Genomic DNA, 68,775 nt, shown 5'->3' with positions numbered 1-68,775 from the left:
GATTAAAATAGACTAAATTGGAATGTTCCTATTCTCCATAAAATTCTTCTAAGGCTTTCCTACTAATTAGCCATCTAAGGGAAAATAGAACGTTATTATGATCTGCTATTCATCTTCCTCCTGCTGCCGGAGTGTCAGGAAGCACAATAAATGTCCCTGCAGTGCAGACAGGCTGAAACTAATAGTGGCAATGCTGTCAGAAGGGTCAAGGCCCTGTGTTGAGTTAACAGCCTGACTAAAGGTCAACTGAGTTACAAAGCACTGGTTCCCAAAATGACTGCACATGATGTAAAGGCCAATGGACGCCGCTGGGCCCAAGAACAATGCGTTTAAATCATTTCTGACTGGAGGCCCACCTGCCTGTACTTATATATTATTATCATATTATTATATAGTTATTTTTGCTGATTGATTCTATTATAATGTCATAATTCATTTGTAATGCACCGATGTAATCCATTAACACCGCTCTTGGCTCTGGAATTAAATAACTAATATTAAGAAAGGACAAAAAACAAGAGAATGATATGATAATATTATTATCATGATGGGTGGGATTAAAGAAGTATGTTATTGTGACTATCTTGGGTTGTGTTGTTTTTGGATGATAGCATTTTTTGTATGACAGTTTTGCAACTATTTATATATCAAATTCTTTATGATTTTCACATATAAATAAAAGGATGAATCCAATCCTGTTTTCTGCCCTCATTTGTTAAGGTCGCTTACTTCCTTGCCTTTATTTCGTTTTTTGGTTTTTTTTAACAACCTGCCCTATCTGTGTCTTTTTGCTGATTAAACCTTTGCAAATATCTGTTACTCTTCACTTGATTTTTATCGATTCAAGTATCTTATTTGTATTCCTGGTCTTTTTTGTCCTAGTTTTCTTGTAACTGACTCCTGGTGTTGGACATTTTTGGATTTCGTCCCACTCTCTTTTCCTTTGCTGCCGGTCCCTTTGGTTATGGAATTCAAGCCTTACCTGACAATGTAGCCACCATGGAGACTTTTTCCTGTTCCGCGTGGAAACCTCAGGACCAGAAAACTAGGGATTTGACTTAAACATAAATTTATGCTTGCACTTTTTCCAGAGCTTTGCCAATATTTGCCGGCACCACAGTCTAATCTTATTGTTTATAACCTCCAAAACTGAGCATTGAAGCTGTACCCTTATTGCACTAATACTAATATTACGTAAACTTTATGTCATAGTTTCATCATATTGTGAGATGACTCTTCTATTTTGTCGAGAAAACATTTTTTCTGGCCCATCAGAAAGTGGATGACTACCGCCATAACATGATACAACCACTTCTCCGCCAGCGCTCATAATTGTATCCTGACTTGTAGTTCGCTGCAGAACATTTTCTCATTCTTTCGTTACACTGAGAACAAAATGCCAGAGGATGTTTAGAAACCTGTCTTGCGTGGTTCTACCTGTATCAATATCATAGCCGATAGTGGTTTAGTCTATTGAACCCGTTTCCAACCGTATCTTGGTATTCCCTTGTGGGAGAACATGTCAAAGTAGCAGACGTCACCATAGAAGTTCAGGTGAAGGCAGCTGCAACAATGGCTGCCCCGAGGGTCACTGTCAGCGTGAGGCTTTTGTTCCCTCCCATTAACAGACCGACTATAATTACAAACTGTCACTCCTGTTCCTTCAGATCTGGATGACCTAGAGAGAGAAGAGAGCGAGGGTCCCTGGATCAGGAACTTATGATGTTTGGCCATCATGACTGGACAGCTGCATGAAACCAATAATAGCTGAGGTCACAGATGAGGAGAACACAAAGGCAGTGAGACTGATTTATTCCTGAAGTGATGACAGCGAGCTGTGCGTGATCTCAAAATAGCAGAAAGTTCTTCAGATGCTTTTTGTTTTGCAGCATTACTGCTATTAATATTATTATTATCATCACTGATGCATTTGCATATCAAGTTACATCTGATTTTTCCTTGGCGTTTCTATTTTGGTTGTCGATGCTTTTAGATCTTTGTTTTGTAATAACGAGATGACACTCAGGTGACACAGGACCCAGCACTTGGAAGACAGATGACGACGGATCACTGCTCACTATTTCACCCCTCACTCCAGTTCCGAAGCAGTTGTGATTTACACTTCACTCTAGAAGTCTTCCTCAGTCGTAATCATCAGTATTGTTGCGAGTAGCTGAACACATTCAGCACTTTCAAGTGCTTTCTTGTCAAAAAGAGGGATTTTTGCTCATGAATTCATGATGGTAATCATGAATGCACAGCTAGCGCTCTTTTGTTAATATTAATAAAAGTTATACATGATTTAAATGGGACCAAATGACTGAATCTTCCACTCATCCTATGTGAGTCCTGTACAAATCTGAGCTCACTAAACCGCGTTCCTAATAAAGTCTGGTATTGAAGATATGTTGAGCATTAGCATGCTAAGTTAGCTGAACCTGCACTGTCTTTTAATTAAAACCACATATATAATTTGTTGTTTCATCAGGAGAATCAAGTCCGTGGCAAATAATACACAACTCTGGGGTTTCTTTGTACCCCTGGTATGGAGATCATCTATTTTATTTTAAGGGTGTTAAATTGTCTGTTGTCTGGTGCATGTAGATGAATAAAGTTTGGATTCTGAGGAAATTCTATACTGTATTACGCAGAGATATAAGGGTTTTCTGGCTGCCAACTGAACATGTATCTTCATATCTAATTATTCAGCAAAACTAATTTTTCTGTCTTTCAATACAACTGTGATTTACACATTATTGTGTTTTGTTCTACGTTGGGTGGGGGTGTCTCCAAAAAGATAAGGAGGAAGGAGGGGGCTGCCATGTGCCTCAGCTTTCTCCTCCCTCTCCTCCTTAGTTCAGGAAAAATGACGAAACCACAAATACATAAGAAGGTCTATAAACACACTTCACGAACCAAACTGACACTAACTGATTTTCTTTTCAACCTAATACCTGCATAAAGTCCCTACATATCTTTTATCCCTACATATCTTTTATTGTTATTTGTTTTTTTTTCCCTTCTTAGTAGCTATGCAACCCTTACAACAGCACTGTAAAATGTTACTTCAACAAAACATTAATGTGCGGTTTGATACCAGTTGTGGGCCCAGAACAGAATTTGATGAAACATGCACAATGTGTCTTTGTGCACTCTGTAAAAGATTCTCATTGCTCATCACCGTTGTCACAATTGTATGGAGAAAGGACAAAAAGCAGCAGACGAGTGCCATCTTGGCATCTGGCTGGCTGTGTTAGGTGGGGTCAGGGCGGATATCCGCACACAAACACCATCTCGAGTTTGCTCATGTTGTGTTTGAGCCTGCGTGTCTGCACGGTGTGAGGAACAGTAACGGTCTGGTATCAGCAGGAAGAGGGGAAATGAGGAAGTGGCTTATTATCTCAGTGGCTATTATACTGTTTATCTCACCCGGTTGCTCTTCACGTGCACATCGTTGAAAACGTCTGCCTGTTTGGAGTTGTTATCTCCATGGCAGGTCTGCTAGACAGGATCCACTGGAGTATATGATGTGCATATAGCAGCAGATAATTGAGCGTATAGATCATAACAGAGTAGCAGTAAGTGTAGTAAAGTGTAGTATTGGCTGCAGGCACTACAAAACTGTGAAGAGGGTGATTGAAAAGGATCCAATACATTCTCGTATTACCCCGGCAGGCAGCCATAAATCTGGACATGGCCCTGTCCTTTCTCCAGTGCCAGAGAGAGATTTACTACAACCAGCACAACCCCCCCCCCCAACCTCCCATCCTATCATGACTCTCTTCTCTTCCTCTATTTTCACACCTTTGTCTCTTCCCCTCTTTCTCCTTTCCTCTGCATCCAAGTGTCACCAAGGAGGTGGTGGTGGTGGTGGTGGGGGGGGGGGGGGGGTCATTGTAACTGAGGGACAAACACATATATAGACAGAGTGGTGAAGAAGATTTAATTAAACCCGCGTTGATTTACAGCACATGGAGCAGCTGCGAGTGAAGGCAGTGAGTGATGGAGAGTAAAAAATCAATGGGATTTTACAAACTAGAAATACAGAGTCAAGTTTATTTATATGGTGCATATGGGCAATATGCTGTTAGATGAAAGTAAAAGGCACAAAAGGACAACATATGTTATCATAATAAAAGGGGATACACAATATATTCATCCACTTTCAGTCCAAAGCATACGCATTCAAAATAAGACACAATCTTCCGCAAAGTAGCATCTCAATGAGAAAGAAGTATTTTTGACATCATTTTGCTCTACTGCCAGACTATTGGCAGATTATTTCAAAAATAATAATATATTTTTTGGATTCAAACAATTCATATGATTTGCCAAATGTATTGTAAAAGGCTCATAAATGTGCTCTTGGTTCAACAGCTCCCATGAAAACAGGAGAACACAGTGAAAACACATGATATCCGCACTCAAGACAAAAAAAAACATACGTTTATTTTGACTGAAGTATATTTTCATTAAAAGGAAACATAATGGCAATGAATTTAACGACAGATGGGCAAAGTTCTTCTGAACACTGGAGGCTCACGAGATTTGGCTTCAAGACCAACATTTTCTTCATTTATCTTCTGGGTGCCAGTCTCCAACTATTCACCATGAACCCCAACCCTTTCTGGGAGTGTTTGGTTAGTTGTGGAACAGTGAGGCAAGAATGGCTGATGCTAGTCCCTTCAGATATAAATGATCCATTTAAAGCGGTCTGTAAATAATTTTTGGAAATATTTTTTACTTCAAAATTACACATACATGGTTTGTGATGCAAAGCCAAAGCTCACGATTCACGTGTGACTGCGGGCACAAGCGGACCATGGTGACTGTTGTCAATCGTCAGTAAAGATTAGCTTTACAGTAAGTTGTTTGGCACCGTTTAGAAGAAGAAAAGGAGGATGTGGTGTTCCACAGGGCTCTGTTCAAGCAGCAACCAGGCTTTGTGGGGAGAAAATGGTGGGAAAAGGCCCCCCCCAAAAAAAAAAAAAAATCCAAAAAAATTTCCAAAGTGTATTATTCTATAGAATGAAACAGATTTTCAGCCATGGTACTTTTTGGTTCAGGACACAATACTGCGGGATGTACTCAAAATTGACCTCATAATAACTGAATGGTGAGTTGCCGCTTTAATTTGCAAGTGGAGAGATAACCAAACTAGCATCCAGGGATTACCCCGTCCCGTTCCTTTTAAACATGGGGGAGTATATTAACTGCTTTTCCCCTCCAATTCGAGAAAGGAAAAGGCTTTGTGACCATGAAAGACTACTTATTTAACAAGGTACATAAACTTGGGTCTTTTTTTTTTTTGAAAAGAACATCTGAATATGTGTTTCAAAGCATCTATTTGTATTTTGGTGCGTGCAATTAGCAGCTATAGCCATCAGGGGTGAAACATTGTAAAGGCCCCATGTGTCCATTAAAATAGCAGCTAACAACACTCCACAATGGACCCTGTCAATGAGTCAATGAGCCTGTGTAATCAGCAACGCAATAAGGCCCTCGGGCGCTGTGCACTGCTGTTAATGGCTACTAAACCAAATCAGATAGAAGCAGCCTGTAAACGGAAATGAAACAATGGCGTCTCTTTGTGAGGATTTTATTACTGCACCGATCCAGACATCGTCTGAGGTCCTTTCAAAGCCTTTTAAATGTCCACAACTGACGCTGCACACAAACACAAGCGCACTCTATATTCGGGGGGGGGGGGGGGGGTAATACCACATGACATTCCTCTCAATGCCTCGCGGACAAAGTTGCTTTCCAGCGTTTTTATTGGTGGTGATGGAGAGAGACCGGGGTCACCGTGGTAACCACATGCTCGGCTGGACCTCATCTGGCTTTATATAGGCGTCTGTGCCATGCCTGTGAGGAAACTGCCCCAGATCTCAGTTGACATTTGGCAGCCTTTAGTGTCAGCGTGCAAATGTACAGTAGACGCTCTTGTGGTAGTGGGGGGGGAGGGGCTCCATGCTTTGATGAGTCAGCTCTGTGATGAATATGAATATATTTCCTTTTATGACCAATGAGAACATTCGAATGCATCATAGCTGGCTCAAGGGAAATGCCTTTCATCTTTTCCTTTTGTTAGTTCGTCACCGTATCCAGAGCCGTATGTGCTGACTTCTGGATGAAAGTCTGAGATATACTGATTCTCCTCATCATTTTAACCCAACATGCCGACACTCTCATGTGCCTTGTTTTCATCTGAATTAAAGATTCTCTTTTCCTTTTTCAGTCTTTTCATCTTCCCAGTTTTTTGGGGGTCTTTGAATTTCTAGATCAGTCATCGTGCTGTTCAAATTCTTTCCTTCCTCTTCTTTTACGCATGTGCTTATGTAAGCTACTGAAATTACACTGACGTAAAAGAAGCAGAGAGAGAGACAGCGAGAGACAAAGCTGTCTCTGAGAAGACTTGAGAGCGATTAACAGGATTATACAGTGCTAATACTGTCCCCAATGATTAATGAGTCGGTCTAATAACTAAAGAATACGCTAGAAGCTGCGGAGCACTCTCTCTCACAGTGGATCAGTATCACTGATCTACTCTAACTTGAGCTTCTGACATTTGCTGTATCAGACGATCCATCAGCTTCTGATCAGCATCCGAGCTAAAATCCCTACAAAGTTTGGGATTTTGCAGAGACAATTCAACAAGCAACTTCACACAGTTTTGCATTTGACAGCTGTTCAGATATTGCAGACCTTTGAGGGGAACAAAGTCTTGAGTCACCAACTATGAACCCAAATGAGAAACTACTGATTTGTCCAAGTTATTGTGATGTTGTGTGGAAGCATCTTTTATGTCAGAGTTGACACAATAAGATATTTGTTTGGATTTTAAGCCCTGGTTTGCTTACGGCCACAGGGTATGGCAGAGAGCGGGGCGAACCTGTGGAAATCCCAACGCTACCAGGACAGACACCGATGCTGGGAAGTCATGATTTCAGCTTCTTTCCACTGGCAAGATGTATCTTGGATACACAATGTATCAGTCCATTAATCAGAGGAGAGTCCCGGCATTAATTTCCCCTAGAAGTTCAGGAAACTGGGACACGGCCAAGAAAATTTTCCCTCGTTGTTATGGTAAGTCAGATTCCTTGTCAGATCCTTCAAATGGATGTGTCAGCTTTTTCGCCCCCAAGTTAAAGGAAAATACCAACTTATTTGAAAATTTGCTTTTTGTCTAACATTTTTAGAGCCAAACAGATAGATCACCCTTTTCTCCTCTTCGCCTGCATTACTGAGCTGTAATGGAGTGCCTGCTAGTTAGCTTAGCTGCAGTGAATTCTAGCAGAGTATAATGAAAAGTTATCAGATACCTTTTCTTCAAATGTCACTTTGCCTGCATTGATAGAACTTTTTCTGGGGTTTCTGGGGGAAGTAAAACACTTAAAAACTTTGGGAACCATTGCTGCAAACTTTGAAACTTTACACAGTAAAACAGAATCACTGTATTTAGTTTGGTTAGCTTGAAGTGTTGGAATCATGAAGAACCAACAAACAAAAGACGCTTCATCGTACAGTTCTCACGTGGCGCTTCATCAGATAACACCGGTCAGTCATCCCGCTGATGACATCATCAAATCAAATCCTTATGCAATTATTTCAAGCTCAGGCAATCACATCTTTATGTATTTACTTTCACAGGATTTTACCATGACGATTCCCTTTAACAAATAGCAAATCTGTCGCTGCAGCAGATGATCTTCCATGATCCCTCCATGATTTGACAATATAACTCAAATGCTATTGTCAAGCAAGTCATCTGTTGTATAGAGAGGAGATTTTTTTTTATACAGTACACAATTCCTTTGATTATCACTTCAGCTAACATTCACTTGTCACTGCAGCTCTAAAGATGTTCTCCTCATCTCACCTGATTTTTAACACTGCAGTTGAGGCCTTCATACAGTATGCAAACGCTAACACATTAGATAAAAAAACTAAGACAGATAATTATCTGAGCTTCTCACCCTTATTCAAATCAGTTTAGACATGGGAAGCTGACTGAGGAAAAGAGGCCAGAGTTGTGTTGCAGACGCTGGGTGTGTGTTACAGAGCCAGTCAGTGTAGAGAAAGCGATACCCGGCCTGTGTGCGGAGATAACGAGGAGACGGAGGCACAGCCCCAATCACACATGAAAAGGATTTTTGCAGTTGAGGTTCTTTTTCCCTGAAGTCCCTCCACCCTCCATCACACACACACACACACACACACACACACACACACACACACACACACACACACACACACACACACACACACACACACACACACACACACACACACACAGAGTTATGACACGAAGCAGCACACACTTCATCCCTGTCGTTCACTCACTCTCTCTTATACACATTTCGCTCCTGGCTCCCTCCTTGTCCTTCTGATCCTCACAAAGACAAAACAAGACCTCGGATCTTGTGCTATCTTTGTATGTTTTTGTCATCGTCTGGGTGTTTCTACTGCTCCTCACTCAAACAGTCTATCGTCAATTACACACACTTTTCCTCAGTAGTTATTCTATTGCACTTGCAAGAGCAGGTTCTGTTTAGTTTCTGCGTCATACAGAATAAAAGAATATTCCGTGTATTCTTGCCTTATTACAGGCTCCTCTCCTCATTTCTTAAAGGCTCCTGTTAATGATCCATCACCTGGCAGTCAACTTTATGCGCGCCCCCCCCCCCCTCCTCTTTTCCTCATCTCTGTTTCTCCTGGTGGGGTTTCCTCCTGCTCTTCCAGAGATTGGCCTTATCAGACAGGAAGTAGTGGATGGTTGCTTCCTGTCCCATATACCCAGGGCAACATAATGGTGCTCAAGTCAGACTGTTTATCAAATATTCAGCGGATACAGCCAAGAGCTCACTGGATCATAACATCAATTTTTAATTGAAGGCCTCAAGAGGTGTCTTTTACTGCTGCCTTTTGTGTACCTGATTTGTGTGTGTGTGTGTGTGTGTGTGTGTGTGCGCGCGCGCGCGCGTGCGCATGGATTGACAGTTATAATTGGGTTGAATCTGCTCCATCCGTAGCTTGTTTGATGCAATATGAATGATCTCTGCCATATTGCATTCAGCTTGGAGCAACATTATTTTAACAATAATGAACATAATTGCATTAAACATGCAGGAGGGCGGTGCTGCCATTGGGAACCAGATGAAGCAGCTCTTCATTAGAGAAATCCTGGTCCAGTTAACACAGGGGGGAGTTATGTCCCTGCAGGTCTGGGGGAGAGAGAAAGGTCATGGAACGCATCTAAAAATCCACAATGCCTGTAAACCGGAGCATTCTTAGTTATCATCATCACCTCTGTTCCATATTTAGGACCGGATAGCCGGCAGCAGTAGTAAAGTTGCCCCCTTGTCACTACAATGGAGGAGGGGTTTAGTAATCCTGGTGGGGGCAATAGCTTCTGGTGGCTCTTTCCCGAGGCAAACGGGTCCCAGGTGAGGGTCCAGACTATTACCCATTTCCTGCTTCACACATCTGAGGTCTTTAAGACCCAGGTTAATGTGCTACTAATAGCTGATTGATCCTGCTTTCGCTTGGGAAGAGTCATCTGTCAGCTATGGCGCCAAACACACACGAGCAGCGACACCAACCTTTACGAGCCTGTTTAGACTATGAGGAGATGTAGACAGAGACAGAGCAACTGTTTTGATGTTTGTGAAGGACATTTGAAAATAAGAAGTGAAAGAAAAGTAACACAACAAAGCAGGAATGCAAAGAAAAGAAGTGTATTGGGTTCTCAGAAGCTGCACAAATGTTGCATTTGTTGTGTATTTTCTGTCTGAGACAAGAAATGATCACAGCCTCAGGTACACTCACTGTAAGCTGGGGGACTGTGTATGCGTGCTGCTCGAGTTACTGCCGCACGCATGTAACAGCGTGTGTGTGTGAGTATGTGTGTATGTGTGTGTGTAAGCATTGACGTCACGGTATTTGCTGGAGGGGATTCAGTCTCTAACTCATGAGTGGGAGAGAAACTCTGTGTGTGTGTGTGTGTGTGTGTGTGTGTGTGTGTGTGTGTGTGTTGGAGCGTGATGTGTAAGAGGCTTTTAAAGTGGGAGAAGTGGAGAAGATTTCGAGTAGATGACAGCTCACTTAGGATACAAAGTGACAGACGAGTGACACTGTCTGCAAAAAAAAAATCCACCTTACACACTCAAAAACAGAGGTACGAGACAAGTGCAGTTAAAGAATGTTACCTCAGATGTACATTTGTTCCATCAAGAGGCCAGAGGTACAACTTTTTACAAAGAGGAAAAGTACAAAATGAACTGACATTTGTACCCTTTTGGGTACACGCTACTATTTTTTGTCATCACATGTTCTATGCACAAGTTGCATTTTATCTGCCTGCCACTTGACTTTTGTACTCAGGTCACCAAGGACAGTGTCTTTGTAGGAACAATTATAAAGCAAAGTTCCTCACAGGAATTCATAGCAGAAGCAGCTCTTTTCTCAGAGTTGCAACACTCCTCATGTGGTAGCGCAAATAGGAAAAACACTGGATATGTAAAAATTCCTGAAATGAACAGACTTAGCCAACTCCCATCCATCCATTTTCCATACCGCTTATCCGTTAAGGGTCATGGGGGGGTGGAACCAATCTCAGCTGACACTGGGCGAGAGGTGGGACACACCCCTGGACAGGCCGCCAGTCTGCTGCAGGGCCATCAGGAGCAATTACGGGTTCAGTGTCTTACTCAAGGATACTTTGACATGGTCACCGATGGAAGTGAGGATCGAACCAGCGACCCTTCGATTGCTAGACGGCCATGCTACCTCTGAGCCGTGCCGCCTCCTATGAGCTGACATATTATGCAAGATGATTTCATTTCTTTTTTTTTGAGCGAAGTAGCAGGTTGAAACACATTAAAATGTGTTGTGTGGATGACAGTATATTTAGTGTGAAGACTAAACAGCAACTGTTTCCTTCCTACAATGCAATTATTGTATTTAAAACGCCCACATCCTACTGATTAAATTGAAGCTCTGATTTCTCTTCATGTAGTTATTTCACTGCTTATGCATTAGAACCATGCATCCCAAACTGGGGTATGAGTGCCCTCAGGGGTACACACAGTTATGTCATGCTCTCAAAATCTTCCATCAAAAATAAACGAGTGTTTGGTGGTTTCCTCTTTCTCCTCTGTGTAGATGTCAACCCACGTTCCTAAACTTGGCTCCAAAATGGAGTAGGACTCTAAGTGAGTGTCACAGAGATTCACACCAATTATGTTCCTCTTTGGTCAGAAAAAATAAGAACCTTTTGCTACAAATTTGTCACCTAACCTGCAGAAACAGGATGAATGGTTGCAATTTCAAGTAAACTCAAACCCAGGGAAATTTTCTCCCAATGCATGAATAGTAGATTTCAGTCAGCCTCAGTCAGCCTGTACATACAGGAGCATGACCCCAATGACCCTGCATGTCGTTTTTGTCCAAATTTCCAGAGCTATCATGAGGAACAGCATGGATTGTTCTGAGCAAGAAGAGGTCCAATAATGTCATCATGGGTAAGTAGCTAATCGGAGTCAACTTCAAAAAATCCCTTTAAGAGGAATTCTGGTCTTGTTTTGATGATGTCTGGTGTTTGAGGAGAGAGAGAGAGAGAGAGAGAGAGAGAGAGAGAGAGAGAGAGAGAGAGAGAGAGAGAGAGAGATTAGCTGATGGTCGACAGATATTAGCTCTGAATTGTTAGCTAGCGCGATAGCCTCCTTGTTTATCAGTCAAAATTTACCAGTATAGACAAGAAATAACAATGATACAGACTGGGCCTGTTCCTCTGTGTGTTCCTGACAAACCAAGCTAACAATGATGTTTGATGCCATAATAATAATAATAATAATAATAATAATAATAATAATAATAACAACTTCTCACAAGATCAGATGAAATAATATTTTGTTTGCATACTTATCAGTGTTTATTCCTGCATGGGCAAAGGACACCAGCTGATGAGACGGTCCTTCATTGTGGCTCAGGGCACATTTGTGTTCATACTACTGACACAATGTGGCTACATGTGGCCCAGACCACCTCAGGATGTATTAAGGCAGACAGGCACTTGTGATCAGATCGCTCATGGCAGATCTTATTACAGGGTGTGCACAGTGCTAAAGACAAGCAGTTCACTTTCCATTTTTGCAAACCTCAGATAAGAGTAATCAAAACATTTCTCAGCAGAAACAAGTTTTATATCAACAGTTTGAACAAGAGCCCCAGTTGGGGGGAGGTTCCTTGTGGAAAATGGGATCAACAACCACCTGACTTCATAGTGACGGATGACAGCTCATGACCTATCACATTCTCTGACAATCTATCCTGAATGTTTTTTTGTTTTTTTTTGGTGTTGTGCCATCAATACTTATTTACAGGTAAAAGTTCATGTTGAAGCATGTTGACAGATGTGGTCTGTGAAATTGTCATTTAATGTGGATTAAAGCAGTACTTCTGCACCCCATTCAAGTACTAACACATAGATGGCTTGAGCTCACAAGAGTTTTTTTCTCCTGCAGCATCAATGTGGAAATGTAGAAAGGGCCGGCCTCATACGTTTAGCTTGAAGCTAATGAAAGATACAGCCAAAAAAAAAATAAAAAAAATTGACCCTTCACAAACTGTTAATCACAGAAAAAAACACAGCAAAAAAGGAAACTTTCTAAACGCAAGGGGCCAATGTAAATGCCATTGGTTTTTGTAAATGGGATTCTGCGGGTTTCAAGAAGTATGTGCTGCTGAAAAGGGGTATGATTCTCTCTTCTTTCACTCACACTCACACGGAGCATCTTTTCTCATGTTCATGTCCTCCCTCTGACCACCAGTATAGTCTCTGACTGCATTAATTATGTTTTACTTCTGTGACTGAACCCTTTCTGTCACCACTACTAATGTAGTGGTATCATACAAGGTTCCTACTCTTGTGACCCGAATTGTGAAACTCAATTCCCGGGCAGTGCATGATGTTCATGTGACTCTTAAAAACTTTTTGTTTTGTACTTGGATGAGCTCAACTGCAACAGTATGAACATAGTCGAAATTTTCCAATCTACAGAACCAGAGAAGGTGTGGATTATTCCAGACGATGTACATGAGGGTTTGTGAATTCCTATTTTTTTGGAATGCTTTTGCCGTTGTTAGTTAGTTGCCATTACTTTCAAGCTAAATATGCACTGATGGCAATATCTAACCTTTGGAGTGACAAAGAAGTGATGCAGTTGGGGAAAATAAATGGTCTTTGTGAAGTTAATACACGTTTCTGGGTGAAATATCACATAACTAATATAGTTATTACTTCACTTAACCCACAAAGCGGGCATGCTGGGATTAATCCGGGATACTCCTGTGCTCAGTTACGGCACTGGCTGGGTGTGCCAGATGTGTCCCAGTTGGCTTGACTTGGTTTATGGAAAGGGCTGTGCAGGTCAAATGGGGCTGTAATTTAATGAGCTGCGATTGACTGGGGTCAGACGTTGGTCATCTTAGGTGGATCTATGGTTCAGTTAAGGCAGCCACACTCATCCTGTATCAACACCATTAGTCATTTAAGGCCAAAAATGGACCAGTGAAGAATTTCACCGAGGCCACATTTGGGCAAAACATTCATTCCTATCAGGGAAACAACTACAGCTGCCAGTATCAGGGTGGAGGAGGGAGCAGGAGAAAACATTAGCGAGAGAGAGTTGTAGGTTTTTTATGTCAGATAAAGTGTCTTTTTTTTGCTGGTTATTCAACCTTTGGCCCTCCAAGTTAGCACTTAAAATAAACCAAACGCGTTGCATTATGCAATCAACGTTTACTTTAAAATAACAACTCAAAGAAAAATACGTCTTTTTGCAGTGACACCATGTTTCCTCAGATGTACACACGTTACAAGACTTTCAGCTCGCCATCGACCTGACTGTTGGTCTTGAACCAGGGATGATGTCACATGGTCCTGTTCACACATAGTCTTGCCCTCTCTCTGTCTCCAGCTCTAAAGTATTTTACCCAGATGTGCTTTCAAGTGCTGAATTGCAACACTGATGGATTTATTGCAAATCAGGAATACTGATGAAATTGGTTTGATAGCCTTTTTGGTACCAAGAGCCCAAACCTAATGAGACAGATTCATGAAGCCTCAGGATATGTGCAAATTGTCATTCAGATATTTTCATCTCACTTGAGTGCTTATTTAATTTGCACCATCAGAGAAAAATCAGCTTTCAATCATGTCTGGTTGTCGTCATGAGTGGTTGCGCTGAAATTGAGAGGCACTGAGAGAATTGTTCAAGTTTAGTCGGGTTTCCTTGAACATATTGGATGCACATTTCGAAGTATTACATTCGAAAAAGGTTGACTGAATCTGCCACATTGGAAAACATCCGCTTGAGGTTTCTTTTTTTTTTGTGTGTCTTTTTTTGACAAAGAGACTCTCCTCCCCGCACCTTCGTGGATATTCCCAAACTTTGCCTTTGTCTCTAAACAGCAGCAAAATGTCCAAAACTAGTTGGTACTGAAGGACAGACAACTACTTAATCTGAAGGCAATTCCTCCAATCCCGCTTCGTTTTCGCTGACAGAGGGCTTGTTTTCTGTTGCTTACGATGCCTATACCTCCACCTACATGCAGAATTATGCAACCTATGTGACTCACTCCAGAACAGTCGATGGAAATACTGAATGCCCTTTTCTTTTAATTTTGTTCATATCCACCGTTTGTTTAAAATTCACTTGACAGTTAAGCGGAACCACAACTTTTGACTTGTTGGTTTGTCGCTCTGCTAGACTAGACCTGAACTGTGATTTGCCAGTGAAAGAGGAAGAGAGAGAGAGAGAGAGAGAGAGAGAGAGAGAAAAAAAATGTAGTGGTTCATCAATGGAAGGAACAAACTTTTAATCATATATGAGAGAGTTATTGAGGCGACAAAACAGGATGAAGTCTTGGAGCTGTGATGTCGAGCTCTGACACAATGAGCTCCAGGATCTGATCTCATACCTGGCTTTAGTGATGTGAGAATACGATGGAGAGAGCAGAGAGAACAAGGCCCTGCAGTGTGTAGAGGGTGACAACATGACAGGCTGTAATAATATGCACTGAGTAGGAACAGAAACCAACATTCTGTGATATTAGCTCTCAGATTTGCCTGGAGGTGATCACAGACGCAGCATAACTGTCTTCAGCACACATCGACGCACACGTACAGGTAGAAAGATACAGCACACATTTGCGTAAACACACACACACACACACACGTGCAGATGCCGACATACGCAATGTCTCAAGTGAAATTCCACACCATCCCTCTGTTCTGCCTCAGGTTACATTGTGGTGTATGAACAGCAGCTTTTCCACTGAGACTTAGAGGAACAAGTGAACATTCCACTGATAACTTCTTTAAAATGAGGACATGCAGTGAAAAGAAATAAGTATAAAAGAAGAAATATGAATTTTTGTACTCAGGTCAGCGCTGCTGACAAAATTCTATGCATTTAAGGTCATTTTAGAGACAATGGGATCCAATTTCCTCATAGCTTTTCTTTCTTTCTGCAAAAGCAAGTGAAAAGAATTGACATAAAAAAGCTCAAGTTGAAAATGTTTCATTTATCCTATCCTGTTAAGAGCTCTCAGTCCATTAAACAAAATATGAATAAATAAATCCATTCAGTTCACCGCGTTCTTCATGAAGCATTGAAAACAAGCGAGCACCGTAGAGTTGCTGTGCCAATTTAAAGGAAACGTTGTTATCAAGATGACTTATCATTATTTAATTTTATTATTATTATATAAATTTGTGCATACATATTTTGACGACCTGCATCTCATTATACTTTGTTTTATGCTAATACCGGGTAAAAGATGCACATGGGATGTATGCAGCACTGATAGGAGGTGTCACGAGAGGCTAATGGAGAATATTTAATTCTCAACAGAGCCAAATGTTTCGAAGGCCACACTCATAAATCGTCTGTCTCCAAAAGTTTTGGAGAGCCTCTCTGGTTATCGCTGAAAGCTTCCATCGATCTCAGGTAACTGCACCGATTGTTTGTCTGAGTGAGCAGGAGAGCGCTAAGTGGGCATTAAGATGTGTGGTACATTGTTGTTGTTTTTTTTCTCTTCTCTATAAAGTACTGATTCAATATCAAAATAAGATATTAGCTGTGTGATGAACGGGATCATTTAGTGTCCTTTCAGACAATTGTTAGGACTGGAGAAATCCTGACAAGATTAACGAGACAATATAAACAAATTAAACATAAATTTACATAACAAAAAATGAGGGGAAGGGAACTAGAGAACACTGCACAAGTTTGAAATAATTCAATTTATTATTGTTTTTAATTTACATGGAAAAATTATGACAACCTCTTCAAGGGCTGCTTCGCCTAATCGGTCTCTTTAAATTTGCAACTGTAAATATTTAGCCAAATTTTGATCCCAGTTCATTCCTAAATTATATTTTGTGTCACCGATCAAAGCAGATCAGATGAGATATTCTTCCAAGAATATCTGAAAATTACGTCGGCCATATTTCTATTGAGAAAAAAATTGTACCTCCGGAAAGATAGTGAGCCAACTTGGTATTATAAAATGTGTTGCACCAGTGCTAGCTTGTTTTCAGAGTTACATATGGTACCTTTAAATCCAAACCATAACTCCTTTGACCGCTGACCCATGACTGACCCTTTTAATGCTTTGGTAAAACTGGGACTGATTCTTCCACGGTATTAAATGAAACTGACATTTTCCATCACTGAATTCATCACCTTTACTTTCCTACTTGTCTGCACTCCTCTCCTTTCAACTGATACATTTCCTTCACTGCCTACACAAGACTTTTAACTTCATTCCCAATGTCAGCTGTTTGAAATGTTTCAACACACCCACACATGCCAGTTGTTCCTCTCTCACCCACAGATTTGATCCAACCTCTTACCCACGCACTGAAAAACATCCTATTCCTGGATCAGTGGTCTTGAAAAAGAAAAAGAAAATGAAAACAGCATCATCGTATCATACCAGCATTGTTTGGGTGTTACTGACTGCAGTGATAGAGACACATTAAAGAATTGTGTTTTTATTGGAGACATGACATGAAGTATGAATGTACATGAACAAAAATGCGATGACTGGAGCATGCAGTATTGATCCTTTCCACCTTGTAAGTTCTCTCAGAGGGAGCAATGTGGGAAAAGTACCAATGATGAGTCACTGGAAAGGCCCCTGTGAGTAACTGGAGGTAACGCTGGCATGTGTACTCACACATGCATGAATAGCAGACATGTGATGAATGCTGGCCTCTGTCCTTCCATCGCGGCTCCTGCCAGATACATTTCTACTTTGTTTACACTTTGAAAACCTAAGATATTTGCCTCTAAAACACACACGGCAACAACATGTTCTCCAGATCCACAGTAGCTTTTCCCTCCTCAAAGCCACAGCTACAGAATCTCTCAGTCAGATTCTCGTCTTGTCAGTCTTTCAGACATGAAATATATAAGATGTCAGACCTCGTCTCTGTGTTAAAGTGGCATCCTGCTGTCATTTATATGCTTGATTCAGCCTACATTTATCGAATGAGCCACGATCCTTGGCATCGGGAGCGTGTGGCAGCAAGGATGCTCTGGCTCTGCCTCACAGAGGGAATATACTGTAAGTTCTGCTGTCGATTAATGACTGCCATAAGTGCTAGAGACACTGGCCATCATAAAATGTTCATCAGGATCTATTGGCGGTGATCCACCGTACAAACAGTCAACTTGCAACTGTGCGCATAACTCCGAGTGGACTCCACTCGCGGCAACCTGGCTCCTGTGGGTACGTTTGCATGCCCTCCATCAAGATTAGATCAGAGAGTTTTAAAGCGTGGGGGCTCCAGACAGTTTATTGCTCAAACAAGTGTCCGTTGAGTAACGATGGTTCAATGGTTCGATCCCTCCATCCCTCTGAGACTATATTTAAGTGTCCTTTGACGTGTCCACCCTCAGAATGTGATAGTGAATGGGTGAATTCAGCAACATTATAAAGCACTTTGAGCAACGCCAAGGTAGAAGGTGCTACACAAATACAGTCCAGTTTATATTGAGTTGAACAAACTCATTAAATGTTATTTGATTAAGAATTTCAGAGGGGGAGGGGGTGACTCAGAACCGATCACTTTCATTTCATTTTTTTCATTTAATTCAATTTCATGTATTTGGTGTACTCTGAATATAAGTTCAAATAGCAATATTAGGTATTTTGGTTAATAGTTGCCTGTCTATTGGATACAGTAGCTTAATACTCCAGAAATTAAACTGTAGGTCATGTAATGATGCATGGGGAGGTTAGGAGTGGTTGAAACTCTTCTTCTCTGCTTTCTTTGTCACCATCTCTTCATAAATGGATGAGACAGAGTAATATCCAGAGCTTCACCACCCACAAATGTGTCATTACGACCCCAAATCCTATCATTATTAATGAATCTGATTTACCCTCCTTTTCCTGTTGACGCATTGCAACGAAACAATTCTAATGGTGCTCAAAGCGCCACCTGACATGGCACGTGACAAGCCATGGCGCTGCCATGCTGGCATACATAATAATAAGCGGCAAAGTGGAGCCTCAAATTGCGTAAAGAGAGGGAATGGATTAGATGACCATAGATGTGTAGGAGTAAATGTAAGAGGATTGGTCACATGTCCAATAAACTGTGTGGAAAACAGACAGATGAACAATCAAGCAGCTGTAAGCCTGTAGTCAACAACAGTTTACCATAATCTGTCCTCATCATCCCCTCTTTTCCTGGCCCCCGACCATCTCTTCCTTCTATGGTATCTTCACCTTTGATTCCACCCAAAAGCTACTTCCTGATATTTGCTGAATTCCCTGCTACCACACCTCATCTCCCTTTTTATGTGTTCCATCTCACTTTGCCCGCTAACATTTATAGTTTTTATTCATTTCCATCCTCAGCTGTCTCTATGCACCCCCCCTCCTCTGAACCCTCTCACCCACCCTTCACTTATGCACCCAGCAGACAATAGACAAGAGGTTTACTATAATCATTACTCTCATCACCCTTTCCCCTCAGAGTACCCCCGTTTCACTTCCGTTTAATGAGGAAAATTGTAGGTCATCCAACAGGAGCATTTGTGAGCTGAACCAATCACCACACACACTTACGTAAACAAGCCCCCCCCCTCCCCAGTTAAATCCATTGCTGGGTGCAACACTGGAATAAATAACATCAGGTTCAAGCAGATTCATTTGTCAAATGCTGGTCTACATATGTTCTATTTTTAAGTTTAATGTCTCGGTCCCCACTTTTGTAAACAGACTCCGGTGAGGACAGACAGACGTTGATTGACAGCTCAAACATGCTGTGCTAACTCAATGGAGAGCACAAAAGGTTTGTTTTTGTCCTCTTATTTCGTCTTTAAAGATGAGTGAAAATGTTCACAAATCCTGGTGATGGCTGGCAACTCTTTTTTTTTAAGCCTGGCATTGAATCTGCCCTGCTATTGTGACTCTTCAACTCAATATCCATCAGGGCAGACTTTTTGCTAGCACACATGCAAAATTCCCCGTTCTTGTGGGTTCAATTCCCAGGCAGTGCATGCATTTTATTATCATCTATGTATCCCATATGCTTGGGCCGGTGGTCGATGCTGCCAATCATCAACCACTGCCATCGTAACATGATTTCAAAGTCTTCTGTATTTGAGGAGCTGGGCCCTCTCAGATTTGCCTTCAGGCCAGACAGTCATATTCATAGCAGGCAGCTTACACTGCCAGACAAATCATTGCAGCAGTGCTGCTGGTGTAGTAGTAGTAGTGGTATCCTTGGGGGTTGCTAGCATGCTAGCGCTCAAACAGAAAACAACACATAATCCACTTATATCAATTAGTTACCAACAAAGGTTTGATTATTAATTCATGTTGATTTATTTATTTACTTTTTTACAATAACTCACTACGTGAGAACGTGTCACCTGCCTTCTCTTTATTTTCTTCATGTCCATCATGCTAGGGTGCGCAAGTAGGAAGCACTGTTAGTGTAGTAGTATCATACAAGATTCCCATTTTTGTGACCTGGGTTCGATTCCCGGGCAGTGCATCTTTGTTGAAACCCTATGTCTAATCTGAATCACATATGAGTGCTACTGCTTGTCCTTGATAGTCCATCCCTCAATGCTTATCACATGTGGGATTTCTAAAAGTGCCAGAATACTGATCAGAGTCACTGCCGGTAAATACCCCTCTGTAGCGTCAGGAGTGGATGCTGACCGTGTTCATTGGAGACAAAAGCCAGAAGTTGTGAGTATGTGTGGGGAAAAGGCTGATATGACTCAGCAACTTTTGTAGGTGTAACACGGATGAATGGAAACAGAATTACTGAAGAGAAATTTTCTTTGTTGCTTGGGGCCTCATTTAACCCCTTCGCCGTGTCTAAATGACCTTCACATTAATTCCTGTCAGCACTGTTAGTGTAGTGGTATCATACAAGATTCCCATTCTTGTGACCTGGGTTCGATTCCCAGGCAGTGCATTGCCAGACACGTGAGAGCCCTGCAAATTGTACGTAATGAAAGTAACAAAATGTCCTATCCATGTATGTAAATATTAATAAAATATATAACTCAGCCTTAAAAGATGAACATAATTGAGTCCAGGGGTTGGTCTAGATAAGTTTGTACTTCTCCCTACCCCCTTTTGTACGTGAAGCACATTATTTCCTTTCGTACTGTTTTGTTGTTTGCTTGTATTATGTTGTTTGCTCGTTTTCTTAATTTTATTGTTAACATGATTGAAATAGAGAAAATCAATCAATTAATCAAACAATCAATCAATCAAAGGGTAAGGCTGTGGAAAAGTGCTCTTGGAAGTGGCAGAGCGCTGTTAGTGTAGTGGTTTCATACAAGACTTCAGTTTAACCTGCTAAGATGTCTTTTCATCATCAAGTCTGCAAAATGCAGTTCATTCACTCCTGTGTGGTTTCTTTGGCCAGAACAGTAAAAAAAAACAACAACACAAAGAAGGTTAGCAAAATGCTAACTTTACCTCTTCTGTTTGAGCATGAGGATGCAATTGCTCCTCTTGCTCTGTTGCTCAGGTCAGCACAGGTCATACAGTCAACATTGCATTTCCAATACCTGACTCCACCACATGTCAGCACTGTTAGTGTAGTGGTATCCTACAAGACTCCCATTCTTGTGACCTGGGTTCGATTCCCAGGCAGTGCATCTGTGTTACCATGACTTACCTCAGCCAGGATATCCTGTTGAGTCCTAACTTCCAGAAAAGAAAAGCAAGCCCACTTGTGTCTTTCAGACATGCTACATAAGCTAACACTGATGATCATCATCACTTTATCGTTCCAGCACATATTAATTGTGCTTCAGTAGAATCAGCTGATTATAGGAAAAAACAACACCAAAAAAGGCTAGCAAAATGCTAACTTTACCTCCCGTGTTTGAACATGAGGATGCAATTGCTCCTCTTGCTCTGTTGCACAGGCAACTGCCACTGTCTGAACCACACTTTTGAGCAGCCCTACTGTCCTGGTATCACACAAGATTCCCTATCTTGTGACAATAAAACCCAATGTAGCTGCTGAAATCCCTAACGAGGATTTGAACACCTGTGTGTACTGTGTTGACCCAGGAGTGAATGGTGATGACATTCATTCCCATTGCAGAAAAGCCTTTGCGCTTCAAATGACATGCAGTAAACTTTGCATTTCCAATCCCTGATTTGACCTCACATCAGCACTATTAGTGTAGTGGTATCATACAAGACTCCCATTCTTGTGACCTGGGTTCGATTCCCAGGCAGTGCATTCATGTTTGAATGATTTACCTCTGCCAGGATATCCTGTTGAGTCCTAATGTCCACTTTCTGGATGAGGATGTCAGTTGAACCTGCTAACAGGGGTGTCAAACTGATCCAGTAAAGGGCCGTGTGGCTGCAGGTTTTCATTCCAACCAAGCAAAAGCAACACCTGATCTAACCAATGAGCCATGTGGACACAGCTTGATTGATTTAAGTAGATTCAGGTGTTGCTTTTCCTCGGTTGCAATGAAAACCTGCAGCCACACGGCCCTTTACTGGACCAGTTTGACACCTGTGTGCTAAGATGTCTTGTCATCATCAAGTCTGCAAAATGCAGTTCATTCACTCCTGTGTGGTTTCTAGGGCCAGAACAGAAAAAAACAACAACACAAAAAAGGCTAGCAAAATGCTAACTTAACCTCTTCTGTTTGAGCATGAGGATGATATTGCTCCTCTTGCTCTGTTGCTCAGGTCAGCACAGGTCATACAGTCAACATTGCATTTCCAATACCTGACACAACCATGTGTCAGCACTGTTAGTGTAGTGGTATCATACAAGACTCCCATTCTTGTGACCTGGGTTCAATTCCCAGGCGGTGCATTCATGTAACCATGGGCTGCAGGTCCTTGTTGTGGTATGGTGGACTTGAAGACTCCAGTGGAACCTACAAGGATGTTTTCAGCTCCATCATGTGAGCTCTGCAAAAATACAGCCTCTCTTGTTTGAAACCACTTCAGCAGAAGCGCTGCTCCATAGTGTGGCACTGACGGGAGACGGTAAAAGTAAGGTGTTACGATATTAGCACACTGCCTGTTCTTCTTCCCTCCAGCTTCACTTATCACTCAACATAAATCCCCTTCATATCACACTTGCCACCAGGACTGTTAGTGTAGTGGTATCATGCAAGATTCCCAATCTTGTGACCAGGGTTCGATTCCCAGGCAGTGCAATACCAGACACGTGAGAGCCCTGCAAATTGTACGTAATGAAAGTAACAAAATGTCCTATCCATGTATGTAAATATTAATAAAATATATAACTCAGCCTTAAAAAATGAACATAATTGAGTCCAGGGGTTGGTCTAGATAAGTTTGTACTTCTCCCACCCCCTTTTGTACGTGAAGCACATTATTTCCTTTCGTACTGTTTTGTTGTTTGCTTGTATTATGTTGTTTGCTCGTTTTCTTAATTTTATTGTTAACATGATTGAAATAGAGAAAATCAATCAATTAATCAAACAATCAATCAATCAAACGGTAAGGCTGTGGAAAAGTGCTCTTGGAAGTGGCAGAGCGCTGTTAGTGTAGTGGTTTCAAACAAGGTTCCCATTCTTGTGACCTGGGTTCAATTCCCAGGTGCTGCGTTCATGTTACCATAGGCTACAGGTCCTTGTTGAGGTATGGTGGACTTGAAGTCTCCAGTGGAACCTACAAGGATGTTTTCAGCTCCATCATGTGAGTTCTGCAAAAATATGGCCTCTCTTGTTTGAAACCACTTCAGCAGAAGCGCTGCTCCATAGTGTGGTACTGACGGGAGAAGGGAAAAGTAAGGTGTTACAATATTAGCACACTTCCTGTTCTTCTTCCCTCCAGCTTCACTTATCACTCAACATAAATCCCCTTCATAACACACTTGCCACCAGCACTGTTAGTGTAGTGGTATCATACAAGATTCCCAGGCAGTGCCTTTGTTTCACCATGATTTACCTCTGCCAGGATATCCTGTTGAGTCCTAACATCCACTTTCTGGATGAGGATGTCAGTTTAACCTGCAAAGATGTCTTTTCATCATCAAGTCTGCAAAATGCAGTTCATTCACTCCTGTGTGGTTTCTTTGGCCAGAACAGTAAAAAAAACAACAACACAAAGAAGGCTAGCAAAATGCTAACTTTACCTCTTCTGTTTGAGCATGAGGATGCAATTGCTCCTCTTGCTCTGTTGCTCAGGTCAGCACAGGTCATACAGTCAACATTGCATTTCCAATACCTGACACAACCATGTGTCAGCACTGTTAGTGTAGTGGTATCATACAAGACTCCCATTCTTGTGACCTGGGTTCGATTCCCAGGCAGTGCATCTATGTCACCATGACTTACCTCAGCCAGGGTATCCTGTTGAGTCCTAACTTCCAGAAAAGAAAAGCAAGCCCACTTATGTCTTTCAGACATGCTACATAAGCTAACACTGATGATCATCATCACTTTATCGTTCCAGCACATATTAATTGTGCTTCAGTAGAATCAGCTGATTATAGGAAAAACAACACAAAAAAAAGGCTGGCAAAATGCTAACTTTACCTCTTCTGTTTGAGCATGAGGATGCAATTGCTCCTCTTGCTCTGTTGCACAGGCAACTGCCACTGTCTGAACCACACTTTTGAGCAGCCCTACTGTCCTGGTATCACACAAGATTCCCTATCTTGTGACAATAAAACCCAATGTAGCTGCTGAAATCCCTAACGAGGATTTGAACACCTGTGTGTACTGTGTTGACCCAGGAGTGAATGGTGATGACATTCATTCCCATTGCAGAAAAGCCTTTGCGCTTCAAATGACATGCAGTAAACTTTGCATTTCCAATCCCTGATTTGACCTCACATCAGCACTATTAGTGTAGTGGTATCATACAAGACTCCCATTCTTGTGTCCTGGGTTCGATTCCCAGGCAGTGCATTCATGTTCGAATGATTTACCTCTGCCAGGATATCCTGTTGAGTCCTAATGTCCACTTTCTGGATGAGGATGTCAGTTGAACCTGCTAACAGGGGTGTCAAACTGATCCAGTAAAGGGCCGTGTGGCTGCAGGTTTTCATTCCAACCAAGCAAAAGCAACACCTGATCCAACCAATGAGCCATGTTGACACAGCTTGATTGATTTAAGTTGATTCAGGTGTTGCTTTTCCTCGGTTGCAATGAAAACCTGCAGCCACACGGCCCTTTCCTGGACCAGTTTGACACCTGTGTGCTAAGATGTCTTGTCATCATCAAGTCTGCAAAATGCAGTTCATTCACTCCTGTGTGGTTTCTTTGGCCAGAACAGAAAAAAACAACAACACAAAAAAGGCTAGCAAAATGCTAACTTAACCTCTTCTGTTTGAGCATGAGGATGCAATTGCTCCTCTTGCTCTGTTGCTCAGGTCAGCACAGGTCATACAGTCAACATTGCATTTCCAATACCTGACACAACCATGTGTCAGCACTGTTAGTGTAGTGGTATCATACAAGACTCCCATTCTTGTGACCTGGGTTCGATTCCCAGGCGGTGCATTCATGTAGCCATAGGCTGCAGGTCCTTGTTGAGGTATGGTGGACTTGAAGACTCCAGTGGAACCTACAAGGATGTTTTCAGCTCCATCATGTGAGCTCTGCAAAAATACAGCCTCTCTTGTTTGAAACCACTTCAGCAGAAGCGCTGCTCCATAGTGTGGCACTGACGGGAGAAGGTAAAAGTAAGGTGTTACGATATTAGCACACTGCCTGTTCTTCTTCCCTCCAGCTTCACTTATCACTCAACATAAATCCCCTTCATATCACACTTGCCACCAGGACTGGTAGTGTAGTGGTATCATACAAGATTCCGGTTTTTGTGCCACATGTGAAGGGGATTTATGTTGAGTGATAAGTGAAGCTGGAGGGAGGAAGAACAGGCAGTGTGCTAATATCGTAACACCTTACTTTTACCTTATCCCGTCAGTGCCACACTATGGAGCAGCGCTTCTGCTGAAGTGGTTTCAAACAAGAGAGGCTGTATTTTTGCAGAGCTCACATGTTGGAGCTGAAAACATCCTTGTAGGTTCCACTGGAGTCTTCAAGTCCACCATACCTCAACAAGGACCTGCAGCCTATGGTTACATGAATGCACCGCCTGGGAATCGAACCCAGGTCACAAGAATGGGAGTCTTGCATGATACCACTACACTAACAGTGCTGACACATGGTTGTGTCAGGTATTGGAAATGCAATGTTGACTGTATGACCTGTGCTGACCTGAGCAACAGAGCAAGAGGAGCAATTGCATCCTCATGCTCAAACAGAAGAGGTAAAGTTAGCATTTTGCTAGCCTTTTTTTTTCCGGTCCAGTACAGAGAAACCACACAGGAGTGAATGAAGTGCATTCTGCAGACTTGATGATGAGAAGACATCTTCCCAGGTTCAACTGACATCCTCATCCAGAAAGTGGACGTTAGGACTCAACAGGATATCCTGGCTGAGGTAAATCATGAGAAAATGAATGCACTGCCTGGGAATCGAACCCAGGTCACAAGAATGGGAATCTTGTATGATACCACTACACTAACAGTGCTGGGGGCAGTCCTCTGCCACTTCCACTTTTCCAAAGCCTTACCCTTTGATGGATTGATAAATTGTTTGATAAATTGTCTTTATTTCAATCATGTTAACAATAAAATTAAGAAAACGAGTAACCAACATAAAACAAGTAAACAACAAAACAGTAGAAAGGAAATAATGTGTATGAGGTACACACAGGAGTGAATGAGCAGCATTCTGCAGACTTGATGATGAGAAGACATAGTTGTAGGTTCTCCTGACATCCTCATCCAGAAAGTGGGCGTTAACACTCAACAGGACATCCTGGCCGAGATAATTCATGAGAACACAATTGCACTGCCTGGGAATCGAACCCAGGTCACAAGAATGGGAGTCTTGTATGATACCACTACACTAACAGTGCCGATGTGAGGTCACAGCAGGGACTGGAAACGCAAAGTTTACTGCATGTCAGTTGAAGAGGAAAGGCTTTTCTGCAATGGGAATGAATGTCATCACCATTCACTCCTGGGTCAACACAGTACACACAGGTGTTCAAATCCTCGTTAGGGATTTCAGCAGCTACGTTGGGTTTTATTGTCACGAGATAGGGAATCTTGTGTGATACCAGGACAGTAGGGCTGCTCAAAAGTGTGGTACAGACAGTGGCAGTTGCCTGTGCAACAGAGCAAGAGGAGCAATTGCATCCTCATGTTCAAACACAGGAGGTAAAGTTAGCATTTTGCTAGCCTTTTTTTGGTGTTGTTGTTTCTTTTCTGGCCAAAGAAACCACACAGGAGTGAATGAACTGCATTTTGCAGACTCGATGATGAGAAGACATCTTAGCAGGTTCTACTGACATCCTCATTCAGAAAGTGGATGTGAGGACACCCTGGCGGAGGTAAATCATGGTGACACAAAAGTGCTGCCTGGGAACTGAACCCAGGGCACAAAAACCAGAATCTTGTATGATACCACTACACTAACAGTGCTGGTGGCAAGTCTGATGTGAAGGGGATCTATGTTGAGTGATAAGTGAAGCTGGAGGGAAGAAGAACAGGCAGTGTGCTAATATTGTAACACCTTACTTTTACCTTCTCCAGTCAGTACCACACTATGGAGCAGTGCTTCTGCTGAAGTGGTTTCAAACAAGAGAGACTGTATTTTTGCAGACTTGATTGCGGACTCAACAGGATATCCTGGCTGAGGTAAATCATGAGAAAATGAATGCACTGCCTGGGAATCGAACCCAGGTCACAAGAATGGGAGTCTTGTATGATACCACTACACTAACAGTGCCAATGTGAGGTCACAGCAGGGACTGGAAACGCAAAGTTTACTGCATGTCAGTTGAAGAGCAAAGGCTTTTCTGCAATGGGAATGAATGTCATCACCATTCACTCCTGGGTCAACACAGTACACACAGGTGTTCAAATCCTCGTTAGGGATTTCAGCAGCTACATTGGGTTTTATTGTCACAAGATAGGGAATCTTGTGTGATACCAGGACAGTAGGGCTGCTCAAAAGTGTGGTATAGACAGTGGCAGTTGCCTGTGCAACAGAGCAAGAGGAGCAATTGCATCCTCATGTTCAAACACAGGAGGTAAAGTTAGCATTTTGCGAGCCTTTTTTTGGTGTTGTTGTTTCTTTTCTGGCCAAAGAAACCACACAGGAGTGAATGAACTGCATTTTGCAGACTTGATGATGAGAAGACATCTTAGCAGGTTCGACTGACATCCTCACTCAGAAAGCAGATGTTAGGACACCCTGGCACCCCTTGTGACCTGGGTTCGATTCCCAGGCAGTGCATTTGTGTCCCCATGATTCACCTCTGCCAGGGTGTCCTAACATCCACTTTCTGAATGAGGATGTCAGTAGAACCTGCTAAGATGTCTTCTCATCATCGAGTCTGCAAAATGCAGTTCATTCACTCCTGTGTGGTTTCTTTGGCCAGAAAAGAAACAACAACACCAAAAAAAGGCTAGCAAAATGCTAACTTTACCTCCTGTGTTTGAACATGAGGATGCAATTGCTCCTCTTGCTCTGTTGCACAGGCAACTGCCACTGTCTGTACCACACTTTTGAGCAGCCCTACTGTCCTGGTATCACACAAGATTCCCTATCTCGTGACAATAAAACCCAACGTAGCTGCTGAAATCCCTAACGAGGATTTGAACACCTGTGTGTACTGTGTTGACCCAGGAGTGAATGGTGATGACATTCATTCCCATTGCAGAAAAGCCTTTCCTCTTCAACTGACATGCAGTAAACTTTGCATTTCCAGTCCCTGCTGTGACCTCACATTGGCACTGTTAGTGTAGTGGTATCATACAAGACTCCCATTCTTGTGACCTGGGTTCGATTCCCAGGCAGTGCATTTGTGTCACCATGATTTACCTCGGCCAGGTCATCCTGTTGAGTCTTAACGCCCACCTTCTGGATGAGGATGTCAGTAGAACCTATGACTACGTCTTCTCATCATCAAGTCTGCAGAATGCTGTTCATTCACTCCTGTGTGTACCTCAAACACATTATTTCCTTTCGTACTGTTTTGTTGTTTCCTTGTTTTATGTTGGTTGCTTGTTTTCTTAATTTTATTGTTAACATGATTGAAATAAAGACAATTAATCAAACAATCAATCAATCGATCAAAGGGTAAGGCTGTGGAAAAGTGCTTTTGGAAGTGTCAGAACATTGACCCCAGCACTGTTAGTGTAGTGGTATCATACAAGATTCCCATTCTTGTGACCTGGGTTCGATTCCCAGGCAGTGCATTCCTTTTCTCATGATTTACCTCAGCCAGGATATCCTGTTGAGTCCTAACGTCCACTTTCTGGATGAGGATGTCAGTTGAACCTGGGAAGATGTCTTCTCATCATCAAGTCTGCAGAATGCACTTCATTCACTCCTGTGTGGTTTCTCTGTACTGGACCGAAAAAAAAGGCTAGCAAAATGCTAACTTTACCTCTTCTGTCTGAGCATGAGGATGCAATTGCTTCTCTTGCTCTGTTGCTCAGGTCAACACAGGTTATACAGTCAACATTGGATTTCCAATACCTGACACAACTGCATGTCAGCACTGTTAGTGTAGTGGTATCATACAAGATTCCCATTCTTGTGACCTGGGTTCGATTCCCAGGCAGTGCATTCATGTTACCCTAGGTTACAGGTCCTTGTTGAGGTACAGTGGACTTGAAGTCTCCAGTGGAACCTACAAGGATGTTTTCAGCTCCATCATGTGAGTTCTGCAAAGATACAGCCTCTCTTGTTTGAAACCACTTCAGCAGAAGCGCTGCTCCATAGTGTGGTACTGACGGGAGAAGGTAAAAGTAAGGTGTTACAATATTAGCGCACTTCCTGTTCTTCTTCCCTCCAGCTTCACTTATCACTCAACATAAACCCCCTTCATAACACACTTGCCACCAGCACTGTTAGTGTAGTGGTATCATACAAGACTCCCATTCTTGTGACCTAGGTTTGATTCCCAGGCAGTGCATTTGTGTCACCATGATTTACCTCGGCCAGGGTATCCTGTTGAGTCTTAACGCCCACTTTATGGATGAGGATGTCAGTAGAACCTTCGACTACGTCTTCTCATCATCAAGTCTGCAGAATGCTGTTCATTCACTCCTGTGTGTACCTCAAACACATTATTTCATTTCATACTGTTTTGTTGTTTACTTGTTTTATGTTGGTTGCTTGTTTTCTTAATTTTATTGTTAACATGATTGAAATAAAGACAATTTATCAAACAATCAATCAATCGATCAAAGGGTAAGGCTGTGGAAAAGTGCTATTGGAAGTGTCAAAACACTGCCCGCAGCACTGTTAGTGTAGTGGTATCATATAAGACTCCCATTCTTGTGACCTGGGTTCGATTCCCAGGCAGTGCATACATTTTCTCATGATTTACCTCTGCCAGGATATGCTGTTGAGTCCAAAACTTCCACTTTCTGGATGAGGATGTCAGTAGGACCTGCTAAGATGTCTTTTCATCATCAAGTCTGCAAAATGCAGTTCATTCACTCCTGTGTGGTTTCTCTGTACTGGACCGAAAAAAAAGGCTAGCAAAATGCTAACTTTACCTCTTCTGTTTGAGCATGAGGATGCAATTGCTCCTCTTGCTCTGTTGCTCAGGTCAACACAGGTTATACAGTCAACATTGGATTTCCAATACCTGACACAACTGCATGTCAGCACTGTTAGTGTAGTGGTATCATACAAGATTCCCATTCTTGTGACCTGGGTTCGATTCCCAGGCAGTGCATTCATGTTACCCTAGGTTACAGGTCCTTGTTGAGGTACAGTGGACTTGAAGTCTCCAGTGGAACCTACAAGGATGTTTTCAGCTCCATCATGTGAGTTCTGCAAAGATACAGCCTCTCTTGTTTGAAACCACTTCAGCAGAAGCGCTGCTCCATAGTGTGGTACTGACGGGAGAAGGTAAAAGTAAGGTGTTACAATATTAGCGCACTTCCTGTTCTTCTTCCCTCCAGCTTCACTTATCACTCAACATAAACCCCCTTCATAACACACTTGCCACCAGCACTGTTAGTGTAGTGGTATCATACAAGACTCCCATTCTTGTGACCTGGGTTTGATTCCCAGGCAGTGCATTTGTGTCACCATGATTTACCTCGGACAGGTTATCCTGTTGAGTCTTAACGCCCACTTTATGGATGAGGATGTCAGTAGAACCTTTGACTACGTCTTCTCATCATCAAGTCTGCAGAATGCTGTTCATTCACTCCTGTGTGTACCTCAAACACATTATTTCATTTCATACTGTTTTGTTGTTTACTTGTTTTATGTTGGTTGCTTGTTTTCTTAATTTTATTGTTAACATGATTGAAATAAAGACAATTTATCAAACAATCAATCAATCGATCAAAGGGTAAGGCTGTGGAAAAGTGCTATTGGAAGTGTCAAAACACTGCCCGCAGCACTGTTAGTGTAGTGGTATCATATAAGACTCCCATTCTTGTGACCTGGGTTCGATTCCCAGGCAGTGCATACATTTTCTCATGATTTACCTCTGCCAGGATATGCTGTTGAGTCCAAAACTTCCACTTTCTGGATGAGGATGTCAGTAGGACCTGCTAAGATGTCTTTTCATCATCAAGTCTGCAAAATGCAGTTCATTCACTCCTGTGTGGTTTCTCTGTACTGGACCGAAAAAAAAGGCTAGCAAAATGCTAACTTTACCTCTTCTGTTTGAGCATGAGGATGCAATTGCTCCTCTTGCTCTGTTGCTCAGGTCAGCACAGGTCATACAGTCAACATTGGATTTCCAATACCTGACACAACTACATGTCAGCACTGTTAGTGTAGTGGTATCATACAAGACTCCCATTCTTGTGACCTGGGTTCAATTCCCAGGCAGTGCATTGTAGTTTTTGTTTTCAAAACAGATGAGCTCAGTTGAACCAGATGTATCTGTTGTTGGCCACCAGTAGCATCAGCTTCTCGGTAAATATACATGGCTGGCTCTTTCTGCATTCTGGAGGGACATTACATTTTTTGTGAGTTCAAGACACCCATTTGTTAGAATTTGAGAGACTTTTTTGGTGAAGTAACTTTTATAACCATACGGAATGCGCTCTTCTTTTGCTAAAGTAAAAAGCTAAGGAACGCCGTGGAGATGTTATCCACTTCCTGGCAGATTTATTCTCCTCCTCCCCATTTGAAGCACATTCTCACTCCACTCTTCTTTTAGATGCCTTCATTTTCTCCCATTTTCATGCATCATATGAACTGCTGAAATATGAGCTGTAATATCTGCGAACTTGCAGGCCATTTTATTAATTGGTCATATTTGAGGCTTCTCCTTCTCACATGAGATTTCCCGCATGAGCAACCACAAGAGCGTCCCTCTTTTTTTTGGGCTCCTTTTGAGCCTTTAACCACAGGCAGTTCTGTTAAAACCATGCAAACAGGGTACATATTTGTCCCTCTACCAGTAAATTCTGCATGACCACATGTATTTCAGTGGCTGATGAGCCAAACCTGAACAGCTACATTTGTTTTTTATTGTTCTGAACAATATCTTAAATTTTACATTTTGTGGGACTTTAAAGTGGAAAATACTTACTTTTATAAGTAAAAAGGCATGAAGATCAGTTGTAGCCAGGGGCGTGGCACACACACATTGTTAGACATGTACGACAGAACTTTTCAGCGCAAATCTAATTTAGAAATATGTCTCATTCTGTATGCATTTATTCACATTTGGAGTGGTCATACAGAAGACCCTCTGTCTCTTTCTTTTTAGGCTACTTGGTTCTTTCAAGCTGAGGAGCACTGCGGCCCTGTCTCCGTAATGGAGATGCATCCTCCAAGGGATTAGCTCTAAGTATAGTTGTGAACACACATGGGATGCACTGAGGACCTGTTAACATGTAAACTCAGACCACAATCAGAGGTGGTCTAGCATCATGCGCCCACCTTCTTTCATTTGTGTGTGAATGCAAATGTGACCCGGGCCAAACTGAGGGACTAAATAACCGGTGTCATCTGCATAACTGCATGCACATCATGTCCACATCCAATATCACGCCACAAGGATGATGTATTTTAATAGGTCATTGGCAGAGCAACCCTAAAGTCATCATCACCAGCCCCCCCCCCCCCCCCCCAAACAAAAGTCAAAGTTACCTCAGGTTTTGTATCATTGATCTGTGGCTTGCAAAAAAAAGAAGAAGAGAGATTTCTATGTTTTGTTTCACAAGATACACTCGACAACCACTCGACTATATATACTGAAAAACATGTCTGCTGGCATTTGTTTATGGATAACTAGTGATATTTGTGATACGTGTGGGGTAATTTATATTGTAGTATATGCTGTTTGCGAGCAGGATCCACCTTCTTACAGAAACAGACCTAAAAACAAGCATTGAAGATCATCACTGCCACATCATGCAATGGACTTACACTGATGCATGCCTTATTTTAAATCCTTAGTGGGGTTTTTTTTTCCCTCTTCACCACTGAGCCAGTTTGTAGCCAGAGAGGACAATGACAAACCCACAAGATCCACTTCCAGAGGGGGTCTGTGCTGTTCCATTTGGAAAGAGTACTTTTGGGTGCTCAGCTATCTCTGTCTGAGCCAGGCAGCAGTGAAACACACAGATGAAGGTCCTACACTTAGATTATACTAAAAAGAAAAAAGAAAAAAGAAAAAGCTCAAAAACTGCCTGAAAGAATAGCAGAGCCAAGAACTCAATCCCACACCCACACACACACACACATATATATATATATATATATATATATATACATACTTACATTTGTGTGCATCCATCCATCTACTTTCTATACCCATTAAGGGTCGTGGGGGGGGGGGGGAGGAGCAATTGCATCCTCATGCTCAAACAGAAGAGGTAAAGTTAGCATTTTGCTAGCCTTTTTTGTGTTGTTTTTTTCTGTTCTGGCCAAAGAAACCACACAGGAGTGAATGAACTGCATTTTGCAGACTTGATGATGAAAAGACATCTTAGCAGGTTCCACTGACATCCTCATCCAGAAAGTGGAAGTTTTGGACTCAACAGGATATCCTGGCAGAGGTAAATCATGAGAACATGAATGCACTGCCTGGGAATCGAACCCAGGTCACAAGAATGGGAGTCTTGTATGATACCACTACACTAACAGTGCTGGGGGCAGTCCTCTGCCACTTCCACTTTTCAACAGCCTTACCCTTTGATCGATTGATTGATTGTTTGATAAATTGTCTTTATTTCAATCATGTTAACAATAAAATTAAGAAAACGAGCAACCAACATAAAACAAGTAAACAACAAAAGAGTATGAAAGGAAATAATGTGTTTGAGGTACACACAGGAGTGAATGAACAGCATTCTGCAGACTTGATGATGAGAAGACGTAGTCGTAGGTTCTACTGACATCCTCATCCAGAAAGTGGGCGTTAAGACTCAACAGGATACCCTGGCCGAGGTAAATCATGGTGACACAAATGCACTGCCTGGGAATCGAACCCAGGTCACAAGAATGGGAGTCTTGTATGATACCACTACACTAACAGTGCTATATATATATACATATATATATATATAAAGAGAGAGAGAGAGAGAGAGAGAGAGAGAGAGAGAAGAGAGAGAGAGAGAGAGAGAGAGAGAGAGAGAGAGAGAGAGAGAGAGAGAGAGAGAGAGAGAGAGAGAGAGAGAGCTATATTTATGTATATTCACACACATATGCCCCTGTCTTCCCAAAGGATGCTGACTGACCGAATTACATTGGTGAGGACACAAGCACATAATCTCGCAATCTCTTTTATAATCTCTCAAATCCAGCTGCAAGATGCAGTCAGAGTATCTAATTACACCTAAAGGAACACAGCAATTTTTGGGGGAAATCTGGTTATTGTCCATCCTCCCCAGAGCCTTCTCTTCTATTCTGCATCAGGGAGCTGAAACCCCCAGTGAACAACTAGTTAGCTGAGCAAAAGGAATGGTAGCAGGAAGGTCAGTTTGCACATCAATGGTCAAAGCGTATTAATCATAATGGTAGCATGTTCTTTTAATGTGAGACATCCCCGAACAGTTAGCATTTCAGTGAGCTCTCGGGACCATACATTTTATTTCCAACAAATAAAGTAAATTCCACCTGTTGTCTTCCATACATTTTACTATTTAAAGTTTGCTAAGTGTATTAATAACTCTCAGTGGGTCACAGTGTCAGTCAAACTGCATGCACAGGCAGGTCCAAGTATGTACACACTGTATGCACACGCCAGCAGAACCATGTTCAGAGAAGCTACAGCTGCTACTCTTTCCAAGTAGCCTCATCTCAGAAAGCCACTGCCTCTGTATTATTTAGTTCCACACATTCTACACACATACCCACACACACACGCACACACACACACCCACACCCATACCCACACACCATCTACAGCTGTGAATTCAGGCACGCACATGAAGGGCTAGGCTTATGACAAAACTGCTTACAGTCTTTCTTTACATATTTCATGACTAACATGCAAGCTGGAGCTTTAATGGAGAATTGTGGTTGAGTTGTAGGAACCAGTTTGCCACATTTTTACACACCAGCTCAAAGATGCTACTGTGGTAGCGACTTTCTTTGTTGGGGCGCCTATCACTCACGTACACAAAAATAGACGCGCCTGCACGTAGCTGCAGTTTTTGTTCTCTGTTTGACAGTAAGATGTTGAAAATGCTCGTGGGATCTCACCTCGCCAAACGTAAAAGCTTCCCAGGTCTGACTGGCACTCAGCGGGGCTATTATCTTTGTATGCAACAACCCCCTGTCTCATACCATTAGCAGCACACACACACACACACACACACACACACACACACACACACACACTTGTGTGCCCGTCTAACCACTAGCATTAGCAGGGAACGAGAGGGGGCTTCTAATGGTGTGACACCTCTTATGGAGGGGACAAAAACGGATGAAGACGGGGGAATACCATCATCATTATCTCCCCACCTCCCACATACAGTTAGCTAGTGCATTTCTACTGTGGTGCACAAGGTCTCGGAGATTAAAACCTGCTCTTAGCTGACCGCCGACCATGACGTGAGCTGAGGGTGCAGGTAGAAGAAAACTCTGCCCTGTTTTCTCCCACCTAAATCCTCCTCATGATTTCCATCAACTGCGCCTTAGTTTTACATAACTTTCAAAATCAAACATGCTACGGATGTTAAATAAATGAACGCCCTCATGGCATTTTTAAAACAGTGTCTCCCCAGACCCAAATAAATCAAACCAGAAGCATTCACTCAGGCCCAGGCCATTACACCTTAATAATGCACTATTTTACCCACCCCCTCAGCACACACAGACACACACAAACTTTCTTTCCTGTCTTGCAGAATTCCTTGGCACATTCTGGCGACCTAGTTTACAGCCCTCGCCTCTGAGCCACTGAGAGTTGGTTCCTTTTGAAGATGCATTGAGTAGCACAGCATGACAAGCCCATTATAGAGCCGGAGGACGAGAAATGCTCAATTACCGCCTGGCAATTTTTGAGAGAAAAGCAATACACACTTAACAATATCAGTGTTTACGACTCACAAATAAATATTCTGAAGTGTTACACTGATATGTTTGACTCAGTGATGCAGTTTTGATGCCATGAATGACCATGAGATGACGTCTCTCTGGATTTGAAATACAAGAGGGGAAAAAATAAAAACATGTCACTGAGCCACTGAGATACGATTGCTAACATGAATGCAACATCTTCCATTCTGATACCGTTGCTGTAACTCTGTGTTACTCAGGAACATTCTGAATTAACTATACAACTCTTTTCAGAGGTCATGATGGAAATATCTTCTTCTTACTTTGCAGCATCGGTAAAGATGAGGTGGTTCCCCTCCCCAGAAAAGTGTGGAGGCTGTGGCGGGTTTTTCCATTCTCATCCATGGTGAGATCTTGGCTGGAGCTTAGGACATGCTAAATTTCAATCACCATTCCATCCTCTGAGGTGAGCCCGGATTCAGCCTCATTACAAACCCTATCCAATCCTCATCATGCCGAGGTGGGTTTTTTTTTGCCAGCAATTGCAGGTTTGTGAGGAGTTTTATCATTGGCCCCTCGGTCTGCACTTCTCGACAGCGCCAGGGTGTTTGTACCAGTGTCCATGTCATAGCACAATGTTCTGGCAATCAGTAAGAGCATTTGTCTGCCATGGGAGCGTTCTTGGTCCCCTTATGGACCGGCTGTTTCGTGTCCTGGAGACTGCTGAAAAGACTGTCCTGCTGGACACTGGTGACAAGCCAGACTACAGTACGTTTCAGTAGACCATCTTAAGCTGGCCCACTTGGACTTGAACCATTCGGTCAAACTGGCTCAACCCAACAAAACAGCTGAAACTGTTCCCAATGAGGAGTTGCTCCAGAGGCAGGCTGCTCTGGTGCTCCGAGTTGAACCTAGTCTGGGTTTGTTTTTCTAACTTCCGGGGCGTGTGTGGTGAACCCTAATTGTTTGTTGCAGCTGTTGTGTGTGCTGAGATGTGCGTCCTGTTTAAGACGGCAGTGTAGCGACAAGCTTTGAGCCGCTGGGTGAGTAGGAGGGAGTGTGTGTGTGTGTGTGTGTGTGAAATGATTTGACGTGAGTAAGCGGCGGTGATCACACTCTCAGCTTCCACCATTCCATCATTAAGTACAGTGAAAAAAAAGATTTTTATTGATAAATCAGGAAGCCATTAGAATGACACCATTCTGAACCATTTGACCAAAAGTGATACTACTGTCTCTAGGCTTCACCGTGGGAGTTGCAGATGCCAGGACGTGGGTGGTACCTGGTTGTTGTCAGCTCTAGGACTGTTTTCAAACTTCCAAAACTTCACAATGATGGAGACGGCTGTGCATCTGGGAGCAATTGTACTGATCTAGGCCTCCTATGTGGTATTTTATATTAACAAGTACCTTTTTATATGTGGTCCAAATAATGGAACTCGCCATACAGCAATGCGGATGTGTTTCAAGGACAATCAAAGCAAACAGACTACACATGGACGGAATACTGGAATGTTACCAAAGTTACAACACCATGAAATGCAAAACTTTAAGTGCATTTGGAAGTAGAATCAGCGGGGTTTATGTCCTGCTGGAAAGAGGGAGGCCAGTAAGGTCCGTCATATGTTATCTAGAAAACGACAGTGATCTTTGACCTGGTACACTGAGGTGGCCTCATAAACGAGGTGTGCACGCGAGCACATTCGAGCACACACACAAGCTCACTAAGGCATTTGCAGAAGCAATCAGGCAGACATTCAGCACAGTAGATGCAACCATGCTGCACTGATGAATCTCTCTCTCTCTCTGTCTCACACACACACACACACACACACACACACATCCACACACACAAATCCCTTGTACAACAATGGTGAAATATTAATCCAGGCTCACATCTTCTGCAAGATGAGTGGTGAGATGGGAGAGGATGAGACAGTACAACCTTTCCGACAGTAACCTATATATCAGGGAGATTTCATGCTGGATCGCCAGGTTATTTCACGTTGAAAATTGCTCCACTTATTTCACGGTCTCTCTCTGCTCTCTTATAATTGGGTAACAAGCTTCTGGCTGTGTTTATGCTATGCAGTCTTGCATGGAAGATGAAAAGAAGGCTGTGTGTTAAAATAGAATAAAGTCTGTGTGACAAACTGCCACGACAGCCCTCTAAATCACTTTAAAGATCCTGAAAAATTGTCATTTGCCAGAGCAGATTCTTGAAGGCACACCAGTCAGTGTTGTCACATCACACACATATTGAATGTGAGACAATGCTTACACAGTCTGTAAGTGATCGGATGCTGCAGCTCAAACTGCTTTGATCCAACAGAGCATCTTTAGTTCACTGTGTACTGCATGCCACTTTCACTCTTTCAAAAGCGCTGCCATCATCAGAGTGTGTTTTACATGCCAAAGCAAATGATACCTGTCTTTGTTGGTAAAAGTTTGCTATTAAGCACATAGGATGTATGCGTTGGATGCGTGTACATTCAAGTTGACACAACATAGAAAGCCATTTGTTTGTGTGTTTGCCTGTGTGATGTACTGCTGCTCGACTGAAACAAAAGAGTGACAAGCAGCCTCATTGAGCAGCCGAGTATAAGCTCCACAGCCTTACGGAGGCAGTTTTATGGAGCATTAACTGAAGCCAAAAGTGGGCTACATTGTGCATTTGTAATTAGAGTGGGGTTTTGACTCCCTGAAAAGCTCCTCGGATCAGTGAAGAGGGAGGATAGAAAGATGAAGATGGGAGCAGAGCTGGGAGTAAGAAATAAAAGGCAGCTTTAGTTTGTTCGAATGTTGTTGCAGATGAGACTGTAATTCACATGGCTTAAGAACCTTGTTTCTGCGTCTGTGGACTCAAGTCATAGTTAGCTGGACGCGGATCTACTTAGAAGCTCAAGACTCACCACTTGAGGCACGATGACTCAAATTATTTGTGTTTAACGATTCAAATACGGCATAAAATAATCAAGGGAAGTCATAATCAGAGAGGTGCATTTACTTCAAAGTTTCTTGCAGCAGCTGACTTGCCTGAGAGGAGCAAAATTTTGGGACTTGATTGGGACCTGGGCCAAATAACTTTGGACTGGGCCCGAATAACCTGGAAGTTGCTTGAAACCTTGACCAAATGAGTAAGACCTTGTTTGAGACTTGGAGCACATAAAATGGAACTTGCTTGAGACCCAGACCAAATACGCAGCTCCCCACCCCTCCGTTTCATGTTTCTGATTGGTCATCTAGTGCTGGCTCCTCCTCTTTCATGTGAATGCGCACACAAACAGGTGGTAAATGATATTGTGTTCGTGTTTGTCCTTGACTGTGGTTGTTTGGAAATCCCCTGAATATGTGGTTCCTCTTTTGGGTTTAATTCACAAATTCTGGTCATTCTTGGATGTATCATCGGGATGGTGATTGACATTCTGGTTTAATTTTCAAAAAAACGCAACTGTAAAAGTTTATCCAGATTCTGTGGAAAAGCGTGTTGTTTTTTCCTCAGTTATCTAACTCACTTCATCATAACTGGCAAGAACACGCTGTACTGCACTTGGCTGGTTACAGTCTGTTACATACTTTCCCACAGTTCAGTTTAGTTCAAATGACAGCTGCTTATGATGGTCTCACTGTACTGGTGACTGCCAGCTGTGGTCCAATGGTCAACACGCTGATACACACACACACACACACAAACACACACGCACACACACACTCTTTCTCTCTATGATGCTCCATGACCAATTGCTGTATTGGCTCCAGTAGCACATGAGGGGGATTGACGCACGTGTGTGCGACTATTCCATCGTATTCCCATTGCAAATGCTTCTATAGAACGTCCTCAGTGTTGTAGAAAAATCTCAGTTTGTCAGTGGCATCACAGAATTCATCCAAACACCACACGCCGTCTTCCAAAATGAGTTTCACTTTCACTTCAGGAGGCATTTAATGTCGGATTGTTTAAACTGTTGCAATGCTATTGTAAAAGATCTTCATAAAAAAACACACTGAGCTTCCCAGGGTGTCTGTTTGCTCCAGCACTGCTAATAAATGTTACAAATAAGGCAACGATCTGTAGAAAAAGTGAATGATTGCATTAAAAACGGGGAGGATATAGATACACAGGGAAGAGATAAACTGAAAAACAGAGGATGAGAGTTAAAAATGGAATGAGGCTAATGTGACAGGAGAGAGCAGGTCTGACTCAACAATACCTCCAGTGTGTTTGATTGTGCCTGTGTGTTTCTGACTAAGTGTTTGTGCCTGGCAGTAACCGTCACACAAAAGCAGGAAGAATCATCATTTTACAGTGACTTAGCTGTGATTAAGCTCGGTCCAACGCCCAGTGCTGCCTGTGGAAACCTGCAAGATCAACACTGAGCCAGTTCTGTGGATGAGCTAGTTAATGGTTCATAACTGTACCGGTCATGTGTTGAACTGTAATGACACCACACCTGCATTTGTCAGTTCTGGCTTCCACCCTTCTTGCTGAAGCTGCTTCGCACCAAGATGATAACATGCTATGTCTTCACCCTTTAAACAAATATAAGGCAGCATTTTTTTTCAGCTTAAACTGAGTTTCCACATCATTTTGATGGTACACTGACTGAGCAGAATAGTTCTTTCATTCTGCCCTCAAGCTGTGTGTATCTGTTCCTGCATGAGCTGACCAGGCATGAATCTCCTGCCAGCTTGTAGCACTGCCATCAAGTACAAGATGTTAGCTTGGACTTCTTATTTATGCCCTAGGCAAAAGAGGAGATAGAGGGTGTTAATGGATAGAGCTAAGAGGAGAAAAATGAGACCTTTACCAACTGCTAGTCAGGGGCGGCATGGTGGTGCAGTGGTCAGCACTCTCGCCTCACAGCAAAAAGGTTCCAAGTTGGAGCCCTGATACGAACACGGGGTCTTTCTGTGTGGAGTCTCCATGTTCTCCCCGTTCCTGTGTGGGTTCTCTCTGGTACTCCAGCTTCCTCCCACAGTCCAAAGACATCAAGAGGGGACGAGGCTGATTGATTCTCTAAATTGACCGTAGGTGTGGCTGTGAGTGTGAATGGTCGTCTGTCTACATGTGTTGGCCTCGCTATGGACTGGTGACCTGTCAAGGGTCCTCGCTTCTTGCCTGAAGGCAGCAGGGATAGGCTCCAGCAAAAGGAGTTGCATTTCTACTCACTCCCTCACTGATGACTGAACTTCTTATATTCTTGAACAAGACGCCAGCCACTCACCTAAGGAAACCCATTTGGGCTTCTTGTATCTGCAGTCTTGTTCTTTCAGTTATGACCATATTTCATGACCATAGGTGAGAGTAGGAGCGAAGACTGATCATTAGATCAAAAGCTTTGCCTTTGGGCTCAGCTCGCTTTTCGTTGTGCGATTATCATTTTAGAAGAGCCAATTAAATTAAGGGAATTAATATATCAAAACCAGTTGGTAACACAACAAGAGGGAAATTCTTCTTTAACTTTTTTCTGTTTAGGCATGGATGAAGGTGGTTGTCAAAGCTTCTGTGTTCCACCCCATCTCAGCTGTGAAGCCGCAGAATCTAAAAGTCAGCTAGTGCAACGCTAATTAAACCCTGATGTAACCTAATCAGGCGTCTAGCTGCATCCTGACCACTTATGTCATGGTGAAAAACTGTCCTCATTTCAGCCGGAATAAGCTCAGACTCTGCACGGACAGCAGTCTGCTTCTCCTAGAGGGTTGTGTGCCGACAAAGAGCCTTATCAGAGAAGAGTCATGTGATGTAGCCCACCCTGGCTTGTTCAGAATAAAAGATGACCGGTTGTAGCTCAAAAGCAGTAATGACGCCTCCGCATTTTCCTGGATGCCCATTGTAGCGGAGAGGAATCGTCATTTTGGGTTCATGGTCTGGGATTTGGCTGTGGAGGCGCTTGTTGAGCTGTCATATAAGGTATAGGTGAAGGCAAAACTGGCAAGTGTTCTGTAAAGGAGGCAGTATTTTCCTTAACATCAATATTATGTTGTTCGGTCACTAATCCTTTCAGGGGGAATGGGGAGTGAGACTGGGAAGGGGATCACAAACTAATCCTATAGGGGTTACCACTAAATGGTTATCACAGGGGTGAGGGGTAATACAACTCAAAGAAACCAGAAAGGGGAAATAACCCCCCCAAAAAAGACTACCTGCCAATCAGGTGGAGGAGGAGAGAGAACTAAAAAGGGAAGGGTTAGAAGACCACTTTGAACATGAGGAAAATGAGGGCTGATACAAACAGGGACCAGAACGGAATAACCAGGACACGACGTTGCTGTCTCTAGCTCTGTCAAAGCAACAGCAAGAAAATCACATGCAGGGTTGCAGGGCTTTATAAAGACTTTGCACTTCTGGACCTGATCTTGGAGATCAGACACACCTGCCTCTCACCAGCAGTCATCACTCCACAGAGCAGACTGCAAACAGTCTGAACAAGATTCAGGTGCCCCTCAAAACGGTCAACTCGCTTGACATCCAAACCCAGAGAAACTTGGACTCTTACACGTGGGGTAAGGATTCATTCCTTCCTCAAAGTGGACAATCAACTGACTTCCTGCTGAGAGTCATGGCCTTAGATTTAGGAGTGCTGATCCCCATCCCAGCTGCTTCACAGTCTGCGGCCAACCGATCAAGTGAGAGCCGAATGTCACAGACCGATGATGTCATTGAGATAAACTCATCTGGATGAAACAGACAATCTTCAGCTGACCGAACTGCAACCCCTCATATCCACGACTATGTCTCGAGACCCTGTCCATGAAATTCACAAACCGGATCCTTGTCACTGTTCCAGTCTTGTCAATATCAGTTGTAATCACTTTATATTTGTGCCATCTTCCAAGGGCTACTGGCATAAACCTGCTCTCACTGATCAGGCCACAGACATCGACCCCCCAGTCATCTCTGAAGCTGGGCTGCTGGTACCAAGACCCCCAGTCGGCATCATTCCTCCAGCCACTCCTCTCATCTCCCGAGAACGTCAGATAAAATTTCCAAATAGGGATCCATTTGATAAACCTATCACATATTTGAAATGTGTTTTCAGCTGCAAGATAATAAAAACTTGATGAAGTGCCATAATAACAGTCATTGAACAAAGATTATGTGCTCCAAGGTTAAAGTCTCCGCAATCACTTTTCGGAATTAATAAGACATCCAGGTGTCATACTGCAGATTTTGCAGTAGTATACGTTCTGTGTACCACAGACTACACATTTGTCCTAATCAGTATGTGTTGCCAGCGTACAGGGAACCTTTGAAAACAATGTTTGATTTAACCTCTTTTAATTATAAAATGGAAAAATGGCAAAAATGTTCCAATGCAACCAGCTCTAGCAGAACATTACACACCAGAGAATTAAAAAAGAAAAAAAAACATTTTTGCAAGTTGGGACTCTAATGTGTGGAATACTGAGGTGTATCATCCCACAGATGAGAAGAGCACAGGATGACGTGGCATGATAAACAAGCATTATGACTGGATATCGTGAGTGTGAGTGTTACATTAAGAGATGCTTGTGCAAGTCGAGTTTGGTCTGTGGATGTTTCGCAACACCGAGGTAGTCAGGCACAGCAAAATGGAACATTTCCTAACACACACACGTCAAACATGCAGCAGATTTATACACAATCTCTCTCTCTCTCTCTCTCTCTCTCTCACACACACACACACACACACACACACACACACACACACAGGTTTCCTCACGGGAACCCCATCAAGACTCTTAAAGACAGATGGTGCAGAAGAGATATTGTCAATAATTTAGCTTGCTTACAAAGTAGAGTGTGAAGTCTGAGAGACACTCAGAAAATGAATTCCTTCTCAAGTGTTATTTTACGTTTGGATTATCACTCAGTTTGGAGATGAAATTAGTCTCAAACATCATTATCTATATCCAAGGACAAGTCTGGAGTGCTTCAACATGCATCGTTCTGAAAAGCTGACATTCCATGCATCGCACTCACTTTGCACGTGTACGTTCAGCAAAAACTCACACAGTGAGAGCAGCACAATCCTCCTAATCATCCTCATAAACTTCAGTTAAAGTGTGTTTGTGGGATGAGAACTCAACACAGTGAGAATATTCTGGGCAAATTGTTTGGTTGGCCACCTTTGGAAGCAAGGGTGACTCACCGGGACTAAAACTAATATCACAGTATTACAAGCCGGTTCTGCAATCATGATATCAGGATATATGATATGACAAAATTCTTATTTTATTGTCAACCTCAAGTACATGCGATGGAAACTACAGTCACAATAACCTTGACCTTTAAACATCAACATTTTTTTCAGGTCATCTGTGTGTCCCATTTGATTTTGTACGAATATATATATATATATATATATATATATATATATATATATATATATATATATATATATCTCTATCTTAGATATAAGATATTGTTTTCATTCTAGGTTGAAATAATCCACTTGCCTTGCCTTCCCTAGGTTACAGTGACCTTTGACCTCCAAAAATATTTTCACTTCATCCCTTAGTCCCAGTTAATGTTGTGGAAAATGTTGAGAAATGTCCTTGAGGCGTTCCAGAGATATCGCGTCGGAAAGAATGGGGCAGATATCAAGCACATGTGTGACAACAGTGAATTTGCCCTTTGAACTTTGACCCCCTCGAAATTAAAAAAAAAAAAAAAAAAATCGGTTTAACCGGACATTCGATGACCGACGTTCTCTTTCATTTTCATTTCCTTCTGTTTTTGGACTGTGTGAGTTCAAATCTGGGATCAGGTCTACTGGACTGTCACAATAACAGTTGCTCCTGTAACACTACACAGATGTTCCCTGCAGGCTGAGGATAAGATCCCCCCGCAATACTTTGCTCTCTCTTTCTCTTTCTCTCGCTCTCTTTTCAGTCAGGTGGTTGTGAGGGAGGACAGGAAGGGAAGAAATGAATAAAAATCACTGAAGTCTGTGAGTTAGGAAAATACAATCAAAAAGTCGAGTAGAATCTGATTCCAGGACACGTTGCCTCAGAGCTGCAAAACAGGGATTTTGTAACCATTTGCTGGGGAATTCACATTGTCCCTCTACAGCCAAGAAAGCCTCCGGCCAGCAGCTCCACAGTAGCAATCAGCGGTTCAGACATGGAGTTTAGCTGCCTATGGCTGTCAAACACACATCATGTGACTGGCAGCGCTTTTGTTGATCTAACCTCCAACTGAATGAAAAATCCCCATCTCAGACTAACTGTCATACAATGCAGATAGTATGTCCAACTTCCATTGTCCTGCCATTTCTTAACCGGTCATACACGGATTCACACGTTTCTTTAGGCTTTCCTTAATCCCTCGTTCAACTGCTTATTAAAGCGCTGTGACTTTATGAGCAGGTGTGAAAGAAGTGAGAGAATTTGAGATGTTTTTTGGGTTGTTTTTTGAGGTGACTGAGAGAAGACGTGGCTGCCATCTTATCCTCATGAATGTGCCCATGAATGCAGGATGTGTACTCCTTGTTTTTGCAATAGTTTTGCAGCAGTCTAAGATTTATCACATGGGCAAATACGCAAAATGTTGTTGGGTGTGTGTTGTATGCATCAGGCTGTATACACTTGACACCTTTATGTCACCTTTACGGATGCTAAAGCACTTTATAAACGGCTCTCTCAATTGATACATGTCGTTTTTTTTCTGTTGTATTTTCTATGCAATTTTTATTTTTGTCTTCTTAAGGTTCATCCTTCCATCCATTTTCTACTGCATATTCTGTGAAGGGTTGTGGGGGCTGGAGCCTATCCCAGCAGACTTGTGAGGTGGGGTTCACCCTGGACAGGTCACCAGTCCATCACAGGGCCAACACATAGAGACAGACAACCATTCACACTCACAGTCACACCTACAGTCAATTTAGATTATCAATCAGCCTCATCCTCTCTTGATGTCTTTGGACTGTGGGAGGAAGCTGGAGTACCAGAGAGAACCCACACAGGAACAGGGAGAACAACAGGGCTCGAACCTTGAACCTTCTTGCTGTGAGGCAACAGTGCTAACCACTGCACCACCGTGCTGCCCCTTTCTTAGGTCTGATCTTACCTGAAAAGGGTAACGCTTGCATCACCTGTCGATCAGTGTGTTCACCTAACTTCAACCAATCAGATCAAAAAACTGATGTAGAAGCCTTCGGTCGCATTCTTTCCTTTTCTTTCTGACATAAAATGAAGCTATAGTAGCATTTAAGCTAACCTCTTAAGGAGCCACCATTGTTGTTTTGAACCAGCAGTGTCCTCTAGCTGGTGCCGTACCTCTGCAAAACAATATTGCCGGTCTGGTTCGAATGCGTACTGAACATGTGACGGATGGGTTGATCAGATGAAAACAGCTGTAGCCAATGTAACCAACTCACATCACGAGCAAAGAAATCAACGCTAACATCTTATGCGGTGAACTTCAGTAAACGTGCAAACATCCTGCGTGCTGATGGCAAGCTGGTTTAATATTTACCATGATGACCATTTAATTTTAGCATTTTAGCATGCTAATAATTGCTTTTTAGTGCTAACAGGGTCTGTTAAGCTATGTGCACAGAGCAGATGAGGAAATTTACATCTCTGTGACATTATAGTCATATGCAAAAGTAATTATGCAAAAGCAGTCATTTTGAATTCTTCTCTTTTTACATTTTCTACTTCCATTACATGCACTGACAAATATAGATCGACATATTCAACGACATCATGCAAAATGAGAATGACACAAACATTCAAAACGGTCACCATGGAATGAAGTGCTGGTAACTTGTCAAATTTGTGAAAATAGCAGGAGAGGACTAGTGATGTCAAAAGAACTGAGTTCATACAATTCTGAAAATTACAATTCTGAGAATGTGACGCGGTTCTGATATTCATTTAACACATGGTTGTATGAGTAAAAGTAGAAGTGATTAACAATGAACTTCAGCCACACAATATAGTTGGGCTCAGCAACTACAAAAAGCAGTTGACAATTGGGTGAAATTCAAAGAAAGCAATAAATGACATCTGAACATGGATTTCTGGCAGGTTTTGTCTTCTTCCCGTTACTCTTTTCCAACACATATGTCTATTCATCATTCTGGATGGTTTGACTGAACCACAGCGGCAAATTGTTACCAAACGTTTGCTGATGAGAGGATGGAAAAAAAAACATTTGATAATTATTCTCTCTCCCAACAGAGGCATTTTGAAATAGACAAAATACTGTTTAACTGCAATCAGGAAATTTAGGAGACTGAAGAAAAAGATAATATACAAACTCCATGTCACAAAAATGGATCTACACTGCACCCCAAAACTCTAAATCTGAGTTCACACACAACGTGTAGTGAATTATTTGCGAGATTAAATTACATGTAAAGTAAATGCCAGGGTGTGAATAGTTTGTGTCGATTTCTTCAGGCGGCAGGAACGATATGAGCAGTGTCGTCAATGCTAAATTCACACTGGGAATAATGCATTTTCGCTTTTGTGCTTATCCATGCATGTTTAAAATATTCAACTTTGAGCAAAAAAAAAAGGCTTAAAGCTGAGTCTCTAAAGTGTTAAGATTCTACTGATGTCACCGATGCCCTGTTGAGTCAGACAACAGAGAACGAGCTGATGGTCGCTTGTCCTCCAGAGTCCAGTGCGTGCTAAGAGCTAACGTGTTTTACCGTTTCAGAGACATCAGGGCTAGCAGTAGACTTTGGGATGACTTTGCAATCTGAGTCCATGCTTGGTGGCCCTGCCTTGGGCTTTTGTCGGTGGGGATTGTCAGTCCTGACTGCTGGGCTTCCAGAAGCTGAATGTGGCTATAGGAATATAGTAATCTCTGCTAGCTGGGAGCTAGCTCAATGAAGTTTTGTTTACCATCTTCAAAAACAAAACGCAGTATATCTCATGTCGAACCACTACAGAGACATCCAAGCTAGTGGTAGATTTTGGAATGATTGGGGACGATATAGTGAAGTGGCACCAAGCGTGGGGGTCCTCCATGGGGCTCACTTGCCAGCTGCTCCATCGTCACTCATTCAGAACACTGTTGCTTCAGGCTTTTCATCAGCAAATAAAATTAAGGTTTTGCTACTGGCTTGAAGATGTTTGTCGTGGTTTAACAGGAGATGTTGATGTGAGTCGAGACCAGTCGGAGCTTGTAGGTTTTATCAAGATAAAACCACCACAGATTGGCGCCTACATTCTAGCCTAAAAAGATGCTTGTGGTAAGTAAAAACAAGTATACCTATATTTCCTGGAGGAGATTACCCACAGATTCCTTCTCTTTATGGGTAAATAAGTGGAAAACATAAAAAGTCAAAGTTCTTCATCAGGATAACCAATCTGTGTGATCGAAACAATGACTTCCATGTGAATAAATACGTTTGTAGTGAGTTTTTTTCTGTGTATTTTTGTCCTTGTATGAACTGCCCCTTCATCATGGACCCTGTCGTCAGAGTAGATGGACATGCTTTATGTCTTTAAGACCTTGACGAACAAATAAACCTAAATTATTCAGCGTCCAATCTTGGGATATAATGATGAGATTAAAAGTAATCGAGCAACGGGACAAAAATTCGCCTCATATCACACATGGACAATAACGCAAGCGTGTTGTTTACTATGTATATATTATATATATATATTACTATATATATTATTTACTATACTTGTTATGTTAGTGAATTGCGGCATATTTCAAGTTGCACTTTGAACAGGAGACTGTGTAAATATGTTCACTGTCACCTGCTGAACGTAAAGGGGCGGAATCATATTCAGTTTATTTGATGCTTGGGGAGGTGTGCTGGATGAAAGCTGCACTGGTCAATTATACATAATTTAGGCAGCTGATGAGATTTAGATGAACAAATAGAGAGAAGACGATAGAAAAGGTGGATGCCGAGAGATAAACGGAGCAAAGCAGCGCTCTCTGAGATGTCAAGCTAACACAGAAAACCCAGTTTTGTTTTTCCCACGGGGTATACAGTAGGTCCCAGTGAACACACACCCACAGACACACACGCACAAATATAGTCAGAAACACACAGATCCCATCTGCCCCGGCGCCATAATCAGCTTATCACTGAGGCCTTTCAGAATGACGATATCAAGCTCTGGCATACATTAGTGCTGCTACTGGGATCAAGCAGTACACAACCGCGTCACACTGACAACACACACACATACCAATTTGGACCTGAGTATGCATGTGTCTGCTGCCACACACACGTTTTTATCCCCAAAAGATTGGAAACATCCTGTGCATATAAACATAATTAAACAGGCACACACTCAGAGTAGAGGACTTACTGCTTGGAAAAATAACACAAGATTGAGACACGCAACACAGCGGAGAGGCAAACAGAACAGTGTGTGTGTGTGTTCTGAGTATGCCAAAGCCCAGTTGATCTCTCAGTAAATATGGGCATATGGTCTGCCTCTGTGGGCAGAGAGAGAGAAAGAGAGAATGAGGATGACACGGATGATTGTTTGCGTGTTTTCCTCGTCTGTCCACAAGGAGACCACAGCAGGCGGAGACATCTTATCCTCCCGGGACATGTGTTCCTTTCCCAGAGCTGAGCTGCCGAGTCTTTATGACTCCTCACTTCACCACAGGCAGCAGGTCAGACGTGTCCACTCAGGGTTATGTAACAAGGAGACAGGTTGAAAACATGAGAATTATCCTGCCATACCATCGTGGTCGACATCATGTGGTCAGCTGGTCACAATACAAACTTGTCTCTGTATTTCCTTTTAAACGTGCATTAAACTCCCATGATTATTTTGGTTTTGCTGGGCTTTTCTTGGAAAAGAAAATCATCCATTAGTGTTCACTTTCCAATATCTCAGCACTGTGTTGTAACATCCTCAGCTGAACTCCACCTGAACTTTTGTTTCATGTCATTCCCCCTTTTTTTTCTGCCCCCATGAGTAAGAAGTTATTTTTGATTATTTTTATCTGTCTTAATCTTATTATGTTGCCTCCAAAATCACTTCCGGTGCAGTGATCTTTCAAAATAAAAGCAGCAATGCGTCATGACTGTAGTTTTATTAGAGCTGGCCTGCTCCCATTCGGCAATCTGTACCGTACCCAAACACATTTGTCCCCCAAACGTCTGTTTTGTTTAAATAGTGAGAGTGCTTCACATCCTGCCCAGGTACAGTCCACTTCCCTAGCCTCTTTGGTAGAGGTGGTTCTCTCAGACAAGCAGGGATGGAGGCTCCACATACAGCGAGCAAGCAAACTGTGGCAGATGGTGAAAATGATTCAGATGTGTGACAAGTGACGCTGCAACAAAATGACAGCTTGGTTATATTTTTGTGCCGCTTGTCTCTCACCTGCTGCTCACTGTTTTAAATGAAATAGAAAACCCACAATCAGGTATCCAACTTGTCCCTGCTTTTGTATACAGCGTGTGTGTGTGTGTATGTGTGGGGGGGGGGCGTATGTGTGTAAAACATTTAATATGTGCTGTGAAAATACAGCAGATATGAATGTACAGTTGTCGATTTGATACAAAAGCATTCAGTGACTTTACAAGTTACAAGTCTGGAAACCAACGAAAATATTTCTCAGTATGTTTTAAATCTTTGTTGTTGTTTTTTTTTTAAATATTAAGTAAATGAAAAGTTGTTTTTACTACTTTGAGAGTACAAAATCGATGGAAGTTAAACGAATTTTTCTGTGCTGAGCTTCTTTTTTCAACTCATACATAGCAATTCATCTTTTCTTTACACTTATTCTTCAGTGCAGTCGAGTCCAGTTCCATCTAATTGTCTTGTACGATGACAATCGATTCGAAACAAAATTCTAATCAGATTAGCTTTTAAAATACAAAACATAGATTTTCAGCATCTTCTTGTTTTCATTTTGTCATCTGCGGTGTTGGACTGCTTTGATAGCAAGTCAAGATTGGAGGTTTCAGTGCTCAACCAGAGTATAAAACCCCCTGCTCTCCAACTGTGTTTTATAAACTTTATACATTTAGTGTAGAGTGAGAGAGGGGGGTGTGTGTCTGTATTTTCCAGCCTGAATAATGCAGCAGTCACACTCCCCTGTAAGAGCATGATCAAAGAGGACTAGGGAGCTCAGCGGAAGAGCCGTGTGTCAGTTATGGATGTTGAAACAAGATTTGTCAAGCCAAACACCTGCCTCCGCTGAACTGGACCCGCACCAGATTTCAGATTAGAGACCGACGACTTGGCAGCAGCACTTCATAAACTCCCAAAACCCCGACCCGGAGGAGTGGCTGCAATATGCCAGAGGCGGGTCTGCCGCCATTTTTTTTTACTTCCACAAAAAAACAACAGTCAACATGTCATACTTGAACAGTTGTTTTTTTTATTATTGTTCAGAATACACCATGGTAAAGCATTTTCTGTCTCAAAGACTCTTTGGGCATCCAGTGCCGGATTCTACCGCACATTTTGTTCACCGCTGCTGCTGGTGCGCTCTACATCTACGTGCCACAGGACACCAACGTCCTGAAAACTCCAAAAGGAAGAAGATGCAGAGACCTTGATCTAGGGGGGGGCGGACCCCCTTTTTCTCTCGTTTCTTGGTGGCAAACAGGAATATCAAATAAATACACTCTTCTTTAGTGCTTCCCACAGAGCGGAGTACACGTTTCATCATACACACACACACACACACACACACACACACACACACACATCATGTTGGCTGGTGTTTAAATGTGATCCTACACACACTGTAATTGTAAATAGATCTGATTGCACTTAAAGAGCAAAGATTCTGTACACAAAGTTGCCTAATATTAAAAAATACATTAAATTACATTTTCCAAATAAATATTGGTCCATTTTTTTTGTTAGTATGCCATCTTCCTGAGACACTGTCACATATTTCTATGCCATAGATTTTTTATTTTATTTTTATATCCATGAGTGTTCTCTCTCCGGCCTTCCTTTAACCCTTTCCTCTCTCCATCTCTGGAGGCCAAATACATTTTTCATGCTACACATACATCAACCACCCACCGATGAGATCACCGCTCATCACATGACCTGCTCTCTCATCCATGCCAGGACATACCGAGTAAACAGATTTCTCTCACCTCACCGGTGAAGCTCAATCCAAGACGTGAGACGGGGTGCAAACGCACAACTAAACAAAGTTACTGACAGGAGTACAGAGAGCACTAACGGCAGCTGCTACCGTGTTTACTGTAAGTGACCTGGATGTGCATCTGTGAGGAGGGGATTATCTGTGAGAGTCGTGTGTGCATGTGTACGCTTAGTTGAGTTGGCATTCCCTAAAGGTAAATGTATACAAATTTGCATGCTGATAGAAATTAGCATAATAACAGTCTTAAGAGCCAAAATGTATGTCTTTCTTTTTCTTTTTTTCTTCTCCTTTTTTTTTTAAAAATACAAATCTTTTTTCATGGCACTTCACAGCATCGGTGTGGCTCTCTTACTGGTGTTCAAAAGCAGCTCGTAGTCGAGTCTGGATCTGTGCTGCATTCGTCTCTGGTAGACGCACACACACAAACACACACACACACACACACACGCACGCACGCACTAAGTACCTTAGTATGAGGAACCACAATCAAAATATCCTCTGCTTCCTTCATCCTCTATACTTTTCTATTATTGCTTTCGTATACCATTATTTGTTTTACAAGATGTCAATGTTCTTCCAAGGGAGCATTCCTGATGTGCAGCCAAAAAAAAAAAAAGGATTTATGTCCAAAACAAGTGAGTCTTCACAGGAACCAGAACAAACAACAACTGGATTATCCACAACTGTCATGTAAGGCAGCAAGAGATAAACACAACGAGCTTCCCTTCTTCATGTATAAATACAAAATGTCTCATTAGTCTATACGTTAGAAACAGCGCTGTTAGCATCTCGTGCCTGACGGATGCCGTACAGCCACTTGATGACTCGAGCGTTCCTCTCGATGACCGAGATGCCGTAAGGAACCCGCTCGTTGACTTTGGCGGGCCCGTCCTCGTCTTCCTCATCTTCTCTGGCTCGTTCAGCATCTTCCCCGCACTCTGAGCTGGGTGTGCTGACGCTGCGGAGCTTGGAGATGGACACAATGTCTGAGTTGGCTCTGGTGAAGCGCTCCACTCCACCCATCCCTTCCACCTCCTCTGGGTCCAGCCCGCAGTAGTTGAAAAATCGCTCCAGATCAGCTGTGGCGCGGGAGTAGCGGTCGCTCAGGTCCGATTTGGAGCGGTGCAAGGATGGGTGCTTCCGGGCAGAGCCCTTTGAGCTGGCGTTGGATAGTCTGGTGAAAGCAGGGGAAGCTGGGGGGATCATGCCTCCTCGGACCAGCATGGGACTTGGTGGCAGGTATGATGGAGGGGAGGGCAAGGTTTGTGTTGGGGCGTTGAGCTGAGGATGAGGTTTGTTCTGAGGAGCTGGAGGAGGAGGTGGTGGTGGTGGTGGCACCTGGGGGTGTGCTACCTGACCCTGGGCAGTCTGTCTGGGTCTGAGCTGGGGTCTCTGGAGCTTCCTCACCTCCGCATGAGGCCGAACGTCCACTCTTCGAACCGTGACCGAGTTGGGGGAGCTGTAGGGCAACGGAACCCCGATGCGAGGTGCTCGTGCTGGTACAGGAGGAGGACGATGGATTGGCCCCGCTGCAGGGGTCCGGAGGTGGTTGTTGAGCGGAGAGGAAGTGCAGGAGGAGGTGGATGAGGAGTTGGTGGTGCTGTGATTTAATGGTTTGAGGTTGTGGAGGAGTCGGTTGCTCTTCTCCTGCTCTGCTGACAGACTGCTGCCGATGCTCTTAGCTCCTGATGAAGGAGAGGAGGAGGAGGGGGAGGTGGAGGAAGAAGACTGGGAACAGGGCAACGGGCCGTCACATACGTCATTGATTAGATTATTCAGAATATCCAAGTTAAGAGCAGGTCCTCGTCTCCCTGTGTGTCCCTCTTTGCCTCCTCCATTCTCCACATCAGCCGGACATCGGGGAACTTTGCGGGCTGGAGGAGTGCTAATCTGGCACTGGAGCATCATCCCTGGTGGAACAAGGGGTTTGCGAATGATTGGCGGTTTGACGGGCGCCTGACGGGTGAGGGCCACTTGCTGGCTCTTTACGTACTTGGCTTTGTCAGCCTCCAGGCGCTCTACAGCGCTCAGTTTGCGGGCCCCAGGCTCGGCCGGACGACGGAAGTAATCCGGACCCTTGTTTAGAATCCTGAAGGGCATGGCAGAGGTGAAGGGAACTCCGGCCAAGCGGCCGTCTGAGGGCCGCAGGGTCTCCACTGGCATACTGGCGGAGCTGCTGGAGAGAGAAAGACCTCCTGTTAGGTTTGAATTTGAATTATACACAAACAACATAGTATTCAAAAAAGACCAAATTATCTCTGGCATAAATGTTTCCAAAAATGATCTTATTGTTGTGATCATTTATTTTTCAGCAGCAGAGTTTAAAGAGCGAGTGAAGAGAGGGTTGACAGAAGGACAGGAGGGTGAGAGTGAGGCTTTATGCTCAACGAACATCCATTTGGATCTCCCACATGTCCTCTCTAAGCTTGAGAAAATAGCTCTTTTGTACTTTTGTCTTTTCTTCCCACTCTCCTCCCCCCACCCTCCCTCCCCCTCTCTCTCATACTCCCCTTTAACTTCCTTACCGGTTGCTTTGCTGTTGCTCTCGCTTCTCCTCTTTTCTTCTGTGTCGCCTCTCTTGCTCTTTTATCCTTCCTTTCCCCAGCAGTCCGGGCTCAGTGAAAGGCTTCTTGAGGGACAGGGTCAGTTGGGGTCAAATTCCACATCGGGCCCAACTAGACCACCTCTGTTAGCTCAGCAGTGACCCAGATGGGGTTAGGCTGAAGATCGGGGTCACCGGTCAGACACTATGCAGCTGATGAGAGCTCTTTAAAGCAAATGCAGGACCGGCGGGTCAGCTGCAAAAGATCTGGGTGATCCAAACAGCCTCTATGATCCCAGTAGATCTCAGTCTGGCTCTGCTGTCAAGCTGTGATCAGCTGGAGAGCTGCACACTCCTGGAGAGATTTCACAAAAATGAAAAGTCCACGTCAGATAATGCTAGAGCTCTCTTTTTCTGTCTGTCTCTCATTGACAAAAGCATCCACACAACACACACACACACTCTCACACACACACACTCCAGCAGACAGAAGGGACTCTCTTCAACACTGAAGTAGAGCAGACGGGACAGGCTTTAATACCACGTCTGGCTCCTCCCAGCTGGCCAATCACATGCTGGACCCAGAGCTTCAGCGGAGCAAAGGGGGCGGGGCTAGAGGTGAGAGTTGCGCTCGCATTGGTTCACTTCGAAAGGGATTCTGACCAATTGGACCCCTCCCCCCTTGTGAGAACAACAATACACTGAGGCAGGGTTTTCATTCAAATGAAAATTCTTTGAAAGGGAGAAAGTGGGGGGGGGGGGGGGGCAAACATGGGCAACGGGCAAAAACAGCTGCAATTTTGTACATTGACTTGCATCAAGCACAGCGGGGGGGGGGGGGGGGGGGTATACGGAAAGCCGGCACAACTGTCCTCCTCTTTGTCTTCATCACATTAGAGACAGTTTGGATGGTGTGCAAAACACACACAGCCAACAATAGAGAATCGGCTTTTTTCACGTTTAATTCTTCCAACAGTTTAGTTGAAGCAGTAGAGCAGCTAAGCGGCCAAATGAAACCCACTGAGACGATGGAACACCAACAAAGTTTTTTCACCTGTTTCTACTCCTGTTTTACCACAAGCTCAAAATCCCCAGTAAAACTGTTGTCCTCCATCCCCCAACATCGCTCATCCCTCCCCTCCATCTTACAACAGTGCACTCCAGGGTTACATCACACCCGTTTCTCCCCCTCCTCCTCCCCTTCCTCCCCACCTCCACCTCCAACGTATCTATCCACACATTTTTAATTAGTCTTTTTATAGCCATCTTACTTCTCCTCTCCCTCAACATGTGACCCTGTTTCCCCCACTTTTCTCTCATCCCTGAACAAAGCAGCAGCAAAGGGAGAGCAAAAGCACCCCTGACAGTTAACGCACACACACATGTACACACTGGATTTCAGGTGTGAGTATTTAAACATGCTGAGAAATGCACACATGCTTTGCTTTCATCTTGACCACGTGACAAACCAAAGGAGAGTTTTACCAAAATAGTTCAAAATTCAAAGACTGCTTGACAGAAAAATGATGTAATACACACACACACACACACACACACACACACACACACACACACACACACACACACACACAACTAAGAGAAATGAACTGGGAGTCACATCTTATAGACAAATAAAGGGAGAATTCTTTTTAATTAGTTTTGATTGGAGAAAGAAACTGATGTTGCGAGATGCACGGGAGATGATGACATCACATCTGGGACTTTTGGCATATCGAAAGAGCTAACTGATTATCAAAGGGACAAACACACACCCCTGTCTCTGGATACAAGAACTTTTAATCATTGGTTAAGAAACACCTGACTGCCCAAGGCCATGATACACCTGCTCCACCTGCTAGCCAGGAAAACAGAAACCAGCACAACCAGAGCTGGAGCCAAACACTGATACAAACAATATCTGAATTCAAGCAAAACTGCTAATTAGACAATAAAAATCTGTCTGTTTTCTCTTCTTAATGTGTCTTGTTCCAACGTGTTAGTTTTCAGGGGATTAAACACTGGTAAAAGAGAAAACATGAGATGTATCTTAATTCACTTTTAGGGAAAACGAAATCTGGCCAGCAAACCCCTGCTAATGGAGACCGCTAACCTGAGCTGGCCTTGCTTGGTGAGCCGCTGATGTTCTGCGTTTTTCAACGTTTTCTACGGCCGCCAATAGCAGAATTTGTTATTTTAAAGTCACTATTGTCAAGTGAAAATCTAAATTGTAGATTAGATGGTCATTATTTAACATGATCCTTGTTCAGAGAGAGGGGAGACTGAATCACACTGAACAGACAAATCTTTGTTGACTCAAAGAATTCAACCTTTTTAAAGACCTACAGTGCCATGGCTACAGGTAATTATAGATATGGACGTGCGTGTCTCTGTGTGCGTGTGTGTGTGTCCATTCATAGAATCCTATGAAGAAGAAACAGTTTACCAGAAACGGTGAAGACAAACGTCTGGTCACAGAAACCTCACCTAAGGTTTCGTACGCTGCGGCCTTGTCATTACCCTGACAAATGCATATCCTGTCCTTCCAGATTTAGAGTCTTTTCATGTCCACAAAAACACATCGTACTTCTGCTCAACACTTGACAGGAATAAATCATTGAAAAGAAGGAAAAGCCCTAATTCAGTGCGTTAGAAGACATGCTCCTCCTTTGAGCATTCTCTGTAACGTCATCGAGAAGCCATCGTCACCGCTGGTTTGCAACAGACCTCTCACAGACTTTAGAGGTTAGAGTAACTGAAATATCCATGTTCTGAGTTTTGATCCTGTGTCCCTGTATTAGGTGTTGACAGTATAAAAATTATAACAACATCCATCCATACATCTATTTTCTACTGCTTATCCTGTTAAGGGTTGCAGGGGGGGCTGGAGCCTATCCCAGCAGCCTTCAGGCGAGAGGCTGGGTTCACCCTGGACAGGTCACCAGTCCATCACAGGGCCAACACATAGAGACAGACAACCATTCACACTCACAGTCACACCTACGGTCAATTTAGAGTATCGATCAGCCTCGTCCCCTCTTGATGTCTTTGGACTGTGGGAGGAAGCTGGAGTACCAGAGAGAACCCACACAGGTACAGGGAGAACATGGAGACTCACACAGAGAGTGGGATGAAATGCTTTCAGTCGCGCACAACATCTGTGAAATGACACGTTTCACAGATGAAAGTTTTAAGGAACACGCAATAAAATGATTTATCCACATTTGTTTGCACAGAGCTAAACAGAAATAGATCAGTCGATGTGTGAGTGAGCTCATTCTCCATCGTGAGTTCAGGATCTGAGACAAGTCCCTCCCTCACTCTGTGTTCCTAACATAATACATACTTTAAAATATTTTTGGGGAACCAGTAACACTCTGATGGTCGATTCACTGAACTTTAAAACTGAGGCTCCATAGTGGAGTGAACAATAAACACATAAACACAACCAGAGAATCATGGGATATTTCTTCTGTTCAACACTCCAAAAAGAGACGAAGATCCTTCTCACACTCCGGTAAATTGAACCCTTAATATTTGAAGCCATCTGTGTGGTCAAAAACGGAGGTTAAAAGTACAGTTACTGTCAATACAAGGTTCCAAAGCTAAGATGTGAGATTTCAGATAGAAGCTGCTTAATCATCACGTCAGATTAAGTAGAAGGATGTAAATGCAAACACAGCTGCATTTCTTCTTTAAGCCATCTACATGCAAATATGGTCATCCACCGGAGGACCGGCAACTATTGACATGCGTTTGCTCATCGTTCAGGGTCAGCAAGCTTAATAGGATCTCTGTGGGTCCAATGTGTGTGTGCAGGAGGAGCTGCTGGTAAACCTCAGTCCCTTGAATTGGGGAAGTTGTTGAAGCAGCAGGACGTCGACAATGAGGCTTCCAGTAAGACAAAAGAACACAAATCAACGGTCGCGTTCACTCTTTACCGAAGCTGTATTTTGTATGTCGATCTAGAAGTTTGCATTACCCCGGGGTACTTCAGCCAGTGTGACTTTAACATTGGTTTACAAAAAATGAGTGCAAAACTTGATTTTTAGACCGTTAATGCAGTTGTTAGAAATACAAGCTAACGAATGGATGGATGCTAGCTCTGAGCTTACGGTTTTACTGTAAATTCTGTTGTCTTATTTAGCCACATGTAGGCAATCCTAGAATTCAAGATTGTGTCTTTACTGGTGCATTTTATGCTGTAGAACAAAAGTTTCAAATGTATTCTGCTTGTGTAAATCATAAACCTTATTTCCAGGTTTTAATACTCATTCCTGCATCCCTCTATACCTACTTCCCCAAAGACATTAATAAAGTAACTTAAAAAAGTAAGTCTCCCAATTGTGTAAAAATTTGAAGTTGATGAAACTTGAGGAGCCAAAACAAAATAAACAGTTTTTTTAACTTACAAAATTATCTCAACTTGTCTGCAGAAGTTCTATCAAATTCAAAGGGACACTAACTTTTTAAAGTTATAATTGCTTTTTCTGACAGAGTTGTAGTTATGCTGGCCATCATCCAGTGTGGAAATGTAAAAGTAATGAAACACCAGTCTCAACAGTCCACAGACTCTGTGTGTGTGTTTGTGTGTGTGTGTGTGCATGCCCCTTGAGTAACTTCCTAAGGAAACAAAAACATCCCTCAGCCCATCTTTTTTTTCTCTCATTGTTATTGCTTTCCATTCATTTTTTGCTCTGCACAAACAGCTGATGTCTCCATAAAAACACAGACCACAGCGAGACAGAGAGGAATGAGATTTCCATTTCACGATGGAAACTCGCACGATTTGATCATAAAACTATGCTAACTGGTGTGTTGTTATGAAACTGACTACTTTCACATGTGGCTTTCCAACCACCCTATTAACGTAATGATATAGCTGATGTCTGTGTGTGTGTGTGTGCGCGCGCGTGAGGTTGTGTTTCATGGTATATATATATGTGTGTGTGTGAGTAATGAGTTAGCAAAAGACTGTTTTTCCTTGAATCTCTAGGAGTACAGATGTGTAGAAGGTAAAGTTTTGGCTGAGAGGAAGAAACGAGCGCCACTTTACCACAGCTTCTATGGTCACCGAACTGCCAGCCTTCATAATTATAGGGAAAACGTATGACTGGGAGCAATTTGTCACTCAGTATTTTTTTGCGCTTGGTTACAGAGTAAATAGCAAACAGCAACATGTGAGGGAAATCCTTTTCAGGAAGAAAATACAAAGACGGTTTTGTACTTTTCTTTTGAGAAAAAAGTCCCAAAACATGAAAATAAACAGGAAAACGTTCCACTGCTCGGTCCAAACATTACCGTTGTGCGACAGGAACAAGGCTCCTTCATGTGTACTTTGTGTGACGCCAGCAGACCTGCCGTATCACGGCGGCCTTGGTCAAAGAGCACGTTGAACCCAGATTGTATAGAAAACAAACCTCACCTAAAGAGGAGTCACCAGAAATCCCCTTTTGTTTCCGAATATATAGTGTACGTTGTCATTTCATTGATTGAAAATGATTCATCAGTTACTGAGGGAGAGGTTCTCACCTATTGGTGGGGGTGGGGGTTATGAGGCGCTGATTCATAACAGGAAATGTGTGAGAAAGACAGAAAAAACACACTCGGTGGGAGTGTTTGGTTGTGGCTGAGCAGGTCGACCCTGCTGCCCTTCATCCATCTATATCTGGTAACACGGACTTGACTCTGTGCCATAAAGCTTGGTCCCAATGCACTGACAACTGCTGTGGAGGTGTCAAACAATGAGCTACCACAGATAGCACAGGACACACAAATAAAAAGATCTCACAAAAGTGTCTCTGCCTTTGCTTGCTGTTGTAAAATTTGAGACACACAACAACAATAAGTGCGAGCAGCGTGTGCAGTAAATGTTTTTCGAAGTTGCACTTCTCATCTTACGTGACATATGATAGCATTAAATGTCGATAGAGTAATCACTTTAAAACAGACCACTCACAAATTGGTGTTTTGTGTTCATAAACGATTTTTTTTTCTTCTGCGCCACTTCTCCAGAATGCAGAAAGTGCTGGCAACATATAGCTTGAAGCTAACTGACTGATCGCTAAAAATAGCATAACTGCCTGAAATGCCGGTTACCAAACTGTCAAGTGCATCTTCATTGTCCAGGCAGTCACTTAGACTTTTGGGACACCCCCCCCCCCCCAAAAAAAAAACCAAATAAACATGCCCAGTTTGGCACTACCATGAACGAACATGGATGAGCTTAAGTGTGTTGGTTTTGGTGATTCTTGCAGCTGGTTTCTGAGCTACCGTGAACAATTGTTGTACGTTGTTTTTTGTTCACATCAAAGTGTTTGTAGGTTACGGCCGGATGTAGACAGCATGGATTATAATAGACGATGCACTTGAGGGTTTTGAAACATATGTTTTAATTAAATTTTGCTGTTGTTAGCTGTCAGTCTCCATTAGCTTCACGCTAAATATATGTGGCTGTCTCCCTCTGTATTTTGGAGTTATACAGAAGTGATGTGAGAGGGGAGAATGTCTTTGTGAGCTCAAGAGACCTCTGTGAGTGCTTGAAAGGCAAACTGCACTATTTTTGGGTGATATATCACTTTAAAGAGAGGAGCTACGACACAAACAAGGATGCACTGAGGGGCTGTATAAGGTGACTGGGAATCATGCAGAGCTACTTGAGTGGATATCCCAAATTAAAAAAAAGAGCTGGATATTAGCATAGAAGGTCACCTTTTATTTAACATTTCCAAAATCTGACCAACACTTATCGTGGTTACCACCTGCACAGACCAGACAATGAGCGTGCAACACAAGCCACAGTACATTAACTCCAGTGACACCCAAGGTTCAGTTTTAAATCAATAAAAAGCTTAAAAGAAGAGTTCAAAAGGTTATCGGCCACCCCCCGGTTTGATTTAAGGAGCTCCAAACAGAGGTGAGCTGCAAAGGATGGGACCCGTTGGTGCCCTGGCAGCCATCAACATTAGCCTCACTGCTCACTTCATGCAGACAAAAGCCAGTGGCGTGGAGAGAAGATCTCCACCGACATGCATGACTGAAGTGTCTGGACTGCAGGGTTATGCAACTGTGTGCACTAGGGTCTAGTCAACTGCAAAAACAAGCACTGAACCATAAGCAGACAGTTATTATAGCATCAAGCTCCATTTTTGTGCCCATCCCCCCTCTCTCTCTATCTATTGCCCCCCCCAACTTCCAACCTCTGCTCATCTCTGTCTGCGGCTGTGGCCCCAGGAAACACCCACATCCATGCACAATTACACTCAAGGGTGGGATGGGGAGGGGGTCCAGTGAAATCTGGTTGCATGTGTGTACGCATGAATATCAGCATCCTCGCTGGTTGAAGGCTAAAAAGATAATTCAAAACAGTTGCTCGACAACAATGATCATTATTTGCTGCATTATTTGAGAGAAATAGAAACATGGAGGCAATGTAGGCTTCAGAATCATCGAGAAGTATGACAGTATTAATAGATGAGTATTAATCGCCTCCCGATCGATGAGAAAAAAAGCTGTTTTGAATTTGGAATCTCACCTGATTTTAAGGCCACTGAAGACTCACAGCTCGGGTGAACAGTCATATAATATAAATGTAAACAGTTGTTTTTAGTCCACAAACTTGATCCACGTGATCCGACTAGAAGCCTGAGGAGCAGGAGCACTGAATTACACCCCAGATGCGATTTTCGAGAGCTCACAGTTCAAGGTTACTTAACAGTTGAGCACCTCTGCATTTCTTCTTTGTGAAACCCTCCACAAATTATCTGAAACAATGGAAAGAAACCACATCCAGCCATTAATAGCAGCTCTTGATGCAACCCTCAGTAAAAGCCAGGATCTAGTTCACCTGGGACATTGTTGACAGCGTCGAGATTAAGTCAAAACCCTGTTCCTGATTCTGATGAGTCAATTTGAGTTGAAAGCTCAAGGAAAAATGCGGCATGAGCAAAAACCTTCATGCTATGAGGGGTTTTGGAGAAATCTTGAGGAATTATTATTAGTTGGGCAAGTTGTAATTATTTTTTGATAGTACTGTGATAAGCACTGTTGCCTCACAGTAAGAAGGTTCTGGGTTTGAGCCCCAGGATCTTTCTGTATGGAGTCTCCATGTTCTCCCTGTTCCTGTGTGGGTTCTCTCTGGTTCTCCAGCTTCCTCCCACAGTCCAAAGACATCAAGAGGGTACGAGGCTGATTGATATTCTAAGTTGACCGTAGGTGTGACTGTGAGTGTGAATGGTTGTCTGTCAATGGCTGCGTCAAGTGGCAAGTGGCAACCTACGTCCTACCGCAACAGCCTACTCCTACAACCTAAATACGGCGGCACCATTCGGACACCCTGGAAGATTGGTGGTGAAGCACGACCTCTACTGGCAGAGCACAGATACCGCAAATAGGTAGACAGCACCAACGGAAGCCCCCACCTGCTGGCCTGACTGTGGTACTGCACTCCAATCTGAACGCACCTTTCACTCATTCTCTATTATTAAGCACATTAACGCACCTGTAAAGGTGTGTTCACACCGCGTCGCGTTTGGTGTGAACTCACCTTTAGTCATCAACAATGACTATAAATGTTCATGTTGCATAAGAATGGGAGACTGTTGGTGGCGCAAACTTGGCTTGCGGGTCCACAAGTTTTTAGGGGACGAAGAAGAAGTCCGTGGTGCATTGTGGGCCATGGGCTGCTCCGTCAGATGCACCTGAACTGACCTACAATTTGGGCGTGTTTATGCTGGAATTTAGGTTGCGAAGTAGGTCGCTACTCGTGCCAGTTGTAGATTCGGACAGCCTACGACCTACTCTGAGACCTACTTGGCAATTCAGACGCAGCGTATATGTGTTGGCCCTGCCATGGACTGGAAACCTGTCCAGGGTAAACCCCGCCTCTCGCCCGTAGCCACTGGGACAGGCTCCAGGCCCCCCCCCCCCATGCCCTCCCCTTGCAACCCTGAACAGGATAAGCGGAAGAAAATGGATGGACCTGCATGCATGTTAAAATGTGCTGATGGAACCCCGACTACTCACATTGCCAGTGACACAGTCTGATTTGGTGGACCCAGACCCAAACTCTGATGCGGATTACGAAAAAAAAAAAAAATTGAAATCGCTCCAGAAATTAACTGAACCGATACTTCATCTAAAATGTGTATTTTAGATGTATTTAGCTCAGACAGAAGTTTTCTCCCTCTTGCATCACTTCTCTGTGACACCAGAATGCAGCCAGCCATTTGCATTTAGCTTGAAGCTAATGGCAAATGATGGCTCAGGCCAGAGGGGATCTATTTTTTGTGTTTATTGGCTCAGTGATTATGGATTACTGAGAATGCAGCTGGATAAAGAAGATTATACCAGACGATGCACTTGAGTTTATAGATACTTTTTGCTCTTGATAGCCATCAATCATCATTACCTTCAAGCATTCTGGCATCACAAAGAATTGATGTAGAAGGGGGAAAACGTCTTTATGAGTTGAAGAAATCCATCCATCCACTTTCTTCCGCTTATTCCTTTTAAGGGTCGCGGGGTGGGGGGGGGGGGGGGGGGGGCTGGAGCCTATCCCAGCAGCTACGAGCAAGAGGCAGGGTTCACCCTGGACAGGTCACCAGTCCATCACAGGGCCAACACATAGAGACAGACAACCATTCACACTCACAGTCACACCTACGGTCAATTTAGAGTATCAATCAGCCTCGTCCCCTCTTGATGTCTTTGGACAGTGGGAGGAAGCTGGAGTACCAGAGAGAACCCACACAGGAACAGGGAGAACATGCAGACTCACACAGAAAGATCCTGTGCCCGAGCCAGGACTTGAATCCAGAACCTTCTTGCTGTGAGGCGACAGTGCTAACCACTGCACCACCATGCAGCCTATGATTTGAAGAAATCCATTTGTGAAATCAAAATTTTTCAGTGAAGTATCACTTTAAGGGTAACCAACCAAATTCTGGGACAACCTGAACAGCCACATGGGTCTTAATTGGGGTATAAAAAAGCAAGCGGTCTGTTTCGGTCAGACTTAACAATGATGAGATGGGTGGTCTCTTTCTCCCAGTGCTGGGTAACTCCCACGTAGGAATATAGAACCCCTGATATTTAGAATGCCTGGAGAGATTCTGGTCTTGCTGAAGCCTCTGGAGGGTCAAATAACACTGATCAAGCAAATCATTTCTGCTGACGATGAAAACTACCATCAAAGCTCCAAAACTGATCTGTGGATCGGCCTGTTAGGGTTGTTGTGATCAAGCAAGTAGCTGGAGGCTTCAAACCACACACACACACACACACACACACACACACACACACACACACACATACACACACACACACACACACACAAAAACCTGATTGATCTCTCATGTGCCCACAAGTGAAACAAAAAAATCAGTGTGGTGATGAACACATTTCAGAGAAATGCAGGCAGTTATGCATTCACACATTCTACTGTCCTCATAAAGCAATGGAACCATCACACGCGAGCACACACACACACACACACACACACACATTTTGGAAGGAGGGAGAGTGGTCAATGTGGAGTCGCCTCAGTGGCTAGGCCAGGCTTTTGGCTTGGATACGGTGAGGGATTACACACACATAAACTGCACATGTTCAAACACACTCTTAAAAAAAAGCTGTTAACCCTTTATAACCCTAGGTTACCTTTCTACTAACAAGGAGTGTGAGGACGGGTCATGAAAAAGTGAGTTAGTTAACTACCTGATTTGATACTCCCTCCAGATTTCTCTCTTTTCCATACACTCTTAACAAGAAACCAAATGCCTCCCAGAGAAAATTTTATCTTTTACTCCTACGAAGTCAGTCTGGCATGATAACACTCCTGGAAACTTTTCAGCTTGAAATAAAATGTCACCATCAAGCATGGTAGAGGAGCAGTTGGTCCGTCCTGCCAGCTTTTGGCAGAGTTTATCAGCATGTTACAGCTGAGAGGGCTGAGAGAATGAAAATAGTCCCAGAGCAGAGTTGCCAAATGTTATAATCAAGACCAGTATTTTTAGATCTGGCATTCCATCGCAAGGACAAGGAAGCACGGGCAGGGACACAGCAGCAGCAGCAGCAGCAGTAGCAGCAGTAGCAGCAGGCAAATGCTGCTTCTCTCAGGACACAGCTTTTTATGTGCTCTCATTGCTTTTCCACAGTTACCATATATACTTATCATGCTATTTTGAGGATATTTAGCAGTAAAGGTTACTCCTACAAGAGTGACTCCCCCCACCCCTTTAGGTAAACAAAACAAAACAAAACATGGTCACACACTGATGTGCTCTAACAGGTCAGGAGATAGTATTTACTTACATGACGTCTACGAGTCAACAGCTAGATCCTCAACTTCCCACAAGTTTCCACAGAAACAGATCTGAAGCTCTACATCTGCTCCTAGCTGTTACAAACGCAAATGTGCCGCTATGCAGGAGCTGGTGTGTTCCTTAGAGTGTGTGTGTGAGTGTATGAACCAAATGATCACTAACCTGTACGTCTTACTGCTCCTTAGGCTAATATGCTCCCCTCTTATCCTCCCACTGCCCGGCTAGACTCCACCCCCTCTGTCTAAGAAGCAGGAAGAGAGTTGGGAGAGCAGGAAGCAGGAGCTTTTCCCTCACAGTCACACAAGCTTTCCACCACTTTCACAGTGGCTATTTCTCTTGATGTGCTGTTTCCACCACCCATGACAGGGGCAGTGGTCACGCAGGAAATGGAATGATTCATTTTTTAAACCACCCCTGCTGATGAAGCGCTACATCAAGAGGCGGATAAAGGATTAGTTTAACAGCTGGTAACACATCAGCTAGCAACTGAACTGTGTCACCAGGACATCTTCCATCCGATTAGATTTCTGTGGCGTTTTTGGTGTTGGCTCTTATTCTCTTCATTCCAAACAAACTGCTGCCATCTCATCAACTGCTGCTGAAGAAATCCAATGCATCATCTCTCTTCCTTGTAGGGAGGAATAACTTTGAGCAGGTGTTCCTATGAATGCCACGTACTGGGACCGTAAAAGTTTGGGTTGTCTATGACTCGTGGTCCCAAATTTCAGTTTAGAATTCCCAAAAGAAAAGATGCCAGAGATTTAGATTTTAAATTACCCCAAAAGGTTGCTGAGGCATACAAATACACACATTGATGTGTCCATCCAAACTCGACAAATTTTAAATGGCTGTGAAAACTTTTCTTTGACATTTTTTTTCTTCAAATTTTGAGGTTACTATTAAACAAGCAGGGCCTTCTTTACTGGTTTTAATTAAGAAATCCACCATTTGCGTCTTACTACCCCCCACTATGGGATCTCCGTGATAAGATCTTCCACATCATTAATATTGAACAATTATGAGCAAATATGTACTATTTAAACATTTGCACGTTTAATGTAAACCATATAACATTTCCATTGTTTTTAAAGGGTTTCTATATTCTGCAAACTTTAGGAATTCCATTTTCGCTGGTATTGTTTCGAACAGTAGCGCCCAAACTTTTTAAAGTCTTCATCCTCCTGCTCTACCTCAACAGACGCACAACTCTCATGTGATGTTCCATTTTCATCGGTAAACCTCCACATAAAGGAAATGTAAAACAAAATCAGCGGATTATATTAACAACATGGATCAATGTTTGTGGTTTCATGGCCTTTAAGACAATGACTGATGTGACTCATGGCCAAAAAGTTGTTTTATCATTAACCCCCCCCCCCCAAAAAAAAACAGAAATATCAATATACAGCTTCAAATCCAGAGAACATCCTTTACAACATTTACACCGACATAAATTAGAGACACATTACCGATGTGGCTGACGTGTTACGGACAGCCCTGCGAGAGAAAAAGACTGCCCTCATTCACTTGGCCAACACCACTGCATCGAGGCCTCGGAAAAGACAGTGAATGGGTTGAAGAGGGTACAAACACAGTCAGTTAGATGATTTAATTGTATCTAAATATATAAATGAACAAGGAATGCATGACAACAGTTACAAGATTTCCAACAAGCTCTTTTAAGGTAGTGAACAATGCATTCCAGTGAGTGAGAGTTCTGGTGAGGGGAAGTGTGAAAGCATACGATAGGCCGGGGAGAGTGAAAGAATATCATTATTAAGTCGGTGTAATCAAGGATATCCTGCTATTAGTGCTCCTGAAAAGTGTAACAACTACTGGAACACTTCATAAATGCTTCTGTGGTTTTATATAAAGGGTTTGTGTGCAATTAATTACAAAAATAATCATTCAATGCTCTTTATTTCTATCGAGATTTCACTTCCTGCACCACCGTGAGCTGAGCTGCCCTCGCTCCCTCCAGTCCAAACATACAAAGCATTGCTTATTTAAAGGAGTCAGCAGGGTGGGGTGCACAAGGCCAATCTCCCTGCAGCACACACACACACACACACACACACACACTAAAACACATGTATGCAAACCTCCAGGCTCTCTAAAGGCAAACAGACACACACGTGCGCTGGTGGGTCACTCTCCAGAGGCGGCAGCAGCAGCGGGGAGCGGACATCCACTCGCTATAGAGGAACCCAGTTAGCAGCTCTGGAGTCAGAAACACACGGCGGGAGTGGATGGGACAATAAATATTCCAGCTGGGTCAACAAATTCCAACACTTTTTCGATTTCTGTTAACGCCATCAATCACCCTCCTCCCTTCCCTTCTATACCCTCCTTCTGATGATTGGACCTGGCTGATAGTCACATCCTTTCTTCTCTTTTCCTTTATGTTTTCACTCCTTTAACCTATCTTCTCCTCACATCTCCGCTTCTTCTCCATTACGTCTTCTTAATTACCCCTTCATGTTCTCCTCTTCACCTGATATCTCATTCCTCTCTTCTTCCTCCCATCCCGTCATTCCTTCTTGTGGAAACTACTCAACGTCTGCGCCGGAGGGGAAAAATTCTCATCATAATACCTTGTGTGAATTCCAGCCGGCCCTCTGGCAGTAGCATGCACCTCTATGAGAACATGGAGGAGGGCTGGTGGCTAAAGAGTGTTATTCATTCATTTTACAATAAGAATCGTACATACCTGCAGGTATAATGCTGGTATTTACGATTTACAAACACTTTCTGACTTTGCAAATGCAACCAAACAGGT

The 68,775-nt window shown here is 43.0% G+C and overlaps 1 protein-coding gene and 22 non-coding genes across 26 annotated transcripts; 16 read left to right on the top strand and 7 right to left on the bottom strand.

The window, feature by feature from the left end:
• Positions 1-20,444: 20,444 nt before the first annotated feature.
• trnag-ccc (transfer RNA glycine (anticodon CCC)) lies at positions 20,445-20,515 on the top strand. Its single transcript has one exon. It is a non-coding gene; the product is annotated as a tRNA-Gly (tRNA).
• Positions 20,516-21,138: 623 nt separating this feature from the next.
• Positions 21,139-21,209, top strand: trnag-ccc (transfer RNA glycine (anticodon CCC)). The gene has a single exon. It is a non-coding gene; the product is annotated as a tRNA-Gly (tRNA).
• A 525-nt stretch (positions 21,210-21,734) lies between these two features.
• On the top strand, positions 21,735-21,805 carry trnag-ccc (transfer RNA glycine (anticodon CCC)). The gene has a single exon. It is a non-coding gene; the product is annotated as a tRNA-Gly (tRNA).
• Positions 21,806-22,328: 523 nt separating this feature from the next.
• trnag-ccc (transfer RNA glycine (anticodon CCC)) lies at positions 22,329-22,399 on the top strand. Its single transcript has one exon. It is a non-coding gene; the product is annotated as a tRNA-Gly (tRNA).
• Positions 22,400-23,803: 1,404 nt separating this feature from the next.
• trnag-ccc (transfer RNA glycine (anticodon CCC)) lies at positions 23,804-23,874 on the top strand. The gene has a single exon. It is a non-coding gene; the product is annotated as a tRNA-Gly (tRNA).
• Positions 23,875-24,399: 525 nt separating this feature from the next.
• On the top strand, positions 24,400-24,470 carry trnag-ccc (transfer RNA glycine (anticodon CCC)). Its single transcript has one exon. It is a non-coding gene; the product is annotated as a tRNA-Gly (tRNA).
• Positions 24,471-24,993: 523 nt separating this feature from the next.
• Positions 24,994-25,064, top strand: trnag-ccc (transfer RNA glycine (anticodon CCC)). Its single transcript has one exon. It is a non-coding gene; the product is annotated as a tRNA-Gly (tRNA).
• Positions 25,065-25,654: 590 nt separating this feature from the next.
• Positions 25,655-25,725, bottom strand: trnag-ccc (transfer RNA glycine (anticodon CCC)). Its single transcript has one exon. It is a non-coding gene; the product is annotated as a tRNA-Gly (tRNA).
• A 304-nt stretch (positions 25,726-26,029) lies between these two features.
• trnag-ccc (transfer RNA glycine (anticodon CCC)) lies at positions 26,030-26,100 on the bottom strand. Its single transcript has one exon. It is a non-coding gene; the product is annotated as a tRNA-Gly (tRNA).
• Positions 26,101-26,419: 319 nt separating this feature from the next.
• trnag-ccc (transfer RNA glycine (anticodon CCC)) lies at positions 26,420-26,490 on the bottom strand. The gene has a single exon. It is a non-coding gene; the product is annotated as a tRNA-Gly (tRNA).
• An 804-nt stretch (positions 26,491-27,294) lies between these two features.
• Positions 27,295-27,365, bottom strand: trnag-ccc (transfer RNA glycine (anticodon CCC)). Its single transcript has one exon. It is a non-coding gene; the product is annotated as a tRNA-Gly (tRNA).
• Positions 27,366-28,372: 1,007 nt separating this feature from the next.
• Positions 28,373-28,443, top strand: trnag-ccc (transfer RNA glycine (anticodon CCC)). Its single transcript has one exon. It is a non-coding gene; the product is annotated as a tRNA-Gly (tRNA).
• A 326-nt stretch (positions 28,444-28,769) lies between these two features.
• trnag-ccc (transfer RNA glycine (anticodon CCC)) lies at positions 28,770-28,840 on the top strand. The gene has a single exon. It is a non-coding gene; the product is annotated as a tRNA-Gly (tRNA).
• A 302-nt stretch (positions 28,841-29,142) lies between these two features.
• trnag-ccc (transfer RNA glycine (anticodon CCC)) lies at positions 29,143-29,213 on the top strand. Its single transcript has one exon. It is a non-coding gene; the product is annotated as a tRNA-Gly (tRNA).
• A 278-nt stretch (positions 29,214-29,491) lies between these two features.
• trnag-ccc (transfer RNA glycine (anticodon CCC)) lies at positions 29,492-29,562 on the top strand. Its single transcript has one exon. It is a non-coding gene; the product is annotated as a tRNA-Gly (tRNA).
• Positions 29,563-29,888: 326 nt separating this feature from the next.
• trnag-ccc (transfer RNA glycine (anticodon CCC)) lies at positions 29,889-29,959 on the top strand. The gene has a single exon. It is a non-coding gene; the product is annotated as a tRNA-Gly (tRNA).
• Positions 29,960-30,262: 303 nt separating this feature from the next.
• On the top strand, positions 30,263-30,333 carry trnag-ccc (transfer RNA glycine (anticodon CCC)). Its single transcript has one exon. It is a non-coding gene; the product is annotated as a tRNA-Gly (tRNA).
• Positions 30,334-30,611: 278 nt separating this feature from the next.
• On the top strand, positions 30,612-30,682 carry trnag-ccc (transfer RNA glycine (anticodon CCC)). Its single transcript has one exon. It is a non-coding gene; the product is annotated as a tRNA-Gly (tRNA).
• Positions 30,683-31,008: 326 nt separating this feature from the next.
• trnag-ccc (transfer RNA glycine (anticodon CCC)) lies at positions 31,009-31,079 on the top strand. The gene has a single exon. It is a non-coding gene; the product is annotated as a tRNA-Gly (tRNA).
• Positions 31,080-31,382: 303 nt separating this feature from the next.
• trnag-ccc (transfer RNA glycine (anticodon CCC)) lies at positions 31,383-31,453 on the top strand. The gene has a single exon. It is a non-coding gene; the product is annotated as a tRNA-Gly (tRNA).
• Positions 31,454-33,651: 2,198 nt separating this feature from the next.
• Positions 33,652-33,722, bottom strand: trnag-ccc (transfer RNA glycine (anticodon CCC)). The gene has a single exon. It is a non-coding gene; the product is annotated as a tRNA-Gly (tRNA).
• A 320-nt stretch (positions 33,723-34,042) lies between these two features.
• Positions 34,043-34,113, bottom strand: trnag-ccc (transfer RNA glycine (anticodon CCC)). The gene has a single exon. It is a non-coding gene; the product is annotated as a tRNA-Gly (tRNA).
• Positions 34,114-51,364: 17,251 nt separating this feature from the next.
• LOC147256087 (protein FAM110A) lies at positions 51,365-66,163 on the bottom strand. 4 transcript variants are annotated; one of them, XM_086214003.1, is made up of 4 exons: positions 65,986-66,163; positions 62,207-62,435; positions 54,659-55,030; positions 51,365-54,309 (listed from the first exon to the last, which is right to left on the bottom strand). In XM_086214003.1, exon 4 carries the CDS (start codon positions 54,294-54,296, stop codon positions 52,893-52,895), a length of 1,404 nt encoding a protein of 467 aa, XP_086070129.1. In that variant the 5' UTR covers positions 54,297-54,309; positions 54,659-55,030; positions 62,207-62,435; positions 65,986-66,163; the 3' UTR covers positions 51,365-52,892. The 4 variants fall into 4 exon arrangements, with proteins under 4 accessions (XP_086070129.1, XP_086070128.1, XP_086070130.1 ...); XM_086214002.1 differs by lacking the exon at positions 62,207-62,435; XM_086214004.1 differs by lacking the exons at positions 62,207-62,435; positions 65,986-66,163 and adding an exon at positions 57,677-57,695.
• Between the last annotated feature and the right edge of the window lie 2,612 nt (positions 66,164-68,775).

The sequence above is a fragment of the Aulostomus chinensis genome, chromosome 9 (genome assembly GCF_037954235.1).
Source record: "Aulostomus chinensis isolate RoL2024-O1b breed Wild chromosome 9, RoL_Achi_v1.0, whole genome shotgun sequence".
In the NCBI taxonomy this organism is placed as follows: Eukaryota; Metazoa; Chordata; class Actinopteri; order Syngnathiformes; family Aulostomidae; genus Aulostomus; species Aulostomus chinensis.
The sequence above is the reverse complement of the archived record's forward strand: the minus strand, read 5'-3'. Positions and strand labels throughout refer to the sequence as shown.

Coding starts and splice junctions, on each gene's coding strand:
- LOC147256087 (XM_086214003.1), bottom strand. CDS start 54,296: ATGCCAGTGGAGACCCTGCGGCCCTCAGACGGCCGCTTGGCCGGAGTT.